Source organism: Beta vulgaris, chromosome 1 (assembly GCF_026745355.1).
Source record: "Beta vulgaris subsp. vulgaris cultivar EL10 chromosome 1, EL10.2, whole genome shotgun sequence".
NCBI lineage: Eukaryota > Viridiplantae > Streptophyta > Magnoliopsida > Caryophyllales > Amaranthaceae > Beta > Beta vulgaris.
Window position 1 is genome coordinate 23,519,675 of NC_079202.1, and position 72,089 is coordinate 23,591,763.

General features: G+C 35.2%; 2 protein-coding genes and 2 long non-coding RNA genes across 9 annotated transcripts; 1 reads left to right on the plus strand and 3 right to left on the minus strand.

The window, feature by feature from the left end:
• Positions 1-9,244: 9,244 nt before the first annotated feature.
• LOC125493373 (uncharacterized) lies at positions 9,245-11,014 on the minus strand. The gene is made up of 3 exons (XM_057391460.1): positions 10,833-11,014; positions 9,766-10,591; positions 9,245-9,679 (listed from the first exon to the last, which is right to left on the minus strand). The coding sequence occupies exons 1-3, from the start codon at positions 11,012-11,014 to the stop codon at positions 9,245-9,247; spliced, it is 1,443 nt and encodes a 480-aa protein (XP_057247443.1).
• A 10,277-nt stretch (positions 11,015-21,291) lies between these two features.
• On the plus strand, positions 21,292-33,796 carry LOC104899131 (protein ABC transporter 1, mitochondrial). 5 transcript variants are annotated; one of them, XM_048645301.2, is made up of 10 exons: positions 21,296-21,489; positions 21,848-21,962; positions 22,077-22,799; positions 23,168-23,393; positions 24,536-24,688; positions 28,140-28,298; positions 29,171-29,330; positions 31,868-31,977; positions 32,797-32,913; positions 33,165-33,796. In XM_048645301.2, the coding sequence occupies exons 3-10, from the start codon at positions 22,219-22,221 to the stop codon at positions 33,558-33,560; spliced, it is 1,902 nt and encodes a 633-aa protein (XP_048501258.1). In that variant the 5' UTR covers positions 21,296-21,489; positions 21,848-21,962; positions 22,077-22,218; the 3' UTR covers positions 33,561-33,796. The 5 variants fall into 5 exon arrangements, with proteins under 5 accessions (XP_057248778.1, XP_048501258.1, XP_048501263.1 ...); XM_048645306.2 differs by having other exon boundaries at positions 21,848-21,945; XM_057392792.1 differs by having other exon boundaries at positions 21,472-21,489; positions 21,867-21,962.
• A 4,331-nt stretch (positions 33,797-38,127) lies between these two features.
• LOC125497664 (uncharacterized) lies at positions 38,128-39,312 on the minus strand. The gene is made up of 2 exons (XR_007274693.2): positions 39,012-39,312; positions 38,128-38,302 (listed from the first exon to the last, which is right to left on the minus strand). It is a non-coding gene; the product is annotated as an uncharacterized LOC125497664 (long non-coding RNA).
• Positions 39,313-69,648: 30,336 nt separating this feature from the next.
• Positions 69,649-71,331, minus strand: LOC130590416 (uncharacterized). 2 transcript variants are annotated; one of them, XR_008968346.1, is made up of 2 exons: positions 71,236-71,331; positions 69,649-69,820 (listed from the first exon to the last, which is right to left on the minus strand). It is a non-coding gene; the product is annotated as an uncharacterized LOC130590416 (long non-coding RNA). The 2 variants fall into 2 exon arrangements; XR_008968347.1 differs by lacking the exon at positions 71,236-71,331 and adding an exon at positions 70,731-70,819.
• Positions 71,332-72,089: the final 758 nt, after the last annotated feature.

Below are 72,089 nucleotides of genomic sequence, written 5' to 3' on the forward strand. Positions count from 1 at the left end.
TAAATCTAAGTTGAGGTCATTAAGCTTTATGCATTTGAAAACTGAAAATATATAATCGATGTAAAATAAGTTAATAGTGGATTGGTTCAAGGTATATATCTACGTGAATCGATAAGTTAAATCAAGACAACAATACTCCATTTAAGTTAATGTTAACAAGTTATATTCAATTTGAAACTCATGTATCTTAGTCAAATTGAATGAATTGATGTTACATTAGATGTATCAACATGTAAGGCGATAAACTATTTCAAGATAATAACAGCAGTTTTCTACTTAAGTTAATCATCTTTAAGTTGCATTCATTTCGGAACGAAAGCATCTAATTCAATTACAACAAATGTGGAACAATGTAACTTGGCAGATCGGTTCAATATGACAATACTCCGTTTAAGTTAGTCGTCTCTAAGTTGAATTTATATTGAAACTCAAAACAGCTACTTTGACAGTACCCTAAGTTTAATTCAAGATAATAACAATACCATACTTAAGTTAATCACTTTAAGTTAAATTCATCATGGAACCAAAAACATCTAATTCAGTTGCAACAAATGTAGAACATTGTAACCCATCAATAGATTAGTTCAACATAACAATGCTCTATTTAAGTTAATCATAACATATAAGGAGGTTTGTTAAATTTCTGTATCATTTTGCACATTAACAATATCTTAATTGATTAAATCTTATTGCTTATTAACAAGATCTTGATATGAAGCCTATAAGTATCGATCAAGAAAACCTATGGCTTAAACCTCATTGATACAATAATACATCAATATAAGTATATTGTTATACTATATTTCACTTAAATGACTCAATTATTTGCTATATAAGTAAATCTGCTAATTTTGTGATTTAGTTTCATTTTCTAAACTTGAGATTACAGTATAATTTTTAAAAGCTTTGTCGTTCCTAAATTCTTCATGTCTACCAATTAAACACTCAAACAAAGTAGTATTTATTTCAAACTAACTAGCCTTATATGATTATGATCAATTAGTTCAATTCAAGTCAATTAAGTTAGCTAGTTCCAGTAAATTCAAATAAGCTAAGGTCAACTTTAATTCATCTGGCAAAGCTAATAATGAAGTCATATTGTTATACGTATATATTTAAGTATAATTCGATTAACAAAGGCTATAATGTGTTTGTTTACTGAGATAAGATAAGGCGTTGTAAGTGAAAAATACCGCATGTTTTCCTAGTTTAAAGAAAGTGATATTTGATTACTTAATTGAATACGATATGCTGAAACATATACTTTCCCCGTGACAAAATAGATGTTACACTATGACTTTTACGTTTTTCGATGCAGTACTTTGACCATTGATAACTTTATTTGTTTATTCTTGTTTATTAGTAAAAATTATAAGAAGTTAATATCATGAAAGTATGCATTAAAACGAATCCAACAATACATTATATAATAACGGTAAATTTTATCTATAATAAAAAAATACATAGTCAAATATAGTAGATGAATAATGCAATTTTCAAAGTGTAACATTTATTTTGTTATGGAGGAAGTAAAATTAGTTTAAACAACTCGAAAGGCTAGATAAAATCGATATGAAATAAGAATCACGAGTTTTTTGCATATTTCTATTTATAATGACAAATTGCCCAAAATTTGCAAGGTAAATATTTGATATACTTTAAAAAAATTTAAGTCGAAAATTAAATTTCGGCAACTAGCACTTGACATTTTCTAATTTCATTTTGCCGCTACAATATTTCAGTTTCCCGCTCTTCAACCAAGGGGCTTCAATTTTGATAGGGCTTTGTTCTATTTAAAGACTTTCTCTATCTCGTTACCGTTCTGGCCACCGCAGCTGGGTCCCAAAGCCACCGCCAAGCTACTACCGGCTACCACTTTCGAGTAGCTGCTACTTGATTTGGACGGTGTTGCTGCGTTTCTCGCTGGGGATGCTACCACGAAAACCATCGCCGCCACCACCACCAAAATGCTCGAAATTCGCCGGCGAGCACAACCCCTCCAACACCCACCCTAAACCGCTCCAAAACCCCCTAAAACCTCAAAACTAACACGAAAAACTCCCAAAAACAACCCCTAAACCACGAAACTTACTCTAAAACACAAAATCCACCCTTGTTCGAGCATAATCTAGTAACCAATTTGAGAAACAATGAGCCTAAATCAAAACCCCCAAATTAATTTCAACAACTCAAACCCTGGGCTATTTTCGAACAATTAAATGCAATAAACTTCACCCCAAATCACTCTACACATTATATTGGTTCGAATTTGGGGTGATTTGATCGAATTTGGGGTGATTTGATCGAATTTGGGGTTGGTTGAGTGAATCGGTTCCAAGGGTGGTTGGGCGGGTTTGTTGGGTTCGTCGGTGTTCGTGGTTGGATGGTGGTTGGGTGTTCGTGGGTGGGTGGTGGCTGGGTGGTGGCTGGGTTACGGCAAGGTGGGTGGGTGGTGGCTGGGTTAAGGCAAGGTGGGTAGGTGGTGGACTGGTGGATGGGTTCAATTGTGGGTTATTTTGGTTTAATTAATTAGCTTATGTTTAACTAGCGATTTACGCACGCGATGCGTGCCTCATTTTTTAAAAACATAAATTTTACCGTTTTTAGGCATTAGCAAGGATAAAATTTGATTCATGATCCCAAAATTATAACCGAAAAGTATAAACTAAATTCACTTTTTTTTTCCTTGTCTAACTTCTAAATTATGTTTTCACACATTGATATTTAAAATTTTCATTATTTTAAATTTTTTCATTTTCTAAATTTTAACACTTTTAGCTTCGATTATATTTGAAATGAAATTTTGAATTATTCATACACAATTTGATATTTGAATTTTTTTTAGAAAAACAAAAATTGTTACTTTTCGCAAATTAATGTAGTTTTTTTTCTGAAAATGAATTTTCGCAAAAGTTGTTCAGAAAAAGTTTGATATTGTTTTGGTTTTCAAATTTTATTTCTGAACATGGATTTTTTGCAAAATTTTTGGGTAAAAGTATTTATTTCATTCGTTTAGTTCTTTCTATTACTTGTTTATGGAATTAATGGTTATGTTAAAGTTGGATTACCTTGTTTTTATAGAATTAATGGTGATGTTATGGCGGGATTGCCAGTTTTATGAGAGCTTTTTTCCTCTAAATGATAGTTAATTGTTTTAACATGGGAATGGTGTCCCCCCTTCCCTTATACAATTCAAGTGACACTAAAAAAATATCTTTAGATGCAACAATAATCTCTGTGATGCTGAAAAAAATGGCTATTGAGACAACTAAATTCATGTGACGTTAAATACATGGTTTTAGAGACAACTAACTACAGTTGATGCTGAAAAAATGGCTTGAGAGACAACTAAATTCATGTGACGCTAAATACATGACTTTAGAGACAACTAACTACAGTTGATGCTGAAAAAAATGGCTTTAGAGACAACGAAAGTCATGTGACGCTAAATACATGGCTTTAGAGACAACTAACTACAGTTGATGCTAAAAAAATGGTTTTAGAGACAATTAATTCATGTGATACTAAAAATTGAATTTAGAGACAACCAATATACATGTGATGCTAAAAAATGTGTTTTAGAGGCAACCAACATTCATTTGATGCTGAAATGTATCTTTAGAGCACCAGATATACTTGACACTAAAAACCATATCATTAGAGGCAACCATGTTTATGTGATGGTAAAAGGGGGTTTTAGAGGCAAGTCGGCCTAATGATGTGCCTCTATAGCCAATTTTTTTTGTAGTGTTGCCTCAGAGGTTGGTCAGTATAGACAAGGATACTATGGGCAAGAAAATATGGTCTCAGCTTTCGGCTGGCCATAAGCAGTGCCAGGCCGAACCTCTCTAACAGTGAATATCTTCCCTCAGCATCTTTTAGCACATGGCTAACAAAGTAGACTGGTATTTGTACCGAGTCCCTTTCAGCTAGTAGAACAGCACTAACTGCGTGCGGAGATACGGCCAGGTATACATATAGTTTCTCTCCTTCGGCCGGGCTGATTAATCTGGGCAATTGTCGAAGGTGCTCTTTTACCTGCTGAAGAGCCTTCTCTGCCTCCTCTGTCCACTCAAATTTCGCATTCTTCTTTATTATTGCGAAGAAATGATGACACTTATCTCCAGACTTAGAAAGAAAACGTCCAAGGGCAGCCAAACACCCTGTCAAACGCTGGACTTCCTTAATCTTAGACGGAGAAGTCATGTTCAAAATTGCCTGTATCTTGACAAAATTAGCCTCAATTCCTCGTTGATCAACCAGGAACCCTAAAAACTTCCCGGCAACCACTCCAAATACACACTTCTGCGGGTTGAGTTTTAACTTGTATTTTCTTAGAGTTAAGAATGTTTCTCGTAAATCCTCCAAATGATCCATCTCCATGCGGCTTTTAACGATCATATCGTCAATGTAAGCCTCCATATTCCTTCCCAATTGTGGCTGAAAGACTGTGTTTATAAACCTCTGAAAGGTAGCTGGCGCATTTCGGAGGCCGAAAGGCATCCTCAGCCACCCATAGAGACCTTTCTCAGTGATGAACGAGGTCTTGTCTTGGTCCTCAGGCCACATAGGAATCTGGTGAAAACCTGAATAGGCGTCCATATAAAGCTAAGTAGCGCATGCCCCGCTGTGGAGTCGACCAACCGATCGATTTTAGGCAGAGGGAAACTGTCCTTTGGACAAGCCTTGTTCAAATCGGTATAATCCCACTACTAGAAAAAGAGTGTTTTCTCAACACTTTTCCTCAAGATTCTGGACGATAAAATGTGTTGAGAAATTGATTCTCAACGCAATATAAAAGCGTTGAGATTTTATGCGTGGAGAATTCTCGACACTTTATTCTGTCGAGACTCTCAACGCTATTTGGCAACCCCCCCTTCCTTTCAGCGCTTTTCTATGTAGAGATTCTCAACGCTTTCCAACGCCTATAAAGATGATCTCAACGCTGTTTAACGTGTAGATTACTTGCCACCGAACACAAATTTTTTGGAGCCAATACAACTCTTGACAAAAAAAATTGCGTCGCAATTCAAACTTTTCTCATAGGAGTAATAGCATGCGATGCTTCGATCAATGATATGATTACTAAATGCATGTGAAAGTATCAAACACACAATACTTCGATACATAATTGTAGATAAATGCATCAAAAATTAAACATTAGGATATCATAAATATATATTTAAGCAGTCTCTAATAACCAAATCCATATACATACAAAAAACCTTGCTTGTGTCCATTAAACAAGTTAGAGAAATTATACTATTTCCTCCTTTAAACCTAACAAAAGCATAACATATGAATAATGTCTTTTAAAAGGCCTTCTGAAATCATCTAGTGTTTGATGATTCGAGCTTGAATGGAACATCCTCAGATACGTTTCCTTCACCATCATCATGGACCTTAAAAAAAGGAAAATGACATAAGTAATCTAATATAATGTGATATACTACCAGCGAGGAGTAATTTAAGCTAGATGAATTTAGAGAGTGGAGGTGAACATGTGAACAAAGAGTGGCTCAATGAAAAAAAAAAAAAAAAGAAGAACAGCTAGCTACCAGCTTGATTGCGATAGATTTCACTTGAAAAATTAACTCTACTTCCACCCTGCTTCCTAGTCTCTCTAAAACCTATTTTTTTAGCATACTTTTAAACGAGTGGCTATATTTTTAGAGGCTAAAGAAGATTACACTGAATAAATCAGTGGCTATAAAGTATAACGTAACCTATTGTTCTTCACAAATATTTCTATTTCTTATAAAATCAAAATGTTTTCAATATCATGATGACTTGTACTTCAATTATGGGTAGCAATGAATACATACGTAAGTTGGTTTGATGTTCTATCCTAGCTTGATTTTATGTTCTATGGGTTGTGATAATTACATTGCCTCACCTTCCCTTTTGTTATGTCTTATTATCATTGTTGACTTTTATTTATAGGATGTCCTATCTCAAAGAAAATTTGAACACAATAATAGGAAGACTGAGAACATTTATTAAGTGAGCCACATGTATTCTAACTTAAAGCTAGTTCAAGATAGTGGTATATATAGCACCCTCCAGCTTCACAATAGCAATATTATATATGTTATACTCAAGAAAGAAAGAAAGGCCAACAACATTTGCAAGCATGTTTTATATGTTATAATCTGTCGAATTCGCCAACTTACAATAAAAAAGTGATAATATTACAAGAATATTTCTGTAGTAATCAAATGTATGACTGATTATACATCATCTATAAGTTAAGCATAAGCTTTTTCATCACACATCGCATCCAACACAATAGCTAATTGTGTAGCAACAATCTTCATCATCTTATTATGCTCATCAAACCTCACAAAAAGTTCAACAAAAACAAAGAACTTAGAAAAAAGCAACACAAGATTTACTATTATACATTTGAAACTTTCCTCACAAGCATGAAGTCTATTGACTATTCTTGTGCAAATGAATCAGACATTAACTCCAAGAACTCATGAACGAAGAAATACAATAGAATGTAGAAGGGGAGTATATGTTAACACCTATAGCGAGAGAGAAAGTCCATTAGAAAAGCCATCTAATAATTTAATTTGTTGCTATTACATACAGCTTTGCTTCGCTACACTAAGAACTCGTATATATACATGCTCTATAACACATCAACAACAAACAGAAGGAAATTTAACTCATAAACTTAATTCTATTATTTTAATAGAAATATTAACATATTTAAGGTATGAAAAGAGCAAGTTATAAGGAATAAATAATTAGAGCAACATATGAGAGAAAAAACTCATAGGAATAATAAAAGAGGAGGTTCATAATAGACTTGTAGTCGTACATAAACTATCAAGCAACATGGGAGAAATAGTGTAGGATTTGCAAGGATGGTAGCATTATTGAAAGTGGAGGCAAATTTTTATGCAAATAGAGACTTCAATAAACCACTAATCGAAGTGGAGGTAGAGTCTTGTAAAGAAAACAATGACTATAGTGAGCATCCAACCATTATTTTCCTAGATTTCTTCCAAAAAAGGTTGTTTAGCCTTGAACCTGCTAACAAAGATTGATCATAAGAAAAAGAAAACTTCAACTAATCAATGATAGGGCTTCCTAAGTCAACAAAGCAACACTTTTCTATAAACTTACATCTAAACCAAGCAACATCTTCGCGAGGAAATGCTAAAGTGTATAGGAATGACAAATTTCAACAAGCTAATGCCAAGGAGATAAAGCCAATGAGGGAGGCAGAGTCATTAGGTGAAGCAGGGAGAAAGTATGAGGTTTGTCAATGGTTTTTTTCTAAAGCAAGTTCAAACAACACTACAAAACAAAGGATAAAGGTTACTAATGGTATTTGCACATTCTATATTGTTAATTATAAAAAGGTAAAAAAGTTTAGCTATTCAATTGGAGGAATCAACAACATACATATATATATATATCAGAGACATAAGATTTTCTATGGCGCTCTCCCCTATACCAAACTAAAGTACCCTAATAAAGCTACATCCAACTCGCCATCTTATGACCTGAAGTAACCTAGACCATGGCATGGTTCTATATTCCACCAACTTAAATGTCATAAGAAAAATGGATAAAGATTCCAAAATCAAAAAACAGAACAATTAAGCAGTAAGTACTCTTTCAGAAAAAATAAAAAGCACTAATTATTCAAATTAAGGATAGAAACGCATGCGAGGAGAATGCTCAGTGGAAGGGGGAGCAAGCAGATGAGAAAAGAATTATGAAAACGAAAGGTTCTTGCCACATATAACTCTTAAAAGTAATAACAAATTGCAACTAGAATATTATTATTCGATAAACAAGAATAGACCAAGCAAACCTTAAATCTCATAAAAATGGAACCAACAAATGAATGAAAAAATTGGTGACAAACTAAACCATAAATTGCTATTTTAAAAAAACAGACTAAACAAACGAATTTCACAAACCATCAAAGAATTCAATTTCTGTTTATTTTCGATTCACACTTTTTATAATCATATAACATTGTGAATTTGTGACTGTAAAAACGAAAACTGTAAATCAAAGAGAGAAGAAGGATACATGCACCTCATTCATACAAGCAACTATGGTCCGAGCGAAGGTAAGCTGCAAATTAGAATAGAGATTGCAAAGAATTTTCAGTCAGTTATTGAAAGGGAGACGAGAGAATTTTGAAGGGTTTCAATTTATTTTTTTAGAAAGGGATACAACAGTAGTGAGGCAGGTTTTACTTTTTAGTAATGGGCCGCGAAATTCGCAAGCCAGTTATTGAGTTGGGATTTCCCACGTGATATTTCTAATTCTCAACACATTAGTTCGTGGAGAAAATAAAGAAGTTAAAAGCCCGAACAACGCTTGTAGGAAGCGTTGAGGTCAATGGGTTAAGAAAACGCTCCTTTTCTAGTAGTGTCCACGCACATCCTCCAAGTTCCATTTGGCTTGGGGACCATGACTACGTTGGCAATCCAATCCGGATAATAAGTCTCTCGGATGAACTTTGATTTTAATAGCTTCTGGACCTCCTGATCAACAGCTTGGTTCCTGGCCGGACCCAAGTGCCTCTTTTTCTGCCGGATTGGCTTTTGCCCTGGATCTATGTTTAGCTTATGAACAGCAACTTCGGGATCAATTCCCGACATCTCTTCTACTGTATATGCAAACACATCTTCAAACTCCTTCAATAGCGCGATCAATTCGTCCTTGGTCTGAGGACCTAGATTTGATCCAATTTTCAGCGTCCTTTCTGGACGTTCTTCATTCAAAAAAATCTCAACCGGTCTCTCCACCGGTTCTGGACGTTATAGTCCCATGCCCATGATAGCCATCACTTCTTCAGATAAAGCTTTCTCTTCCTTGATGGCCAGTCATTTCCTCTTTTTGCTCGACAAGAGTATGGATGGCCTGCTTTCTTGAGGGGGTTTCGTCTGAGCTTTTTCTACTTCATTCTTCAACTCACTTATCTGGCCTTTCCATTTCTTGGTCGGCTCTTCCTCTGGCCGCTCTGACTTTTCTCCTCTCCATGATGAAGGTCTTAGAGTTGTGAGGTAGCATTCTCTTGCTGCTTGATGATATCTCTATAGGGATCCAATTTTCCCTCCATCGCACTCAAACTTCATTAGCATAAGATGAGTAACAATCACTGCTTTGATGTGGTTCAAGGTGGGTCGTCGGAGAATGACATTATAAGATGTCAAATCCCGTACCACCAAGAACTTAACAAAGAGCGTCCTGGAGGCTTCTTTGTCCCCTACCCTGACGGGCAAGGTGACAGTTCCCATCGGATGAATGATTCCTCCTCCGAATCCAATGGATGATTGACTAAAACTAGATTATTCTCGTCAAACTTCAATCTTGACAGACAATCCGTACTGATGATATCGGTAGAACTTCCTGTATCAATCAAGATCCGTCTTACCCTGAGATTTGCTATTTTCATCTCTACCACCAGTGGGTCGTCACGGGGTGTTCTTATCTTCCCGCGATCCAGCTTGCTAACCATAATTTTAGGGAAAGGATCAGATTCTGCCTGATTGGTAAGCATTAGCTGACTGAGTTCCCGTAAATAGTTTTTGTGGCCGCGATTGGTAGGTCCCCTTGCTGCGAATCCTCCAGAAATCACTAGCACTACATCTTCATCAGTGCTTTCATCATCTTTTCTTCTCCCTTGACGATTATCCTTTTTCTGGAATTTTCTACTTGCTTGAGGTAGATAAGAGTTCACCTTACCCTTGCGAGCTAAGTCTTCTAAAGCTCTTTTCAGATGCTTACATCCGTTCGTCTCGTGACTACAATCTTTGTGGAAATGGCAGTACTTGCTATTATCCTGTTTCTGTAGGGCGTCTTCATTTCAACTGGCGCCTTTAGTTCGTATTGATCTTTGATCTCCATGAGAATGGAGTACTGATCCTTGCTGAACTCTATAGGCTCAACTGATGATTCTGGCTCAGATCTTTTGCTTCGTTTGGATGAAGTTGTCATTGAAGTCACCGCCCAAGTTTCAGCTTTCTTGGGGATGCTCTTTTTTGGTTGAATGGTTTCTTCAATTTTCTTTATCTCTGGATGTTTTGCTTCCGCACAAACTTCCGTAGCATGAATAAATGCCTCGACCTCCTGAAGGGCCTCAGTTAGGGTGGATATCTTCTTCTTTACCAAATTGAACTTAAAACTTTCTGGTCTTAGACCCCGAATGAAAGCGTCAAAAGCCACTCCCGCATTCAGATGATGGATCTGCAATGCTTCCAGGCTAAATCTCTTCACATAGCTTCTCAGGGCTTCTTTAGGCCCTTGGATGACCTTGCCCAAATGCATGCTGGTCTTCTGCTCCTGTCGATTTGCTACAAAATGGCTAGTAATAAATAAGATACTAAGCTCAGTGAAATTATTCACCGAGTTAGGAGGAAGATTGTTAAACCATTTTTGAGCTACCCCTTTCAACGTGGCTGGAAAGTTCTTACACCACGTAGCATCATCAACCGCCTGAAAGTACATTTGATGTTTGTATGCTGATAAATGATCATCTGGATCCGTAGTGCCATCGAAAGGCTCGATCGTCGGGAGCTTAACCTTTGGGAATGGGGGGACTCCATGATTCTGACTGAAAAAGGAGTCGGCTAGTTAATCTTGAGTGCCCAGCATGTCCCTAAGTGGGTATGTGCTCCCGGCTATATTCTTTCAGCACTGGATTTCAGGAGGTGTTAGCTACGGCTTGACGCCTATACACCATAGGTTGTAAAACCGTTTTTTCTTACCTTGGCTGAACAGACGAAGGTCTTTGACTTCTTCCTTATGTTCTGGACGGAATTCTCAATGGAGGATCCTTCATGTAGGGAGTAGACCCTGAGGCCGAACGCTGAAGAGCAGCTGCCCTCTTGGCTTCCAAGTACTCCCTAGCATCCGTCTCCATCTTGTGACCACTAGGAGGAATGTTATCTCCTGGACATACTACAACCTTCCAGTCCATCTTCCTTCTTGGTTCAATGACGGCTGGCTGTTTTCCTTTAGACAGTTGCTTTGTCATCTTCGACCGAGGAGGTCGGCTGGTCCCTGTACGACCTTCTTGAGACTACCCCCTAGGTGGCACCAAAGCGGCATGCTCCGGATTTTACCTGAAAAAACAGCATATTGTTTTTAATTTGCTCCTCCATGATAGCGGCCATCCTAGCCTGGAAGTCATTTTAGACAGTTTCCAGATGACCAGCTATCACTAGACGGTCAAGATTCTCTTGGATGACAGGGCCCCTGCTCCCACCAGAGAAACGAACGACAACAGAGGGGCTGTCTCTTCCTCTAGGTGGCCTCTCATCGCCCACCGTATCTTCCACTTGTATCTCAAAGCTTCTATTCCTGGCAACATTGGATGAGTGACAATCAATCATTGTTGAGTCTCCCCACAGACGGCGCCAAATGTTACGTAGCGTTAAACTCGTAAATCAATACTACAATCCCAAACAGTAGGTTCTAAACTAGGAGACTTGTGCAACAACGCCTAGACTCGAATCCCGAACCTGAGCTCTGCCTTGAAACCTACAAAAGGAGACCCACCCTGGAGGTTTGGGTGGTATTTCCCCCTCCGAAGCTTAAGTTAGGTATCAGGGATATGAATGAACTTTTAGAGAGAGAAAGTAGAGAGGGAGAGAATTTATGGCAGAATAACAGTACTATGCTCTGAAAAACGTACCTTTCCCCTGATTTCAAGGACTATTTATAGTGTCTGAAATGACTGTTGTACCTTGATGTCACCCTAATTTGGGAGCATCTGGTTGGCTAAGCAATAATGTTGTGACACGTTGAAATTGCTGATTGGAGAGGACACCTCACCCTTTTACACAGAAATGTGTTTTACCTCTACTAGGCCTAAGTACAATTTTGGGCCATAAGAAGGGTTTTATTACACCTTTTTCTCATAAAAGTGTACTTTAGTCCATACAAGCTTATGACCCATGTACTTTACTAGAATAGGAGAGTGCCACTTGTAGGGCTGTGATGGAGCCACGTGTCACATTTATAGCAGTTGATTTTTAGGCTACAACACTAGCCATTCTAAGTAAGAAATTATGCACTGAAATCACAAACGAAGATAAATATAACAAAAGTCATTAGATTTATAGCACGTGTTCCATTAAAGTACAAAAGAGAAAAAGGGGAAAAGAAAAGATACAAAAGTTAAGAGTTCTTGTCCCTTTAAGAGAAATAGGAACTAGACATTAGGAATATGTAAAGGGAGTTTACAAGTACCCGAGCAAAATAATTCAGAAATTCATGCATTTATGGCTAGATTTTGGTAGGAAAGTATAGAAGCTAATATAAACAGAATATTCATTGAAAAAAATTAGGATGCATTGTGCTCTTTAAAGTGTATTAGTGATATGGTTTTCCAGGATCTTGCGGTTTTCAACGATGCTTTGCTTGGCCGCCAAGCCTAGTGTCATGAACCTAATTGATTTTTTGGGTGTGTGATGAAGGCAAAGTATTTTTCTAACTAATTGTGAATTCCTTGATGCATCTCCCTATTATTCGCTCGTGCAGCTTTTCTTGAAGGAGTATTTGAAGCTCCAAAGCTTTAGTTAAAGAAGGGACATTGTGGCGAGTCGGAGATGAACATTCGGGAGCCTCCATGGGTGGCGGATGATCATGCATGGTCGTTTCATAAGCATTGTACTACAAGAGGATATGGCCTTAGTAAGTGATTTAATTGATACGCAATGTATGGAATGGAAAGTAGATTTGATTGAAAAACTTTCAATGAATGAGATATGCAATGCATTCTTACAATCCCTAAGGATGAATTAACTTGGTCCTTTTCGAAAGATGGGTACTATATAGTCAAAACTACTTATATGCTCGGAAAAGGTGTAATCTCGATAATTTTCACAAAACTTGGGTGGACATGTGGAGCCTTGAAGCCAACCCTAAAGTTCAGCATATCCTGTGACATTTATGCACCAATTCGTTGCATGTACGTGATCTTCTTCAGCATAGACACCTCTTTGAGGATGCCACGTGTCCGTGGGGTGGGTGAGTTAGAAACGATTGGTTACACAATTTTTGGTTGTCTATGGTTTGCTGATTTATGGTCGGATAGTGGTTTTGCTGCATTGTGTGCCTACAAATGTCACCTTGTATGACCATATTGCAAGCTAGTAGCAATTTGATAAGAAGATGAGAGTTAAAGGTGCTTTCCTCACTTGGTGCATATGGGGAGAAGGTAACTAGAAAGTTTTCAATAGATAAAATGACGCTCCACAAAGTGCTGCTGGACCGTGTTGACAGACTAGTAGATGTGTTTGGGATGTATGCTACTCGTGTTCATCCAAGTCTGCTGCCTAAAGAAGATTCAAATCCAACGGTGTAGTGTGCTCCCCCAGCAAGTATGTACAAAATAAATGTTGATGCATCACTTTTGGTGGACGGTTGGATTAGTCTTGAGCATTTGCTCGTGATTCGAATGGCAGTACCCTATTTGCAACATCGCCTCGTGTCTGAGCTTTTAGGCACCTGTAGCGGAGGCCAAGGCAATTGAAATGGGTCTGAAGTTTGGCAAGACATTTGCGCTATATGAGATTGTTTTGGAGTCAAATTGCCAAATGATCATCAACTGGCTTTCGAAGAATGCTATCTATTTCTCGGACCTATATACTATTTTGTTTAACATTGTGTTTCCTGTATTTTGTTTTATACTATTTTTTGGTCTCATGTGAAAATAGATGGCAATTATGTGGCTTATCATTTAGATAAACTCGCTCCAATTGGCTTTCATGAGATTTAGGAGAACCACACACTATTCCTATGAAAATAGCTCCTTATGTTCTTAGAGTTGATTTGTCCTTGCATTAATGGTAGCTTTGCCTTCTTTTAAAAAAAAGAAGTTGTGGCTCGCTCTCGACCTCGCCTTCTTTTCTCTCCCACTGCCGTGCACCATCAGTTGGGACACGCCGGCCGCTACTTTGCGTCTCCCGCCATTGCATTTAAATCTCTCCATCCATTATTGCATGAACATTCCCTTTTCTCTCCCTCTCCTCAATCTTTGCTGATGTAGAGTTCAATTTCCATCAATTGCTTATTTTTGGTTGAATGGTTGAATGCATTGACGAATAGGCGGCAAGTTTTACCTAAACTTCTGATTATTGGTTCTATTGTTTTTGTCAATGACGTTGTCGTCATTGGTAGATCGTAATTTTAATGTCAGAATATTAACTTATTTCTGGATATAAGCAAGATGATGCTCTTAATAGTCAATTATATGGAATCATTGTTGATATCTATGATTAATTTTCAGAGTTTTATTGAATGTATGTTATGTTTGTTATGTTTTGTTACTCGTTTTGTATGTAGAGTTTTAAGGTAGCTTTTGGCATGTTCATGTCATGCTTATTTTAACCCTTAATGAATTTGATATGTGATGTCTGGTAGGGTTCTTATTCGCCATTTTACGTCAGTTTTGTACTTTTCTTATTTATTTTGTGTGGCTATTGCAAATGTGAAGAGGTCCTTTTTGAGTGCTTTTGGTATATAGTCACATGTATACAGACCCGTTTATGAGATTTTGGAGGCTAAGGGCGAACCTACATATGGCCCTAATTAGGTCCAAGTTTCTTGAATGTTTGATATTCGGTCTAGATCGAAAAATAAATAGTTGTTTGGTCCACATTTTTTGAAATGTTGATTTTCAGTCCGGATCGCGAATAATTTTCTTTTTTTTTTTGTCTTTTACGTCACTTCTATAGAAAATTTAATTTTACAATATTTTTATGTTATTTTTATGGATATTATATCAAAAAATTTATTATCATATTATTAATAGTTATATTATATATATATATATATGTATATATATATATATATATGTATACATATATATATATATATGTATGTATATATATATGTATATATTTATATATATATATATATATATATACATATATATATATATATATACATATACATATATATATATATATATATACATATTAGAGACAATGGATAGGTGATAGAGATATATATAGATGTGGTGTATAAGAGAAGATGACATAACATAACATAACATAACATAACATAACATAACATAACATAACATAATATAACATAATATAACATAATATAACATTACATTATTTGGAATTTTTTTTCCCTTTTTACCCTCTCATGTCCCTATCATATGGTCCACCATTACATTATTAATTCAATTTTATTCCCTTTCTCTCTCCTACTTTAACCCCTTTTTATTTGTTTATTATCTTAACGACCCTTTTTATTTGTTTATTTATCTTAACCTCTTTCTCTCTCCTACTTTACCCACCCCACACCCCACACAACTTGATTCTCATTGGTATCTGTAGTAACAGTAACAAGGAAGATCTTTAGGAAACGGAGGGATTAATATAATATAATATAATATAATATAATATAATATAATATAATATAATATAATATAATATAATATAATATAATATAATATAATATAATATAATATAATATAATATAATATAATATAATATAATATAATATAATACTCCCTCTGTTTTTTTTATCATTCCTACTTTTCTGTGCGCGTCTTCCAATGCACGTTTTAAAACTTAAATATCTTTCATTATATATTAGTAAAAATTATAACGATTGAATATTAATGAAGTACTAATTGAGACGAATCAAACAAGACCCCACATGACTATTTTTTTTCTTATAAATTGAGAACATTTGAGAAGATTCTCTCTATGCATGAATAGTGTCAAGATTCCAAGTGAGAAAGATAAAAAAAAACAGAGGGAGTATAACGTAATGTAATGTAATGTAATGTAATGTAATGTAATGTAATGTAATATAATATAATGTAATGTAATGTAATGCAATGTAATGTAATGCAATGCAATGCAATGCAATGTAATATAATATAATATAATATAATATAATATAATATAATATAATATAATATAATATAATATAATATAATATAATATAATATAATATAATATAATATAATAATATAATATAATATATATAATATAATATAATATAATATAATATAATATAATATAATATAATATAATATAATATAATATAATATAATATAATATAATATAATATAATATAATATAATATAATATAATATAATATAATATAATATAATATAATATTATACTTCATCCGTTTCATAATACTCGCTACACTTTCCATTGTGGAAAGTTTCACATTACTCAGGCCCGGCCCTAGGCCAGGGCAAACGGGGCTCCCGCCCAGGGCCCACAAATCAGAATTACTTTAGCAAATATAAAGAGAAAATATATAAACGCATCATGTCTATATAGCAAATACTAACCGTGGCAAAGATGGTTAAGTATGTTTTGTAATTAGTGGAAATCAATGTTGTGGTCAGCGGGTCGAATCTTGCTCTTGCAAATTTTCTTTATTCAAAATTCTTTCCTTTCTTAATTGTCTTTTTTTATTTTATTTGAAGACACTTTCTTAAATGTCTTTCCTTGTTATTACTTTCCTATTTTTTTTCTAGTTTTCTCTTTCATATTACTTAACTTGCTTTTTGATATTTCTTTCAGTAAACTAATCATTTCTTATATATACCATAAAGATAAAATACAAAAATTAGAAAGTAATAATGGATACTTGCTTGTGTCTATTATACTTCTACCTTAAATTTACGTAAATTATCTTAGAGTTACGAAAATTATTTGTGATATACTCTGTATAAGAGACAAAATGATATTTCAACCATTTTTTACCAATAAATAACTTAAAATAGTAATGGTTAAAGTTGGGTGTTGAAGATGTTAAAATCAAAGTGAAACATCTATTTCAACTTTAATTGTTGATTGTCTGGTACTCCCTCCGTTTCCTAAAGATCTTCCCACTTACTGTTCCTACAGATACAAGGAAAATCAAGTTGTGTGGGGCATGGTGTGAGTAAAGTAGGAGAGAGAAAGGAGTTAAGATAAATAAATAAATAAAAAGGGGTTAAAGTAGGAGAGAGAAATGGAGTAAAATTGAATTAATAATGTAATGGTGGACCATATGATAGTGACATGAGAGGGTAAATAGGGAAATTTGTTTTGCCAAATAAGGAATAAAGCAAAAGAGGGAAGATCTTTTGGAAACACCCTTAAACGGAAAGAGGGAAGATCTTTAGGAAACGGAGGGAGTATTTGTAATTATATTTCATTTCTAGTATTCATTAGTCGTTGGATGATAAAGTGTATGAATATGTTGATTAATTTTACATACATTTCCAAATTGATTTTCTTCGACAAGTAATTTGTTTGTTGGGTTATTATGAATTACTATTACATATCAATCATATGAAATGTAAAAGTATTTGTGTTGAAGAAACAAGGGTAAACGTGAGTTAGTCAATTCTTAATTAGATTTTACAATATAAACATGTATATTTCGTTTAATCTTCTGTACATTGGGGGCCCATTTTTTTATTTTGCCCCGGGCCTAATATTATTCAGGAACGGCCCTGACATTACTTACTACACTTTCTTTTTGGACAATTAACTCTCTCTATCTCTCTCCTCTCACATGGGTCACTTTTCTTTTTACTCTCTACCTCTCTCTTCTCCAAAAATTGTCTAGGAGTCTGTGAATGGAAAAGTGTAGCGTGTAATATGAAACGGAGGAAGTAATATAAATTAATTGATGATAATAATAGTTTTCAATAATATAATATGTTTTCGTCTCCTTGCGTAATGATAACGGCATACTTCATTTCTTCAGGAAGCATTGTGCACTTTCAATTGATGATGTGTATAGGCCAAAGATGCCTATGGATGATAATAATATATTTTATGATTGAGATATTTGTGAATGATAATCTAGTTAAAAAAGTGTGACTTTATGGTGGATTGCTTTTAAGTTAGAACTTTTAGTTATTTTATGTTTATGAGGATTTTATATGTGGAACTTATAGTTATTATCGCATTTTATATGTGGAACTTTTAGTTATTATCGTATTTTATATGTTTGTTTACATCAAATTGCATTATATGTATATGTGCCTATGTAGAATGAATGAAGATTTGGTGCAACAAAATTTGACGCATATAACATTACATGAGTTTAGGAGATTGACAACCAAAGTTGAACGAATACCTTTGCATTCGAGGGGGATAATCGAAACATCATTTCATACATAGGATCTTGATTGTTGACAGACCATCATAACTTGTATAAAGAACAACTTCGACTAAGTAGAGAAATATTTGTAAGTCTTGCTAATATGCTTAGAGCACAACAACTCATAGTAGATGGTAGATATATAATAGTTGTAATATCCCGAAATTCTTAAAACTCCTAAATAATTATTTTCTCCAAATTACAAAATCCATGATTTTATTCATATCAAATTATAATTATTATTTCAAAAATTCATATATAACTATACTATATATATATATATATATATATATATATATATATACATCTATACTTGAATTATTATTTTTTATATTTTATTTTTGGAAATCTAAATTTCAAAAATAATAATACTATTTAAGAAAAAAAAACAGAAATTCTGTTTTGAAGCAAACATCTTGCTGAGAGATTATTTCCAAAAACAAAAAAAAAACAAATTCGTCTGTTTTACCAAGCAAATTTGTCAAATTGATTGCTTAATCAATTATCACCCAAAATTTTCTCTCAATCAATACTAACCTTCCTCCTTTGTTTCAATCAAATCTTTCCTTCCTTCTTGAATGGTTCCTCTCTCTCTCTCTTCTAAGACTATAAATACCGGACTTCTACACCTCATTCAAACACAATTTTCGCTTCAAAATTCAGTAGGTGAGAAACCCATTTATGAAACACCATGTTTTGTTAAACGAAATCAGAGAAGAAGAAAAAAAAAAGGGGTTGTCGTACCGCCGCGGGACTGGCCGGCCGACCACCTCCTGTCTTCTCTCTTTCTTCATCTTTACCTTCTTTCTTCTTTCTCTCTCCTCTGGTCTTTGTTTTGGTTTCTTCAAAATGAAACTGGTTCTGTAGAACCAGAGAGGTTTTCTTTATTTTTTTTTTCTTCTCTTTGCAACTTCCTTGTTTACTTTTTAGAATCCCACGTTTCATGAGTTGTAATTGTATTTTATTTTTGTTTTTTCTCTTCTTTTTTTAGTCTCGTAGCATTTCTTAATTGTTTTCCTTTTCTTTTTCAAACCCATTTCTTGTTTTATCACGTGAAACTTGACAACTATGAAGTTGATAAGTTTCTTTTGTCTCTTTTACAGACTTTTCTTTTTCTTTTATTTATTTATTATTATTTATCATTTTCTTTTGTAGTTTTTTTTAAAAACTAAACGTACCCTTATACTACTTTTAGTACTTGATCCTTCTAAACTTTTAGAGTATAGTAGCTACTCCCTTTAATTTAACAAATTTTAATTACGTCGGGTATTATATATAGGTAACTAATTTAGTTCATTTACTTACTATTGTAGACGGAGATTTTGGGAAGGAGCTTTCTAGGGGTGACTTTAATTATTCGTATCTGCGCTACTCGAGGTAATTTCAATGTTCATCGTACCCTATTTCCGTTGCAAAACGGCTACTGTGTGATTATATGATTATGTGGTTATGTATGTAACAAATAATTATAACTAATATTATGAATTTCTGAGTTAGTAATCACTATTATAAAGTATGATTCTCATAATACTATGAATTGGAGTATGTTATTATAATTTGGTAATAGTATAAATTATTATATATGATGATTTCTTTTGAAACTAAAGTATTAGTATATGAAATTCTTGTAGCAAACCTTTATAACTAGAGTATGTTTTATGTTAAAAGAACGTGTGGAATCGTATGGTTATCAACTTGAGAACTTGTGTTTATTATGACCTTTTAATAAAAACTAAGGAGGGTAATAAAGCCCGAAAGGGTGTTGAACAGGTTGCCCTATAAGATGGTATAACTATCTATAGGTTGATTATTATATACGATACGAAACTGTTATCTTTCTTCTATTTGTTGGGATCTAAGTAGAAGGGGTGTGCACACTAGGGACTCTAGATTTTGGCCATGGTTATATTGGGGTGACGACCTCTTGTTGAAGTAAGCGGATAATAGGGATTACTCCCGACCTACTGGCGTTCACATTTCCCTCCCTTAATTTAAAATTATTGTTTTAGTTGTGTGAATAAATGTTATGATTATGTGACTTGTATCTGGAGTTAGTAACACAAATGTTTGAAAATCCAAACCTTAATATTGAATTTGTAGGAGCACTTTATTCTATTTCGAAAATCAAAATTTATTTTAAAATTATTATTTTTACGGGATGCAGTCGAATTACTCAGTTTTTCTGATTTCTGGGAGTTGTCTCTTGTCTTCTTTCTATTACCTTGCAGGTTGGACTTGGTGATGTGATCTCGTGTGAGGAGGCTTAGATAATTCACCTAGACGACCTTATTTAGTTTTCTATCTTGGAGTTACTATTTTAGATTTTACCTAACTTTGGTTGTAATGATATTTCTATTTTAAGATAATTGGGTTAACTTATCTTTTGTTTGCCTTCGTTTACTCTTAGAGAGTGAATGAGCAGTAATATCCTCCAAGTTGAATAAAGAATTTTCTTAAAACTATATATTCTTGACATTACACTTATTTAAATTTAGAGGGTGTTACACTAGTAATGGTAATGGACTAATGGTAATGGTAATAGTAACGGTCATGATGGTAATAATAATATTGAAATTAATGATATAATAATCGTAATTGTAATAATAATAATAATAATAATTATCATTATTTTATTATTAGAGAGATAAATTAAGAACTGAACTGATTGGAATTGCGGCTCCATTTGGTTGGATGTAACATTTTATATGAAAAATCCAATTGTGAAGCTAATTTTTTTTTGCTTGGTTCAATTTGAAAAAGTTGTGGAAAAGAGAAAAATAGAAGGGGAAGGGAGAGGATGGGTAAGAGGAGAGTAAAAGGTTGCTAAAGAGAAAGGAGAAAAATGATTTTTTCCTTCTTTTCTAAAGGAAAATAATTTCCACATATAGTTATTTTGATAAAAAAACTTGTTTTACACCCCTTAGTATACCAAACAACAGAAAATGAGAGGAAAAAGAAAACTATTTTTCATGGAAAACATTTTACACTTTGCCAAACGGAGCCTTAATCCAAATTGAACTGAAAATAAAAAAGTGACAACTAACTCGAAATAATAATCGTAATCTATATTGTAATATTTAGAGTCATATTAAAAAAAAAAAAAAAACAAATTTTCAATACACAATAAGTTTTTTTTTTTTTTTGACAGGTTCAATACACAATAAGTTATTATAAACTCGTCCATTCAAATTTTTAAAAGAATTTTAAAAAAATCTGGTACAGGCGCAAATTCAATTTCTTTAGAAATCTAGAGTCTAGACCCTCTTCACTAAAGATAAAAAAAAAAGAAAAAAAAAAGAAAAAAAACCTCCAGAACCTCTCATACGCAAATTCGTCGCTCATACGCTAATTCCAAAGCTCGAATTGCAGGTTGTTGTTTTGTTCCTTAGATGAATCTACTTGTTTTGTTGCGGATTTTGGTGTGGAATTGCGATTTTAGATCTACTTGATGTGATTATTCATGCGATTGGTTTTATGCGGTTGTTATTGTTTGTTCTATGAATTCAACTTGTTTTTTATTTATCTCATATATGTTATTTCATGTTTTTAGGGATGGATAATTTACATGCTATAAACTTATGATTCGAATGAATTTCTGGTATAACTTGTTAATTCATGTTTGTTTGTTACATGGAACTAAATGATGAGAAATTTATGTTACAATTTGTAGATATGCGTATTTGTGTTCGCTTTTTCTTGTTTAATTTCATCAGATCAATTTTTCAAGTGTTGTGGCTGGAAATCAGGGATGAATGACCTGTCATCCCCGGGCCCACGGCAGCCGCCCCTCCTGCCCTGGCTCAGGGACGGGCCTGAGTTGTATAGGTTCTTACAAACTTCATGTAATGCTGGACTGTTATACATTATTTACATTCAACATTATCTTGCTTTCTGCCGAGTACTTAAAATTTTATGGACAGACATTTTACGTTAGTGATTGGTGTGCGATCATACAGGAGATAATTCAGTCTTGCCAAGGAAACTGGTTTTTAAGCCACGATGATAGCGAGGATGATATACAAGAATAGCATCAGTGAGAATTTGTGTCATATTCATATTGGCATTATGTACTAAAGTTAAAAAGTCGCAGCAGAATTCATGAGTTCAGCAATGAGGGATACGAGTAGGGTTATTAATGGATTATCATTAGTAGCAAAGGAGATTCTGAGACGTTCAGGGGAAAGCGAGGGTCCGAGAGATGCTCTAGAATCTCTCATTAAGAAAACTGCAAGCATTTGTGGGCTTACTAAAGGAAAGGTACAGGCTCACCAACGTGGACCGCAATTTGCAAACCCTATTGTAGCAAGTAAGCCAAAGTCCCCTAATGATGATGAAGACTCTGTTGTTTACTTTAATGGTGGTGCTATTTCTACAAATGATGGTAGTCTAGCCACCTCCAAGGCAGAGGCCTTGTCAACATCAGAGACAGCTGCTACTAGAGGTCCAGTTGCTCTTTCTTCTTCTGAACAATTACTTTCAAGCCCTGCATCAGAGTCTCCAATCGAGCTCGATTTGACTACACATGGAATAGCAAATTCTGTGGCTGACAAAGTGATGGATATGGGGCCAGCTCAAACTGCCAACACTACCACCTATTCCCCTACCACTTCCACCCCTTCGAAAAGGCGGAAGCCTAGGGAAAGGAAAGTGCCTGCTACACCCTTCACCAGGGCTCTTGGGTCGGTAACCCTTTTTTTTTTTTTTATCTTAATCGGAAAATGAGAAATTTGTTTACTGAAAGTATCCATATGCAATCTTGCTTGTCTTGATCTCGAAATTGTCATTTGATAATCCAAGCATGTGTTAGGTCATAATTATAATAAGCATGGTTATTGATGGTATATTGTAAGATGTCCACTATTCATTATATCCTTGTGGAATGTTTGTGCATTTTGGTTGCTGTGTTTGCTACTTTGCGTGCTCTGAAAATAGTTAAGCATTAAGTCTCTGATGATAATAATCTTTTTTGGTCTCTATTGCCATGTTGGTATTCACTTGGGATCACATTAAATCTCATTCAGCACTTCTATGCCTTTTTACTTGGCAGATTTGCTAGTCTAGGAGCTGGTCTTGCATGGGGAACTGTCCAAGAATCTGCGAGTAGGCTTTTCTTGGGAAGTCCTGATTCACATGACAAACAATCTAGCGTTTCCCCCTTTTTATCTGAAAAAAATGCAGAGCGCTTGGCACTTGCTCTTTGTAGAATGCGTGGAGCAGCGTTGAAGATAGGGCAGATGTTGAGTATACAAGACGAATCTCTTGTACCAGCTCCGGTATAGCTTTATTCAAGCCTTTTATGTCAGGCTGTTTTGAAGTTCATTTGTTTTGACCAGTTGTCCTCTGATTGTATTTTTTATTCCATTCTAATAACCATGTACTTTTTTTTTTACTTAAATAGATTATAGCTTTATGTAGTTCCCCATGAGTATATTATTGTTGTCAAAGTTCTGGTGCATTAAACTGTGCCACCAAATGACATGGAGACAAGTAAAACACTTGTAAATTTTTAGACACCTTGAAATGCAGCAACAAGATAAGATATGGAGTAATATCAAACTAGCACTTGAGGCACTCCTCTTTCCATGATGTCAACACCATGGTCTTGGAACCTAACTACTTTTTCTTCTTCATTTTTATCATGAATACAGGTTCTTAGGATGTCCCTTTTCCCTGTAATATTTAGCTCACTGAAATATTTGAGGTTCCACTTGTGGTATCCAACTTTTTTTTTCTTTCTGTTCTCTAGTGTGATTGATATGTTATTTCTTTTTCTATGAGCTTATGATATGAAGCCTTTTTTCTTTTTAATGATTTCTCTTTAGATCTTTTAAACTATTTCTTTCATCTGAAAGTATACTTCCTCTGTTCTCTTTTATTTGCAACATTACCTATTTTGGATATTCGTTCGGTCTCTCCCCTTCCTCATCACATGGGTCCCCTTTTTATCTTTGTCCTCACTTTAATTAACATGCCTCCCCCCATGTTGCAACCAAAACTGAACCAAGGAGGCAAGGAAGCATTAGTGAAGAATGCTTAACATTTGAGTTCTCTTTTCATATACTTGTTCCTTTTCTGATTTATTATATAACTAGTTTTCAAATTACGGGCTAAAAATAAAGAATAAGAGGAACATTTGTGACATTGCTGTTTCATAACATTGTAAGTAATTCTTATTATGTTTATATGACTTCTCTATTATATGTATTTGCTATCATATATATTTCTTTTTAAATCATTCTAACACCTTTCCTCCATTTACGAATTTCATCTAATGACATGCTTCTGTAGCACTTGCTACACTCTCTAAAAGTTTCCCTTTTATATAGATGTCTAGATTTTCCCTGTATCTAAAAGGAAAATAGTGAATGAAGTTATCATGAGGTACTGAAGTATCGGTCATCTCCTTCATTGCTAGATCTTGGCTGCTTTAGAGATTGTTCGTCAAGGTGCTGACATGATGCCAAGGAGCCAAATTAATCAAGTCTTGGATGCTGAATTAGGGCCTGACTGGTCTTCAAAGTTGAAAAGTTTTAACTACGAACCCATGGCATCTGCAAGTATTGGCCAGGTATTTTATGCAATTATAACACATTTCTTTTCAATGTGAACTTCTCTGTATCTAATCTTTCAGGTACATTATGTGATCGCATTGGTCTAACATTATACCCTTTGACTTTCCTAATCTTTTTTTTTTTTTTTTTTTTTTTTGCATTATTAGAGGTGTTGAAAGTAGCATCTAATTGATATAATGGTGGATACATAATTTTAAACCTTAATCTATAATTTATGAGAATGTCTGGGACAAAAGTTGTTCGGGTGACTCTCAATTATAAGCACATATATATCAGAAAGTAAAAGAATCTAACAGTGAGCAGAATACCAATTAATTTTGCTATAAGCTTGACATTGTATAAGTATCTCATATCTAATAGGGTAGTAAAAATCTATGTTTGGAAGTTGGGAACATGGTGTCAAAACAAGGCTGCATCGTATCTTTTCGTTTGTGTTGTAAAGGTTTTCAAATCTACCGAACCGATATTACCCGCATCGTATAGGTGTAAAAAAACTACATTTTACGCGGGTTTAGGGATATTTCATGGTTAATATTTAGCGGTACGACAACCTCATTATCCCCGTTCCCGCATCATTGTGACTGTTACCGCAATCGTGACCGAAACCGTATTTTCGAACTATAGTTGGGAACAATAATGTATACAATACCCGTCTGGAGAAATTGTGTTCCTATGGTAGCCTTTAGTCCAGCTAGCTCAATGGAAAACCTCAATGGAAGGGTGTTTTATCCGGGAAGGAATCATTGTAGTTCAATGTGATATGTTTGTAGAAAATGACGAACTTGGTGGAGTAAAACTTTGATTGACCACTTATGAAATTCTCGTATGTGCGATCAAGTAAACAAAATTCACAGGATTGTTTGTAGGAAAAATTGACAATAGGGGTCCGAACTTTTGGGGGGTGATAATTTTTTAAAGGTTTGAACTATTGATAATCTATTTAGGTCCTTACTTTAGGAGATATTAATTTTTAGCGGGCCTCAGTGACTTGAAACTGGCTTAATAGGTCATAACTTATAAAATGTGGGTCCTACCAGAAAGGTTAATTGAGGGAGAGAAGTAGGAAGTAGGTGAGATATTAAAAAAATTAGGAAACTGAGGCCCGTTAAAAGTTAAGACCCCTAAAGTAGGGACCTACATAGGTTAATCAATAGTTCAGACCTTTTTTAAAATTATCACCCAACGTTCAAACCCCCTGTTGTCAAATTTTCCTAGTATGTAAGTTGTGAGCACATGTACCAGCTGAACTAATGGGTCCTATGTTTTTTTATTACAGAAGCATTAAGGGTTCTTGCTGGTGGTTTGATGTTGAATGGTTCTGAAATGGGTTCTGTATTTCAGTTTGATAACTTCTCAGGATTACTGAAAGTGCTCTTTCGATGTGACTTGGGTTTTGACAAAAGATGTCAAATGATGCTACTTTGTCTGATTTGGTGCAAGAAAAACTCTGAACTTTATTTACTTTTAAGTGGATGGTGAATCCGTGTGTGCCTCATAGTAAACCACCTTCTCTCCCGTCCGTCTCAGTTCTTTTTTGCTTTTCCTTAAGTTCCTTCTGAGCTTCCTACTGAGAGCCTCATTTGATTAGCTTCCATTCCTGTCTTTATCTTGTTCTCTCTCCCCTCCCCTCCTTCGAATTCTCTGTTCCCTACAAAACATTGCTCAAGGTTATTACTTTATTGAGAAATAAGTGACATTTGATAGGAGGTTAATACTGTGGAATTTTTCCTCTCATGGTTCCAATTTGTTGGGAAGAAGATGTAAGGTATGAGTTCATTAGCTTGCAAATGTTCAGATCTTTAGGCAAAGAGAGCGGAGGCATGGGTTAATTTTCGTAGGTGGGTTGATGAAGTAGTAAAGGTTGCTCAATTGCAAGATCAGAATAGGCTGATTACTGACTATGAGGAGCTCAGGTTGAAGTTTATTTTGTCAATGTTGATGTTCAGTTTCAAAAAAGGAGAGAAGAAAAAAGGAGGAACCTGGGATTAGCACTAAAAACCATCTTCATAAGGTGAATTGAAAAGTTCATGTGCATATTTCCATTCGATTTTGGAAAAGAAAGCACTGCACCAAAAAATTGTAATCAAGGGGAGTTCCCCTCAACACAAAAAAGAAAGTTAGAAATATACCTTTTCACAAAATGACCTATTTAGAGTGTACTGTCCACAAACATCTTGCTTTTTACCCTTTTGGCATAGAGGATTGATGGGTAATGGACAGAAGGCACATAGATAGAGGTGGTCATGATCTGGTCAAGCGAAGCCTTGACTTGACTAGCTCCATCTCCATGCTTGGCCATGAGCTAGTTTAGCAGCTCTCTACCGTGGGAATAGGAACTGGAAATTCTATTTTAGGAGGAAAGCTCTTGATGTAAGTTGGTGAGTTCACACGGGGGTTATGGTGGCTGCACTACTTCTTGAACAGACTTTTTTAGTCGAATAGTACAATTAATTGATTCATTTGCTGTTTTAACTTTTTATTATTTCTAAAAACCTGCTTAAGAAATTACAAAGCTACAACCTACAATCTTTCCCCTCTTCTAATTTTGTTTTCATGAAGTGTGCAAAGCGTTTACATGGGCTTTACTTCAAAGAAACCAAGGTTTAAAAGTCAATAAGACGATTGTTATGTTGGTACACATCTGTGCTTACACATTTAAAAGATAGAGGCAAGTTTCTTAAAACAAGAATCCAGGGACATAAAGGGAGCTGATTAGCATTTTCTTGTTCCTGTAATGCAAAGCTTTTAAAGAAAAATTCTTACCAAACCCTATAAGCCCCCTTCTTCATAAAAAAAAGTATCTTACCCGACTCAACCAGTAGTGAAGAGTTGGAACCAAACCCGACTCAGTATTTAAAAAACAATAGAGGAAGCAGAACCAAGTCAAGAGGATACGGATCAACCCCCTTCTTTCGACAAAGATCTTACCCTTTCCGAAAGAAGTTCAATCACTTCTCCATTTCCATTCAAGAGTTTTTGTGTGTAGAAACTATAAGAAACTAGAATGACCAGAATAAGGTGGTTGAGATGGACAAGGAACAAGAATATGATTTGCATGTCGTTGTTCTAAAACAGTAAAACTTGCCTACCGAACACGAGTACAGCTGTACAGTTCACACGTTTCATTATCTGAAAATAGGTTCAGCATATTGCCAACACTAGGAATGGCCAAAGGTGTCCTTTTGGAAGGACACAGAAGTTGTTTCGTTTTCTTCCTTGGTCTTCACTTTCCACCTTTCCTGATAACCCTGTTTGACTTATGTGTGAAGAATGGGAACTCGTTTTTTGAGCTTACATGGGTTTGACTATATGTCATTTGCTTCTGAGTCTTTTGGATGTTTCTTTGTATTAGTTGCTTACAACGTGTTCCTGTATGTTAACTGTTGGATGTGATTTCGTTATCTTGAAAGGCATGTAGAAACTCAAGAGATTTGATTTGTTCATCAGGTTCACCAAGCTGTCACGCAGGATGGTATGCAGGTTGCAATGAAAATTCAGTACCCAGGAGTAGCAGATAGCATCGAAAGTGACATCAAGAATGTTAAGTTGTTGTTGGATTACACAAACTTGATTCCCAAGGGACTTTATCTTGATCAAGCTATGAAGGTGAATGAGAATTCTTTAAATTATTCCACTTCTAAGGCCCATGGAGAATTTTGCTATGTAACTCTATTAATATGAGGAATTTGGATTTTCTGTACAGTTTTCAGTCTTTTAAAGGTATAACAAGTTCAGCTGACATTCTTCATGCAAGTATCTGCTTCATCGTATACCAACTAGCGGCTGCATTTATCATTTTCTGGGAGCATATCATAGTCTATACCAGCTTTTCTTATAACAACAGGCAACACTGCTTTTATGGGGGGACGGTGGAAGAGAGGGGAGGGGAGGGATGGTGGAGGCAAGAGAGTAATTATATCTCAAACAAGTACTAACTGCTACTCCCTTTATGGTCTATCAAAAAGCTTTAGTTCAGCTCTTCCCTCTTCGATTGTCCCATTATTATGCTTTCCTTCTGCAAATATTGGTTGACGCCAAATTTTGGAAATTATATTAGATTCCAATGGCATTTCCTTGAATGTTTTTGTTTCCCGTAAGGGGCTGAAAATGTGAAACTGGTGAATGGAAAATTTCAGGTTTTAGCTTAAGGGACTAAAAAATGATGGTGGCATGTATCTTCAAATAAAATGCTCCTGTCAATATGTATAGACTGATAGTGGACACTGGACAGAATGATGCTTGAATATAATGGTGGGTGACAGCTTGAATGCGTACCTGCAGTTGCAATGAATTTGTTTTATTACTGATGTTTTACTTGGCTTTTGTTTTGAAATAACACCTCGTCTGCAATTGTTAGAAAAGCACATGAAATGGTGATAGTAAATGTAATTTCTGTGTATGCAAGCCACATGAAGAGGCTGCTCGAGGTAGAGAATAGTATTTGTCCTCCTATGCACTAATGACGTAATATGTTGCAGGTCGCAAGGGAAGAGTTATCACGTGAATGCGACTATGTGTTGGAAGCAAGTAACCAGAAAGTATTTCGGAACCTTATATCAGACAAACAAGGATTATATGTGCCCTTGGTTGTGGACGAGTTATCAAGTAAAAGAGTCCTAACAACAGAGCTTGTTTCTGGTATTTGCTTCATCTTTGATCTATAGTACTTCTTGTAGTTGGAAAATTTCTTCTGCTTGATGCATTTTGTTAGACATCCTATTTTGGCCTTTATAAGATAACAATTACCTGATTCAATATCCAGAGTTCCACTACTCACCAAAGGGACAACCCTATGCAGTGCCAGCTTTACTGTGTACGGCTGGTATGAGTTGTTACTTCTTAGTGATTGAATGCTAAGTGAATAAACTAAAGCACCTCCAATCAGATCTCACTGTGATAAGTTGTCTATTATAGAAACCTATTTGATTACTATAAATTACTGTGCTTTCTTATTGTAGAATGTGTCATTGTAATCTTTTTTTTTTTGTGCATAGACAGATTCTATATCAATATCGCACTGTATAATATGTGTGTACAATGTCCCTATTTGGCCTTTTGAAGGAAAGGCAAGGAGGAGAGAAAACTGGTGATCCAGTCTTGATCTGCTCAATCTATTAAGAAAGAAATTGAAGCCAAATATGAATGTCTAATATCGTGTTTACGTTTGTTGTTGGGACAAATACATACATGCATTTCCATTTTCCAGTCCCTATATCATAAATTAAGAAAAAAAGTTATCGGATTCATTATTTCTATTAATAATAAGAAAGGAAAGAAGGGGCCAGGAGTCTACATCAAGAACTTACTAGTCTTATATGCACGCGATGCGTGCGAAAACAAACAAAAGGTCAATTGCGTTGTATTTTTTCTTTTTTTTGAATTGTTCATAAAGTTCATTGTATATTTTTTTCAGTTTTTTGAAAACCAATAAATTAATGATGATATAAATATTTTGTTAATTGAGGATATAATGATAAAAGATGGTGAATTTGTATTTTATTACTTAAAGTTATAAAAGGATTTACCATTTTTGGTATCCCCCTTCTCTTCCCTTATTTAATATAGATACGTTTTTATTGGTGGTGATATTCCTTTTTCCTTTTGTTATTTTTTGTTTTGGTAGTTACTTGAGATAAGTGGTCAAGTTACTGATTTGAAAAAATCTTTGTTTCTCTTTTGATTTTGTTTGTTTTCCCCCCTTTTTTTCCTTTTTGTTATTCTATTGGAGGTAATTTGCTTCATTAGTTGGGGGTAAAATAGGAGTTTTTAGATTTTTGGTGTCCTACTCCTCTTGACATATAGAATAGAGATGAAAGCATTTTGAGTGTCAATCGTGCTGTGTACTTCCTCCATATCTTTATAGTTGCACTGTTTCATTTTGGACACTGTTCATGTACTAACTTAGAAGTAAACCCTCTTACCACTATATAAGAAAAAACAGAGTCAAGTGGGATCTTTTTAGATTCATCTCATCATGACTTGCGAGGATTACAAATATGAACTACTTATAATTTTTCCTGATACGGAATTAGAGATATTAATGTTTGAAGATGTGTGTTGGAGGACATGAAAAAGTGAATGGTGCATTAAAAAATACAGAGGTATTATATATTGTAACCTAAGCTCAAATATCAACTTTACAAGGAACTGAGAAACACAACTCCTACTCATGTCTTCTAAAATTGCAGAGCAGCTAATCCTCTGGGTTTGAACAAAGCCACCTGCACTAGATAATTGCAAGTACTTTTCTCCATAGAAGGGGAGTTAGACCACTGTACCAAACATATGATTACCGAAATGTGTCACAGCATAAGAATTTAGTAAATCCCTTGCTCTGCAGACTATCATTAGTGCTCAGCTTTAACCAAGTATGTAATCCACTTCAGCCTTTGTCTTTTGGGCCTTCCTGAAAATTAATGGAAAATGTAGGAAGACATAGATTGAGATGTCAGTTTGTAGGTACTAAGAGCTACAGGAAAAAGTAGTTGAAAAATCTTCCAATCAAACCAACTTTTTTGATATGAAACACTCGGACGAAGGAACACTCTTGAACACAGCTAACAAAAAGGTGAGTTTACCCAAGTCTTAATCTTGAGAATTCTGTCTCAAATCGAAATTTCTTGATGAAATTGCATGCTCCTAACAAAGAAGTCAAATCGTAACTGTTTTTTGGATGTAACGTAACATTTTGATCTTAGAAGTTAGAACAGCTCTGATGTGTAAGCTTACCTTAGTGATGAAGTGAAAATTTAATGTGTAACTCCTGTATTTTGATTTGTTGCAACATTTGGGTTGGTGGGGATGTAAATCCATGTGATGAGGAGAGAGATGGAGACAAAGAATATCCAGAAGAGGTAATTTTGCAACTAAATCAAAACACCCAAAATAGGGAGTGATGCAACTATAAGAGAACAAAGGAAGTAAGAAACAAGCTATCAATGATCTTGACGTCTTGATCAAAGATTCTTTATGTTAGGCAAGACTAATTAGAAGTAAGACTGCATACAACTTGATCTCCCTAGACTCCCACTTATGGCATGACTCATACCGGGTCATTATGTTTGCCATTTGTAAGGTTACCTTGTTATGTTTTCAGCAACATTTACCAGATTTATTTTGTTCGCATCGAGGCTCATTATAAAAAAATTGTCACATTTCTGCATTACTGTGTACAGGAATTCCTGTTGATAAAGTGGCATTACTGGATCAGGAGACTCGTAATTATGTTGGGAAGAAGTTATTGGAGCTGACCCTGATGGAGTTGTTTGTCTTCCGTTTCATGCAGGCAATGTCTAATGATCTTGTTTTTTCTGTCTTGTCGGTTAAGGAGTATTTATATTATTTATGTTCTACCCCATGATACTGGCCGAATGATTGATCTCCACCTCAAAACATGGAGGTGATAAAATTTACTCCCTGGATTCCAAATGCATGTGTTCTTATAATTACTTGTCTTGTCTAAACCTCTGTCTCCCCTTTTGAAGGAAAGGGGGGAACCAAACGATCATAAACTAAGTCTATGATGATGTTAAATTAGAACAATGGGGTTGCCTGTACTGTGAACTTGTCCGGTTCTGAACCTGCATTGAGTTGGTAAAACAACAAGATAAGACGCAGACTACTGGCTTGCTATTACTATGTGGTTGGCGAATACCGAATTCATGATCACTTCTGTTGTTGCACAGTTAACTTCCTTTCCTCAACCCCAGATACATAGGTTAAAACAACAAAATGGCAGCCAACAAGCTTTTGGTGGGTGTAGTTTTACTCAGTCAGGCTTTGATATTATGGGGTTTATGGGCTGGGCAAGTCTGTAGTTACGGGAACCTAACTGTTGCCTGGTTCCAAAATTTTGATAAAAGGAAAAAGGAAAAGGGAATGACAAGGATGAGCCAGCAAATTGTGAACTTCCATCTTATAGATTAATTTTTGCGGTTACCGTATTCCCTTTAGTCAAATTTTCATCTTTGATGCTTTCTGATAACTTGTTAATCTCCAAAAACAAAGTGACAAGACAGTCCTTTCGTTTCATTTATTTTTCATTTGCCTATATTGACCTTTTCACTTTCAGATGATATACTCATGTACCCTTTCTTCACTGCAGACTGACCCAAATTGGAGCAACTTTTTGTATGATGAATCAACAAGAATGATTAATTTGATCGACTTTGGAGCTGCACGGGATTTTCCAAAAGCCTTTGTTGATAATTATCTAAGAATGGTAAACTTTTGACTCTCTAATACATAGTTCTATGAGAGAAATGTCATTGCTTTCCTAGGGAAATTGATCTTTGGATTTCCTCATAACTAGAATTACAGGGTCGATTTCTCTTTTGGGTTGTGGATGACATGGGACTGAGCCCTTTTTCTGAGAGAAGTGATACCCGTTGGACATGATAGTCCAATATTCTTGGATATAGCATACAAAATTCTTGAATTCCATCAGTTATCTGAATAAGTAAATATTTTTAGGTGGTTGCTTGTGCAAATTGCGATAGAGATTCTGTGATAGAGATGTCCCGGAGACTTGGCTTCTTGACGGGGTCAGAGTCAGAGATAATGCTGGATGCTCATGTTCAGGCGGGTTTTGTTGTTGGCCTGCCTTTCTCAAGACCGGGCGGATATGATTTTCGCTCCACCAATGTTACTCACAGCCTCTCAAATCTAGGGGTAACAATGCTGAAACATAGATTGACTCCTCCACCAGAAGAGGCCTATAGTCTTCACCGTAAACTCTCTGGTGCTTTTTTGGCGTGCATCAAGCTAGGTGCTGTTGTGCCTTGCAGAGAAGTGCTCTTGGAAGTATACGAGCATTACAATTTTGGAGAAGAAAGTGATCAAATATTGTTGAACGAGTTGGGTCAGTGAAGGAAATGGATATCTATCACTGATTGTCATATGTAATAATTTAAAGATGTAATTGTACATCCTACAACTGTACAGATTATTTTCCTTTTTTCCCTCAGTCGAGGGCATTTTTGCATAATATAGGAGGTTAATTTCGGTTCATATATGTAACATGTATTTTTATACCCGCTTAATAATTATCAGCATTAATTTTTTTACTGATTTCAGATTTCTTTTATTTAAAATACTATTTTTTATTAGCTTTGACTTTACTCTATAAGTGGTCAAAAATAAACTCCTAAATTTGGTAGGTCAAAAATAATACCTAGTTGTTAGTATTATAAGGAGAGGAAATTAGAAATAAAAAAGAAAAGAAAGTAGGAGTTGTATTGCTCCTAGTTCCCAAACACCAAAACTCACGTTTTCAATCCCTTTACCTTTCTTTTCTTTCTTCTTCAACCTTTTGCTCCAACCAAATACCTCCATTGAAGCTACAAATTTTCTTATTTATTACCATCAAACATCAACTCTATCCATCCATCTTAATCATATCTTGATTTTGGGTACTTTGAAGAGGGAGAATCGAGTTTTGGCTTTGCGGTTTTGGGTCGTGAATCAAATCAAGGAGCATTTTTGGGGTTCTTTTTAGAGAATAATTTCACCCTATTACTTTCCCCTAACCAAGTAATCATAGTCCTAAGTTTTGATTTCCATTTTTTTTGTATTTAATTTTCGAAATTGGGTATTTGTTATATTAGAGTTCGTGTATAAATTGATTTGGGAAAAAAATTTGTTACCCAATATGAATAATTGATCAGTGTGCAATCTTTGATTCAATATGGTTTGCTGTTATAAAAGTTCATTTTTGTTGTGTGTTCTGTTTGCACACAGCTACTATTTTGGCGATTTCTCAATAATTTTGTCAGTTTATAGACCTCGGATTCTTAATGAAAGTTGTAGAGCTTGAAGAGTTAATGAATTTAGGCTCAAGAATTGTGTGATTTGGAGTAGTATACTAGGAGTTATGCTTTGTGCAAGTTCTTGGTGTTAGCTGTTTTGGTGGTATTGGTCGTATGCGGGTAGTATGGCAGTTACATAAGTTTAATCATTGCTGGCAGTAGTTTAGTTGAGTTATATTGGGGTTGATTATTTTTCCCTTTAATGTAATTAGTTTGTCTAAGTTACTTTCTTGTTGTGTTGTGCTGTTGTTGTGGTGTGGTTAACGTAGTGTGTTTCATAACTGTTTTTGGGAATGGTTAAAGCTCTTTAGCTAGGTAATGTCAATTATAGTTGAATTATGTGAAGTATAGTCAAACGACTTATACAATACTATTATCATATTATAGATCGCGGGTTCGTAGAGGAACCTTTTTGACTTGATATTGAGATTTGCTAACTTTGATTGCCGATAAGGTAAGATTTCATACTAAGCTTGTACAAATTATTACAGGAAGTATTTCATATTGATTTGTGATTTATATTGAGTTTGGAATCGTTTTTATGATGCTATTTATGGAGCTTTTAATTGTTTTGACGATGTTTATATCAAAATAATTTATGAGATTATTTAAGATATTATTAAAAGGAGGAAGTTCCTCGTGAGACAAGTTCGAGTTTGTTAAAAGGAGAAAGTTCCTTGTGAGACAAGTTTGAGATTATTAAAAGGAGGAAGTTCCTCATTGTTATTAAGTTTCTATAAATTATGAGGTTGTTGGTAAGCGGTATTCCTCGACTATGGAAGTATGTTGAGTTAACAGTGTCTCAACAGTTTATTTTAGTAGTTGGGAGTATATTGATCAATACTCTTGCCATTCGTCTTCCTTCTTGATATGTTATCAAGTTAGGGGTATGCATACTTGGGTCTTTGATATTTACCTTGTCTAGTGAGCCTAGCTATCTCATTGGATTTTTATTACTTCCTACTCACATATTACGAAAGGTTATATTTGAAAGTTTTACAGAATAGTTCAGAAAGAAAGAAAGATTGGATTCGAGGTTGTTAGAAAGTTAATATATTTTATATATAATCTGTACACCTTTTTTTTTTGGCAATTATCTGTACAGCTTTTAAATGAATTTGTAAGATATTCCTATATATCTTACCTGCACATTGAATGGTTTTGTTTTATTACAGTATTAAATCTTGCACAACCTTTGGCTGATATTACAGTGTTTAATGTGTAGGGACTTGAAGATAGTTAGCTCCAGTTGGGTTAAAGAGTGTGTTGGATCTCTTTCGATTTAATAAGACTTTAAAAAGACTTCCGCTGTTATTTATTTAACTATAAGATTTATGTTATGGTTTGTAATAATTAATTTACATTCTATTTAGTTGGTCTGTAATAATTAGTTGAAACTTATTGTTATTATTTTAATTAGAACTAACCATTAGTCTTGCGGTTATTATTAATAATTATCGCGGTGTAGCACCTTTGGATTTCTGAGTTTATTTATATTAAGTTGTTTTTAGAAGTATCGGAAATTCAGGGTTGTTACAGTTGATATCAGAGTTTTAGGTCACTAAGATTTTTTTGAGATAATTTTAAACAAGAGTAGGCAAATAAACTTACTAAAATTGAAAAGCCGTTCTGAGGAAGTGTTATGGGAAGGCAAGGAATTATACTATTATGAGTTGATGATATATACTTCTTTATTCATGTTCTTGCTTGATTTATTTATATTTATTATATTTTCCTTCTTTTGTTAAGAATTATTTGGTAAGGGTGAATCATTTTTGGTTTATCTTTGGTTCTATTGTGCTTTTAAGATGATGCGTAGACACGCGCGTGCCAGAAACTCAAGCTCGAATCGTATGATGTGTGGGATATCTCAATCCACTCGAGCCTTAAGTACTGATGCTACGGAGAAACTTGCCGAGGCTCAAGCTGCTGTATTTAATAATCCTGTTACTTCTGTTGCTGGCAATGTTAATTCAAAAATTGTTGTGATTTCTAAAGCAATTGACCAGAAGAAACCTTCTTCTTTTGATGGGGAGGGTGACCCTACTAAGATGGAGAACTGGATTAGAGAATTTGACAAAATCTTTACCACTCTCCAAGTCCCTAATGAGATGAGGGTTGATGTTGCTGCCTATTATTTGGTTGAGGATGCTGATATTTGGTGGACTCACAACAAGTTTGATCTGACTACTGAGGTGACTATGGATGAGGAAGGAGAAGAGCTCATTGAGGATAGAGAGTTTGGTTTGACTGAGTTCAATAAGGCGATTCGTGATGAGTTCTTTTTAGCCCATATGAGGAAGAGGACGAAGTTTAATGATCTCATGCAGGGAGATATGTCAGTTCATGAGTTCTATGTGAAATTTTAGGAGTTGGCTCATTTCGCTAAGGGGTTAGTTCCTGAAGAGCAGGAGAGAGCGGTGAGATTCGAGGAGAAGTTAGACCCTGATCTTAGCTTCATTCTAGGATGGGAGCGGGTGAGTATACTACAGTGAAGAAGGTGTACACTCGTGCTTGTAATGCTGAGAGGATTGAGGAAAAGACACTAGCTGCAAAGAAGTTGAAATCCACTCCAACAGGGTCTACTCAGGCGACAGAAAAGGGTGATACATGTGGTTTCACTGGTTACAACAAAGGTAGAGGGAGTTTCAATAAAAATCGAAACTTTGGGAATCTTGATTCTGGTGGTAACTATAACAAGGGAGGTTCTAGTCAGCAGTATTCAAAGGACAATCAAAACTCCACTCCTTCCCGTAGCCAGCCCCAAGGTCAGATTCAGAGGACTGATCGGATATTCTATTGCAAACGTTGTAGTGAGAACCACCCTGGAAAGGATTGTGATGGTAATTTGGTGGAGTGTAATCACTGTGGGAGGAAGGGGAGGTCGTGCTTATGAATGTTTTAGTAATCCTAGATCGAGGAACTTCAGGCCTGAGATCAGTTCGAGGAATGGGGTACAAGTAGATAAGAAACCCCAGAATGGTAACAACAGTCGTCCTGCTCTTTTTACACCAGGAAATGCTGCACCTAATCACAATGGAGGGACTGCAAATGCTACTCAGACACATAGAGGTAATGTGAGGAGGAACACTGGACAGGTTCATGTGATGAACCAGACTAAGGCAAACATCAAGGGCAACGTGGTCACTAGTACTTTTTCTATTGATTCGATGTGTATTTATGTGCTATTTGATTCTGGTGCTCCTCATTCTTTTGTGTCTAAACCTCTTGTGAAAAAGTTAGGGTTAGAGAACTCTAAAACTTGTGATGTAGACATCTCTATTCCTTCTGGTGTGATCATAACTTGTAATAATTTGTATCCAGATGTCCTTATTATGTGTGGTAGTACCTAGGCCTGTCAATCAGGTCGGGTTGGGTCGGGTTCGTGTTCGGGTCAAGTTAAATCGGGTTGAAAACCCCCAACCTGAACCTGATCTGTTTATATTTTCGGGTCAATATCACTAACCCTAACCTGATCTGAAAGTTATCGGGTCAACCTGACCTGATCTGTTTGACCTGTTTTTTTTAAACGGGCTGTAAATGGGTCAACCTGAACCTGTTTGACCTGATTTTTTCAGGTTGACCCAACCCATATAACCTGATTTTTTTTTACATTCAAAACAATTGCATAATTCAATGAAATTTCAATAAACTTAGCCAACCAAGTTCATACTTGGCAATAACATATATAATACTAACTACTAAGTACCAAGTTCATACTTAAAAATATTACAAACCAAATATTACAAACTACTAAGTACCAAGCTCAATCTGCTCCTTGAAGTCTTCATCAGCCATATTAAGCTGGAAACCAAAGTAAACAAATAAATAAAGAGTAGAAAAACAGAAAACAGAACATTTAACATAGCAGAAGAATAGGAAAACAGAACAATAAAAAAACAGAACATTTAACAAATAAATAGGAAAACAGAATAATAAAAAACAGAACATTTAACAAATAAAAAAACAGAAGAATAAAAAAAACAGAACATTTAACATAGCACAAAAAACGAAATAGAATGGCAGAAAAAATGAAATAAAATAGCATAAAAAAACGAAATGAAATAGCAGGAAAAAATAAGAAAAAATAGCATAAAAAACGAAATGAAAAAGCAGAAAGAAAAATGAAATAAAATAGCATTAAAAAAATGAAATAAAATAGCATAAAAACGAAATGAAATAGAAGAAAAAAAAAGGAAAAAAAAGCATAAAAAACGAAATGAAATAACAGAACAAAAATGAAATAAAAATAGCATACAAAAAAACAAAATGAAATAGTAGAAAAAACGAAATGAAATAGAAGAAATAAAAACGAAATAAAATAGCATAAAAAACGAAATGAAATAGCAGAAAAAATAAAACGTAATAAAATAAAATGGCAGAAAAAAAATGAAATAAAAATAACATAAAAAAATGAAAGGAAATAGCAGAAAAAAATAGCAGAAAAGAAAAGAAAGAAAAAAAGAAGACGAAGATAGCAGAAAAAATGAAATAGCAGAAAAGAAAAAAATACCTGAATGTTGAAGAAGACGAAGAAGAGTAGAAGACCAACGAAGACGAAGACGAAATTTCTCGATTGAATTTCTGTGATTTGTTCGGCTTCCACCAGTTGAAGAAATTCGGACTGTTGTTGCTAATAGTACTCGTGGCGAGTTGTTGCGGCGGAACTCAGAAGACCGGCGAGTTGTAGCGGCGACGAAGAAAGAGAGTGAGAGAGTGAGAGACAGAGAGAGTGAGAGAGAAATTAGGGTTAGAAATTTAGTGAGTGATGTCGGCTGAGGAGTGAGGACAGGAGGTAGATTTTTAGGGTTACACTTTAGAGACTTAACGTTCCTTTTTTTTTTGGCTGATATTAATTTATGGGCCCAACATCTTTGGGCTGGAAAATGTCTTTTTAATTAAATTATTCGGGTTAAGTTATACGGGTTGACCCGACCTGATTTTGACCCATTTACAAATCAGGTCAAGCGGGTCAATTTCAGGTCAGAAAATTCGACCTGAACCTGACCCATTTAACTTTCAGGTCGGGTTCAGGTCGACCCATTTAACTAATCGGGTTGAAAATCTCAACCCAAACCCGCTAATTTCGGGTCGAGTTGTCGGGTTGGGTCGACTTTTGCCAGGCCTAGTAGTACCACCCTAGTAGCTGATTTGATAGCTTTTCCTTTGCATGATTTTGATGTAATTATAGGGATGGATTGGCTTAGTAGGCATAAAGCCAAGATAGATTGTGAGAAACAAAAGGTGTCTGTAGTTGGTCCTAGTGGAGTCCATGAGTTTTATAGAGGGTCTTCTTTGAAAACATTTTTGCTTTAACTCTAAAATCCTATTTGAGGAAGGGTTATAACACCCCCAAATTACTCGCTTTTAAATAAAGAATTTAGTAAATAATATTTGAGAAATTTAGGAGTATTACCGCCACGTGACTAACACGCTTTCGGCAACCAACTACTAACTAACAAAATAACTTGCAGCGGAAGACTTTAACCAAAAATAATAATCTTCTTTATTAATAAAAGTAAATATTGTCGCAATACTCAAAAATAAATGAAACACTCTAATCTAGGCGAAGATCACTTCCTAGTATGCTCCCATACACATCCAAAATTCACCTGCAAAACTGCTTACCAAAAAGGTAAACAGGGCAAAGCCAAATAGGAAAAAGGAAATACGCGTCAGTATAAAACTGAGTACGAAATGTAATAGATAAGTAACACATTTGTTAGTTTATAACAATTTTTCGTTTCGAAAACTCCATCACCAATAATTCAATGATAACTCTTTAAGAATAAACTATTTTCAAACACTTAATAATAATTCAATAATAACATTTTAAGAACAAACTTTTTCCAAACACTTGAATAGTAATTCAAGAACAAACTTTTAAGAACAAACTCTTTCCAAACACTTGAATAGTAATTCAAGAATAACCTTTTAAGAATAAACTCTTTCCAAACAACTTGGATTAAAAATAATCCTGAAAACAATTTCTCTTCTTATCTCCCCTTCTATTTTGCTAAGTGTGCACACCCCCCAAGCTAGTCATCCCATCATGGAGCTATATCAAGGGGTAACTATAATTGCCAACAAGTGGACTTTGAATCTCTTGATGTTAATCAAGCGGAAATATAACAATATGACTTGTAAGTCATGAATAAACCTCCTTTCCTCATAAACAACTTTTTGAACATTCAAAGTTCATAAAAACCAATCAACCTTTCCTTGTAAAAATAATTTAATTTTCCAAAAAGGATAACAAAACTTCTATATAAAAAAATGATTGATAAAATCATTCCTTCTTTTCACTTCCAAAAGTGAATAATAAAATATTGTAACCATTTCAAACCAAATTTCTAAACCAATCCAACCATTAAATCAATAAACAACTTTATCGCATAAAACCATATTTCAAAAGATCTAGCTACATAGCGTACCTTGATCTTGCACTTATTCTAATGCTTGAGCTTTCTCATAACCAACCAATAAGCAATTTACCACATGAACTTAATCATGAATTTAAATATGAATGACCTATCATGAGCATAATATTTTTGAGTAAGAAATATGAAAATATTTTTCTTAAACCAAAGAAAATTGAAACTTGAATAAGAAATATAAAACTAGAATAGATAGGAAGAGAAAGAAGAACTTTGAAGTAAGAGATTATGAATTCTTCAAAGTTTTTGTGTGGAAAAGACGGCTTGAGGTATAGGGTATTTATAGGAGTAGAATAGGCAGTACTTAATTTCAAAAATTAAATAGTTTGTAACCTTCACCATAAATTAGGAGATTAAACCAAGATTTGTAACCTCCATCATAAATTTGGAAGTTATAAGAAAACAAAACTCCCTCCAATCAACCATGAATCCCGTAGGAATATATGGCCCCCCAAAAGAATTTTTTTTTTTTTTTTTTTTTGGTTTTCTGAATTTTTTTGACTATGATTTAATACCAAAAGCTTAACAAATTCAATTTTGGCGCCATATTCCCGCCAAAATATTTAAAAATCAATGAAAATACTAAAATACCCTTTTCTTAAATATTTATTTTAAAAAAATAAATATAAAATAAATATTTAATTATTTAAATAAATACTAAAAATATGGGGTATTACAAGGGTTGTCCTATGTACTTATGTCATGTTCACGACACTAGTAAGGAAGAGCCACGTGTTGAAAAATGTTCATATCGCCAATGAGTTTGTAGATGTTTTTCCTGATGATATTCCTGGTATGCCTCCGAGACGTGATGTTGAGTTAAGTGTTGACTGGATGCCTGGAACTGGACCTATTTCTAAGCCTCCTTACAGAATGGCTCCTGCTGAAATGAAAGAGCTTAAGGCTCAATTAGAAGAGTTGCTTGATAAGGGGTACACTCGCCCTAGTGTATCCCCATGGGGTGCACCTGTTTTGTTTGTGAAGAAGAAAGATGGGAGTCTTCGTCTATGCATTGAATACAGAGAGCTCAATAAAACAAGTACCCCTTGCCAATAATAGATGATTTGTTTGCTCAGTTGGTGGGAGCTGGAGTTTTCTCGAAGATTGATCTGAGATCTGGATACCATCAACTTCATATTGCAGAGAGAATGATAATACTAAGACAGCTTTTAGAACTCGCCATGGGCACTATGAGTTTGCTGTTATGCCAATGCTCCAGCAGTCTTCATGGACTGGATGAATCGAATCTTCAGGCCGTACCTGGATAAGTTTGTGGTGGTTTTCATAGATGATATACTGATTTATTCAAAGGATGCTAGTGAGCATGAAGAGCATCTTCGCACTGTTCTTTAGGTATTGAGGGAGAATAAGTTTGTAATAGCCTGACTTATTAAGCTAAGACTAGAATTTATAATCCATAATCAATTAAGCTAATGACGATTAATTTAAATTATGATCGATATGCTCCGAAATCTAAAAGCATAAATGTATGATAAGTGAAATTTTTTTTTTGTTAATGTGGATATTATGTGTTATTAGCTAACTAATAACATGAGCTTTGTGATAATTGAGTAATTCATGAATTATGCTAAGAACATTGAGTATCGTCTCAGAGTTATGAGAATTGTATTAGTATTTGATATCAATGTGTTATTCGAGGAAGTGAGATTAAGGATCGATTAGGTTAAGATACCTTGACTAAGGTATATGGTATACTTTGGAGAGATTTAGTTAAGAATAATTAAGTATTAGGAAGAAATTGAGAAGAAAATCCAAGTTGATGAAGCCTTAAAAAATTCTGGTTAGTACATAAGCATGGGAAATGACGATTCTACCCCTAATACTAAACTGAAAATTACGATTTTTTCCTTACCCATTCTCCATATATGTGAGAGGAAGGTCCTCATTCAGTATCATCAGAATCATTTCACAAAAAAACACAAGAAACACACATTCATCATCATCTTCTTTCTCATGCCATAACCGGCAAGTTGCAGGGGGGATTTTGGCAGCTTGCTTCTCTTTGTTCCTTGGTTTGATTCTTGAATGCAAACACTTCCCTAGGTTCATCAAGGTGTCCTCCTTACTGGGCAAGCATTAGTTTTGAGGTTCTATTCCTGCAAACCTAAGAAAAACTAAGGAAGGTGAGTTGTGGCTGAATTTCAGCATGCATGAGGTATATTAGTTTTAAACTAGATTTCTTTGGGTTCATTATTAACTTTGAGGTCATGAATGATTCTATTAAGGTCTTAGTAGGTTGATAGAGAAGTGGTAAAAGTTACTAAGCAAGATTTGATTTCCTAGACACTAAGTTAAGGTACACAAGAACCACCTTTGAAGCTTTACTTTCTTAATTGTTATTATAACACTTGTTTATGGAGTTTATGAAAGCTACGAATGTGTTTTTGTGTGGGAAACCTACTGTTTTGTTAAGAATTTATAAGTATGTGATTTCAAAGTGTTAATTATGATTCGTGGTTGATGATTTTCGAATTAAAAATTGTTGCATGTCAAGTTCCTCTAAAACCGATCAAACCATGCTTCTACTTCGATTGTGCTTTGGTTTGAATGCCTTCATTGTTGCTTCCTTTTATGATAAACTACTGTAAAGTACTTATATTATTGTTGATCAACCTTGTATCACATCTTCTTCCTAGATTAAATATAACCTCTAGCTGAGAAGTAAGCAACACCTAAGACTCAACTTTTCGCTTAATTACTTGTTGAACTTGTAAACCTTTGTTCCTGTGGTCCTTCCAATGTTTTCTAATGTTGAATACCTACTTCCTCTTATATATATCAAGTGTGTATCCTAAACTTTGGCTAAACCCAAGAAGTACTAGTGATCATTGCTTAAAACCATTGTTCATTAACACCAAACCGAGAACCATCTAAATTAACCTATGCTCTCTTTGGGTGAAGTGATCTTCTATATGTTAAGTCCACTTTATGAACCCTTAACCTACTGCCATATCTTGTTAACCCATCCTTTAATCACCTTTATTAATCATCACACCCTTTCGAAACATGGTTGTTAAGTCATCTTTCCAAACATAGTGGAACTTGACATATCAAGTGTGTTTTCGAAACTTGTTTTGATAATTAAGTTAAGTTGATTATTAAGTTGGTTGATCAAGTATTGGGAAATAAAGTTTTTGGATATATTTAAGTATAAGTTAAAGACTATTTTTAGAAGTGAAGTAGCTGCATTAGCAGTGATGAACAACATTTGTAGAGCGGGTTTGCTCTTTGAGTCATTAGAGCGGGTATTGCTCCGGATCAGGTATTGCTATGTTATATAGGGTCATGACTTAGGAAGTCTTGCAAGCAGAATTTAAGAAAGGTAGGGAGACGTCCCTCAAAAAGTTTGGAGATTTGGGCTTTACCCTCCATTTGTGTTCCTTCCCAAAGTAAAAATACTTTGAGTTTTGTACTAATGTATCTAAGTGAGCATTGAAAAAGTATAAGTGTTGTTCATGAAAAGTTATTTGTTATGTTGTGTGGATGTTGTTATACTACTTTAATTACAAAGGAGTATTATGATATTTAAGCAAAAAAAGAAATGTTTGAGATTCATTGATTATGATACTATTTAAAAATGAAAATCTATTTTCCGCCACCTTAACATTTGTGAACTGGTGGGACTTGTGTACCAGCGTAAGCTGACTGTTTTGTTCTTTTGAACCTGTCCTGATAGGCGCAGATTCAGCTGTTTTGCAGGAGTGAACTGAAGGTCAAAGATTAGCTTAGTTTGGAATGTTCGTGATATATTTTCTGCTGCTGCGTTATGTTATTGTATAAATCAATTATGTGATGTAACTTATATTTTTAAACTCAAACCTCTAAATACTTAGACTATTATGTAATAATTAAGTATCTTAAGTGGATTTCATAAATTAAGCTCAGATATATATACAGATTCTTAACCTCCCAAGGGCAGGGTGGTTAGGAATTTGTATTAACAGCATCTCTGATTAGTAGCTAAATCCTTTAATTAAATAGAGTTAGCCTTAAATAAGCTGCTAACTAGTAAGGGCTGTTACACTTGGTATCAGAGCAAACGATTCGAAAACTTTAAAAACTAAGTATTTTGGATTTCAAAATTAATAATGATATATATATTTATAAGTATATTTTCGATTTTTTTTTTCTTTTTCATATGCGATGATGTGAATATGTGTTTATGTGCATCAAATTTATGTGCATAGAGTATGTATGTGATGATTGTATAAACAATAGGATTCTCTATAGATGGCTTCAAGTAGATCAAGTGAGAGTGTAAATCAGGATGTACCCTATCGAAAGGAACCCAACACCTATGCCACGGTCGGTAAATGGTGGGATGATGCTATTGACCATGCTAATGAGGTATTAGGGCACATTCAGGAATGGAATGAGGTGATGGGGCCTGCTAGCAATAGACCAAACCTTGTGAGCTTCTGAGCCTATTAGACTGACACATCTGCATCAGTCTCATTATTTTCTTTCTTGTGTGATAGTTCCTCAATGAAGTGTGGCTCTTGAACTTGACTTGGTACTCTTTGAGACTTTTGTGACAAATGCTATGAAGAAATGATTTAGGCGTTCTTTTCATTTTTTTAGCCTCAGAGATTTTATTTCATATAATATTTCCTTTGTTTAGCCCTTCTGAGCCTTAAAATCCCGTGTTTATTTGCTAACTATACATTACAAACTTGCGGCCTCCTACAGATTATAACCATGCTTGGCTAAGGAGAGCTATTATCTATTGAGTTTGTAGTGTAAGATTGTGTTATGGTAGAGATATATTGTTGAAAAAAAAAGAGAAAACAAGGGTTATGAAAAAAATATTATTATTGAAAAATATCAAAGAAAATAAATGTTTGAAAGTCATAGAACGATGAAAATGCTATGAAATATCCATATAAGTATTATAATGGCATTACATGTGAAGGATATGGTGAATAATATGAAAAGAAAAAAAAATGGAGTTTGTTGTGAGTGGAACATCACAAGTTATGTATTTTTGCTCCCTTTAGCTCGGCTTATAATTAACTCCACATTCCTAAATATTATTCTTACCCTTTAGCCTTGGCCACGTTACAACCTTATGAAAGACCTTTTGATCTTTATGCATTATGTCACTTCAAAATGGAGAATTGAGACGATAGTCAAGTTTAAAGAAATATACTTCATTTTGAGTCGACTCGGTTATAGGTTTGAGTGAATATTATTTAACCCCAGACACATGAGCGTTGAGTGTTTTATTTCTACCTGTGAGGGTCTATTTATTGAACTTGATACGCATACATTTGTGGATTCATGCTGGAAATTTTTGAGTTGCAAAAGATAACAATTAGTTCATGAAGTATTATGAGATTTGATAGTTCGATTGTTTAAACACTAAGAGTATGACATCTCCATTAACATTTTCTCAACGTTTTTCTGACTAACTTTAAAATGTTTTAGTTTCTTGTAGTGTGCTTATCTAATTTCGTTATTTCCGATAAAGAAAATTGAGGTGGTATATTAGGTCTTGCATTTAGTTTCTGTCATTAGAATATCCATGTTTGCTAGTTGGTTTGGGAAACTATGTTAATAAGGCTTTGTGGGTATGCCATCTGAAAATCCTCATGATACCTTACTCGTCCACTAGGGTAGCTTAGGGGTTTAAAGGGCTTGTTGCACATGCTAAGTGCAATCGTGATTCCTACGACAGTGAGTTAGGTTTATTGCTTTCCTAGTATAGTTTTACTTTTATTTTAGTAGTATTTTGATCGAGGGCGATCAAAAGCTAAGTATGGGGGAATTTGATAAGCGCATATATGTCTATATTTTTGTCCCCTAAAATTAGTCTTATGGTTGTTTTCTATGTGTTATTTTATAATCTTTACTGACTTTTATTAATAAGTGACTTATTTATGTCCATATTATATTTTATTGAATAATTAGCTTAAATAGTGTGTTATTTTATTATAGGTATTTTACAAGTCACTTTGCTAAAGGAAGACAACAAGACTAAAAGAAAGAAGAAAAGAAAAGAAAAAAAATGATAAAAGTGAGCCCAAGCTCACGTGGGCTTTTTCACGTGAAGGAAGCAACAAATTAAAGGGGCAATACATCTTTTAATTCATGCTTCATAATACTCAGCAAACCAAAGAAACAAATATTCCTCATTCCACGCAAGAAACAAGGAGGAGATATGATTTTTTCTCTCAAAATTTTCACGATACAGATTGTTAGGAGATTTTCAGTTATGAAATTTTATCTTTTTGATTCTATCTTCTACACAACTAGATATAAATTCACCATTTTCGGAGATGGAAAACACGCACACATACAAGGGAGTTCGTGAGAGTGAAGAAAATAATCGGGTTCGCCCAAGGTCGACAAGTTGATAGGAATTGAAGAATTATTGCGCTCGGAGGCGAATTGAGGGTAGCGGCTACATCAATTCGGGTCTACAGTCATGAGTTTTCTCTCTCTTCTATTTTCAATTAGTTGTTCTTGTGATTGAATTGGATTTTATCTGAATTTATTCATATTTTCAGTTTCTTATATTTCTATTATTTGAGTCTAATTGGTTAACGCTGAGTTGATTGAATTTAATTATTTAATTTAGTATTTATACAATTCATACTATTGTTGGTTGGTTATGAAATTTGATATCGTTACTTGTAATTGGATGCAATTAGTTGTTTAGATACTCAAATTATGCTATATGACTATTAGGCGCGGCATTTAATAGTTGGATAGGGAGGACGACTTGAGATTAATAAGAGTGAGCGGCTCATCTTAATAATCTTAAGTGTATGAATTGTGCTAATAAAACAAGTTTATTAGGTTGGATTTGTCTTAGCTAGATTCTAGATTTTTAGTGAGTAAGACAAGAATTGATCGCGGCGATAATTCACCAATCTAAGTGCTAAATTAACTATTAAAGTGGTCTCATTTATAAAGGTTAAGAAGCTAAATTATGACTAAACATTCTATGATCGAATCGGGAATTAATAGAGTTTGTGTGTCGTCACTTGTAATTATTAGTTTGGTAGTAGTTTTAATTTTACTTCGTCTAAGTATTTGGTTACAACCGAACCCCCCCCAAATCGTATATATGTGAATAGTGTAAATAGTGTAAATTCGTATATAATACATGTTTTTGTCACTTAGTTGAATATTTGAGTTTAGGAATCATAATAATCTTCTTGTGGGATCGATCCTTTCTTACCCTTTTACTAGTTATAAATATTTTTGAAGGTTTAAGTTAGGTTTTTTACTTTATACGGTAAACGACACGTATCAAATTTTGGCGCCGTTGCCGGGGAGATTTATAGTCTTTCCATACTCAAAGTTTAACTGGGATACTAATTTTTTTTTTGTTCAATTTTAGTTGATTAAAAGAAATTTAGTACTTGTGGTCTTGGGTTGTCTAAAGAACCTTTGGCCAGGTTGAAAGTTCTTCGCTTATAGTATGTTTTCTAAATTTTTTGCATACTATATGTTTAGTTATTGTAATAGAGTGCTCTGATTCTATTGTTTGATGCACTAATTAGTTATACTCATATCCTAATTTAATGACAGTTATTTGACTCTTAGTATATATTTTTTTTGAGCCTTCTCATCCACTTGGAAACAATGTTGCGTCAAGTATAGATAATATCAATTGGGGTGTAGTAGTTTAACAGCTTGTTTCTTGGCCAAATTTTTGCAAGCTATAATCTTCTTTGACACTCAATCTGCTAGCTATCCTGCATATAATGTGCGTGTATACTTTCTTCATACTGTGGATGGTTTCAAATAATGATAGATCCATGCTTACTATCTAATTAACTATCAGGTGGTTATATTATTGTATAGATCAGTTATTAGTATATATCATCTTGATACTCTCATTTGTGACTTATGATGATTAATTTAATAAGCATGCTGAATTTTTCCACTCCTTACAATATGAAAAGTGAACTTAGTGTTATCTACTCGTCTTCTATTATCATAAATCTGATGCAGTTTTTATATGTTATAATACCAAAGCACTAGAGTTCTTAACTATTCATATTTTTAATACTTGGCAAAATAATTTACATTGCTAATAGCATGATTACTTTGTCTATAATTTTTCATTTGCTCAGATCTATGGGTAAGTGCTTGCAGACATTATGTATAACTAGTAAAAGTATCTGTCTGTTATGATTCTTTATTGAGACATTAATATATCTATCCACAAGTTACCATCAACCTCCTGCATAACTGAATTGGTTTTAAAAGTAGTGAGACATTAGCAGGTTCACACACATATCCTTAATATTAAGTTTCTGATTGCTTAGGAGTTTAGATAGTCTGATTTTCTCTGTAGTGCTTATTTGATTTCAGATTTTCTTTACTAGAAGTGCTAATGGGTTCATCTTGCTGTGCATGGCTTAGCTAATCAGTTTTGCATCTATACTTTCCTGTGACTATTAGTTTGAGGAGTGAATCTTTGTGAAAAAAATAGAGGCCATTTAGTTGGACTAGCAACAATGTTATCAGTCTGGTATTCTGCTCACCTAGTAGTCTAAAATTTTTGTTTATCTTTGCCTGTAACTCAAATTATTAGTAGAATTTGTGGTCTGCTAGTTTAAGTTGGCATCTTATAGTGTAGTACAAAAACAGGACCATATCATGTTCGCATACAACTTTTTGCATGATATTAGCTTGTTCCACTTAGCTTCCTACATTACCTCAAATTTTACTGCTATCATAATTTTAATCTGAACTGCTAGTACTAAAAGTTGTAGTCTGTAGATGCTTACTTTCTACATAAAGTAAGGTCACTCAGTGGGAAAATAGTTCGTACCATGCAGATTTCATGACACCAAGACTGTCATCCCAGTTTGACTTAAAAAAAAAATATATAAAATAAAAGTGAAACATAGGATTAAAAAAAGGTCACAAAAAGTAAGCAGCTCCAATATGACCCAGACCATTATATTTGGCTTGCTATGCTATATTCATGTCTTAATGATGATTTGATTCTTTAAATACCATTTTCTCTAGATCATAATGAGCAAAACCAGTAGTTGTGTCAATATTAGTTCCCTAGGAGTTGATATAAGAAATATGCGTGATAAAAAAAAATAGAGTCATGGTTCATACTAGTATACTACTAATTCGAATAATGATATGCAAACCATATGTTAAATATATTCTAATTCCTTTGTTTTATGCACTCATGATTCGTTTTTAAGTGGGGGAAAGACATCCATTTATGCTTAAATGGTTTTAGCTATGATTTGTTTTTCCGCATATTCAATGGTCATACCTAAATTACATAATTTCAGGAACTTCACTCCTAAACTTTCTCTATTCTATTTTCAGGTGCATGAGTTTGGATACGGCAACCAAACTTAAACGTATAAACCTGTTTATTGAAACTCTAAACGAAGCTAGCCCATATAAATTACTTTACATCTTTCAAGACAGACCACGTGAAGACTCAGAGATGGGTGATGGAAGAACCTTAAAGGAATTAGGAGCTCCTAAGCTAGATGATGAACCTCTCTGCATTGTTTTTCCAACCTTGGAAAGACCTTTGAAGCTGAACTCAGGTTTTCTTAATCTCCTTCCCAAATTTTATGGGAACACAAGTGATGATCCTCATAGACATTTAAAAGAATTTATAGTTGTTTGTTCAACCATGAAACCTGAAGGAATTGAACAAAATCAAGTAAGATTGCATGCTTTCCCATTTTCCCTACATGATTTAGCTAAAGATTGGTTGTATACTATGTCTTCTGGTTCCATTACGACTTGGGACGCCTTACAAAAAGCTTTTCTGGAAAAATTCTTTCCCGCAAGTCGTATTGGATCCATAGGAAAGGAAATATGTGGGATTAGACAACATAATTCAGAATCACTTTATGAATATTGGGAACGTTTTAAAAAATTATGTGCTTCCTGTCCACAACATCAAATAACTAATCAACTGTTAATTCAATATTTTTATGAAGGATTGTTGCCTAACGATAGGGGTATGATTGATGCTGCTAGTGGTAGTGCATTAGTAGACAAGACACCAACTCAGGCTAAGAATTTAATTGCTAACATGGCCCAAAACACTCAACAACATAGCACTAGAAATGATGTTAAAAGGGTAAATGAAATTGACTTAAGTGGTGTTAAATCTCAACTGCAAGAAAATGCTCAACAAATTGCTACTTTGACCACTTTAGTGTCTAAGATTGTTGTTGGTAATGAGTCTAAAGCTAGAGTATGTGGTTTATGTTCTGAGTTTTCTCACGCAACTGATGCTTGTCCTACTTTAAAAACTGAAGATGTTAATGCTTTAGGAGGCTTTTCCAACCAAAGAAATATGATCCTTATTCACGACTTATAATGAAGGTTGGAAAGATCACCCAAATCTTAGGTATGGAACTAGACCACAGTTTCACAAACTAATCAACCTAGGCAAATTGGTGTACAAAACCCTCCACCCAATCTTCTGGCTCATCTTTAGAAGACATGATGAAGCAACTTGCAACTCAAATAGGCCAAGTACATAACCAAAATATCGAGTACCAAAAGAAAACTGATTCGCATCTTCACCACCTTGATACACAAATTGGCCAATTTGTACTTCTTTAATTAATATAGAAAGTCAGGTCTCAGGAAAACTACCATCTCAACCTTTGCCGAATCCAAATAAACAAGTAAATGCAGTGACAATCAATAGAAAAGCAACCAAGGGGCAACCTTTAATACCTATTAATGAACATGAATTTGTTACGAATCTAAATAGAGAAATGCAAGAAAATAGAATTCCATTATTAGATGCGATAAAGGCGGTTCCTAAATATAGCAAGTTATTCAATGAACACTTCACTAATTCAAAAATAAACGAGAGTCATCAAGTCTGTTTGACACCCATTATCCTACCACCCCCAAAGTGTGAGGATCCCGGATCATTCTCGATTCTATGTAGTATAGGTGGGCATATGTTTCTCCAATGTATGCTAGATTTAGGTTCAGCAGTTAATATTATGCCAGTTTCCTTTTATGATGATTGTAATATGGGACCATTAAAAACATCTAATGGGATACTTACTATGGCTGATGGTAGTAATGTTCACACAATTGGATTGCTTGACAATGTTCTTATTCAGATTAGACACATGTTCTTCCTAGTTGATTGTGTTGTTCTTGATACGAAGCATGAGTCTAAAATATTGCTAGGCAGACCATTCCTAAAAACTGCAAGGGCATTGATTGATGTCGCTAACGATTATGTTATTCTTGAGAGCAATGGGGAGCGAATGCAATTGCACATATTTGAGGAACATACTTTTAAAATAGAGGCAAATGCTACTGATTAAGCTACTTATTGTCTTGCACAGGTTGGAGAAGCAAATTTGGAGATTTTATTAGATGAGATGGCCAGCACTTTAGGCCTCGCACAACTGTTCCTAACTGCTCTAAATGAGAGTAGTCTGCATGAATGAAGAGCATCTTACGTCGAGCCAACGACATAAACTAAAGGCGCTACTTGGGAGGCAACCCAAGATTCATTCTCTTTCCTTTCGAAGTCTTTCTTTTTATTTTATTTTTTTCTTATTTTATTTTGGCAGATGGCTTGACATGAGAATGGTAGCACTATACAACAGCTTGGCTGAGAATTTGCTGCCTTCTTTGAATAGATATTCCACAACCAGCTAAGTTTTCTTCCCTATTTTCGGTATCGCGTTTCATTGAGGACAATGAAAATTTTAAGTGTGGGGGAGGCTAAGTCTTTGTAGTATTTGATATTAATATGCTGGGAAACAGGTTTTGACATAGTTATAAAAAGTGGGATATGTCCTGTTTTAGGGGAACTGCTGCTAAATTTTCTGTAGAATTTTATTTTATTTATTACTAAAAAAAAAGAGAAGAAATTCTGCTTTTTGCTTGCATTAGTTATATACTTTAGTTGCATTTAATTTAGGATTTCCACCTCTTAACTTCCTAAGGAATGGCGATTAGTAAGTTGATAAGAAACTCTAATCTAACTTGTGTTTGAAATAAATAAAAAAAAACTTTCGAAATAAAAGATTTTGGGAATGTTATATAATTGGAAACGGATAATCGAACTTGAGAGATTTATAATACAGTTGAAAAAAAAAATCTTGCTTCTCTTAAATAAGCTGGCTAGATAAATAAACCAAACCTTGTGAGCTTCTGAGCCTATTAGACTGACACATCTGCATCAGTCTCATTATTTTCTTTCTTGTGTGATAGTTCCTCAATGAAGTGTGGCTCTTGAACTTGACTTGGTACTCTTTGAGACTTTTGTGACAAATGCTATGAAGAAATGATTTAGGCGTTCTTTTCATTTTTTTAGCCTCAGAGATTTTATTTCATATAATATTTCCTTTGTTTAACCCTTTTGAGCCTTAAAATCCCGTATTTATTTGCTAACTATACATTACAAACTTGCGGCCTCCTACAGATTATAACCATGCTTGGCTAAGGGGAGCTATTATCTATTGGGTTTGTAGTGTAAGATTGTGTTATGGTAGAGATATATTGTTGAAAAAAAAAGAGAAAACAAGGGTTATGAAAAAATTATTATTATTGAAAAATATCAAAGAAAATAAATGTTTGAAAGTCATAGAACGATGAAAATGCTATGAAATATCCATATAAGTATTATAATGGCATTACATGTGAAGGATATGGTGAATAATATGAAAAGAAAAAAAAAATGGAGTTTGTTGTGAGTGGAACATCATAAGTTATGTATTTTTGCTCCCTTTAGCTCGGCTTATAATTAACTCCACATTTCTAAATATTATTCTTACCCTTTAGCCTTGGCCACGTTACAACCTTATGAAAGACCTTTTGATCTTTATGCATTATGTCACTTCAAAATGGAGAATTGAGACGATAGTCAAGTTTAAAGAAATATACTTCATTTTGAGTCGACTCGGTTATAGGATTGAGTGAATATTATTTAACCCCAGACACATGAGCGTTGAGTGTTTTATTTCTACCTGTGAGGGTCTATTTATTGAACTTGATACACATACATTTGTGGATTCATGCTGGAAATTTTTGAGTTGCAAAAGATAACAATTAGTTCATGAAGTATTATGAGATTTGATAGTTCGATTGTTTAAACACTAAGAGTATGACATCTCCATTAACATTTTCTCAACGTTTTTCTGACTAACTTTAAAATGTTTTAGTTTCTTGTAGTGTGCTTATCTAATTTCGTTATTTCCGATAAAGAAAATTGAGGTGGTATATTAGGTCTTGCATTTAGTTTCTGTCATTAGAATATCCATGTTTGCTAGTTGGTTTGGGAAACTATGTTAATAAGGCTTTGTGGGTATGCCATCTGAAAATCCTCACGATACCTTACTCGTCCACTAGGGTAGCCTAGGGGTTTAAAGGGCTTGTTGCACATGCTAAGTGCAATCGTGATTCCTACGACAGTGAGTTAGGTTTATTGCTTTCCTAGTAATAGTATTTTAATCGAGGGCGATCAAAAGCTAAGTATGGGGGAATTTGATAAGCGCATATATGTCTATATTTTTGTCCCCTAAAATTAGTCTTATGGTTGTTTTCTATGTGTTATTTTATAATCTTTATTGACTTTTATTAATAAGTGACTTATTTATGTCCATATTATATTTTATTGAATAATTAGCTTAAATAGTGTGTTATTTTATTATAGGTATTTTACAAGTCACTTTGCTAAAGGAAGACAACAAGACTAAAAGAAAGAAGAAAAGAAAAGAAAAAAAATGATAAAAGTGATCCCAAGCTCACGTGGGCTTTTTCACGTGAAGGAAGCAACAAATTAAAGGGGCAATACATCTTTTAATTCATGCTTCATAATACTCAGCAAACCAAAGAAACAAATATTCCTCATTCCACGCAAGAAACAAGGAGGAGATATGATTTTATCTCTCAAAATTTTCACGATACAGATTGTTAGGAGATTTTCAGTTATGAAATTTTATCTTTTTGATTCTATCTTCTACACAACTAGATATAAATTCACCATTTTTCGGAGATGGAAAACACGCACACATACAAGGGAGTTCGTGAGAGTGAAGAAAATAATCGGGTTCGCCCAAGGTCGACAAGTTGATAGGAATTGAAGAATTATTGCGCTCGGAGGCGAATTGAGGGTAGCGGCTACATCAATTCGGGTCTACAGTCATGAGTTTTCTCTCTCTTCTATTTTCAATTAGTTGTTCTTGTGATTGAATTGGATTTTATCTGAATTTTCATATTTTCAGTTTCTTATATTTCTATTATTTGAGTCTAATTGGTTAACGCTGAGTTGATTGAATTTAATTATTTAATTTAGTATTTATACAATTCATACTATTGTTGGTTGGTTATGAAATTTGATATCGTTACTTGTAATTGGATGCAATTAGTTGTGTAGATACTCAAATTATGCTATATGACTATTAGGCGCGGCATTTAATAGTTGGATAGGGAGGACGACTTGAGATTAATAAGAGTGAGCGGCTCATCTTAATAATCTTAAGTGTATGAATTGTGCTAATAAAACAAGTTTATTAGGTTGGATTTGTCTTAGCAAGATTCTAGATTTTAGTGAGTAAGACAAGAATTGATCGCGGCGATAATTCACCAATCTAAGTGCTAAATTAACTATTAAAGTGGTCTCATTTATAAAGGTTAAGAAGCTAAATTATGACTAAACATTCTATGATCGAATCGGAAATTAATAGAGTTTGTGTGTCGTCACTTGTAATTATTAGTTTGGTAGTAGTTTTAATTTTACTTCGTCTAAGTATTTGGTTACAACCGAACCCCCCCCAAATCGTATATATGTGAATAGTGTAAATAGTGTAAATTCGTATATAATACATGTTTTTGTCACTTAGTTGAATATTTGAGTTTAGGAATCATAATAATCTTCTCGTGGGATCGATCCTTTCTTACCCTTTTACTAGTTATAAATATTTTTGAAGGTTTAAGTTAGGTTTTTAACTTTATGGTAAACGACACGTATCAAATTGGGAAAAAGAAATCGATATTTTGCGAAGAATTGGTGAAGTCGCCTATGAAGTAGCCTTGCCAATAGAACTTTCTAGGGTTCACAATGTCTTTCACGTCTCCTAACTACGGAAATATATACATGATCCTTCACATGTGTTATCCTACGAACCATTGCAGATAGATGAGTCATTATGTTATGAAGAGAGACCTATAAGGATTCTTGATAAACGAGAAAAGTGCTGCGGAACCAAACAATACCTTTAGTTAAAGTATTGTGGACCAATCATGGAACGGAAGAAGCAACTTGGGAAAAAGAAATCGATGTGCAAGAGCGATACCCCCAATTATTCCAAGGTATGTTGTACCTTTCGAGACGAAACTTCTTTAAGGGTGATAGAGTGTAATAGCCTGACTTATTAAGCTAAGATTAGAATTTATAATCCACAATCAATTAAGCTAATGACGATTAATTTAAAAACGTAAATGTATGTTAAGTGAAAGTTTGTTGCTAAAGTGGATATTATGTGTTAATAGCTAACTAATAACATGAGCTATGTGATAATTGAGTAATTCATGAATTATGCTAAGAACATTGAGTATCGTCTCAGAGCTATGAGAATTGTATTAGTATTTGATATCGATGTGTTATTCGAGGAAGTGAGATTAAGGATCGATTAGGTTAAGATACCTTGACTAAGGTATATGGTATACTTTGGAGAGATTTAGTTAAGAATAATTAAGTATTAGGAAGAAATTGAGAAGAAAATCCAAGTTGATGAAGCCTTAAAAAATTCTGGTTAGTACATAAGCATGGGAAATGACGATTCTACCCCTAATACTAAACTGAAAATTACGATTTTTTCCTTACCCATTCTCCATATATGTGAGAGGAAGGTCCTCATTCAGTATCATCAGAATCATTTCACAAAAAAACACAAGAAACACACATTCATCATCATCTTCTTTCTCACGCCATAACCGGCAAGTTGCAGGGGGGATTTTGGCAGCTTGCTTCTCTTTGTTCCTTGGTTTGATTCTTGAATGCAAACACTTCCCTAGGTTCATCAAGGTGTCCTCCTTACTGGGCAAGCATTAGTTTTGAGGTTCTATTCCTGTAAACCTAAGAAAAACTAAGGAAGGTGAGTTGTGGCTGAATTTCAGCATGCATGAGGTATATTAGTTTTAAACTAGATTTCTTTGGGTTCATTATTAACTTTGAGGTGATGAATGATTCTATTAAGGTCTTAGTAGGTTGATAGAGAAGTGGTAAAAGTTACTAAGCAAGATTTGATTTCCTAGACACTAAGTTAAGGTACACAAGAACCACCTTTGAAGCTTTACTTTCTTAATTGTTATTATAACACTTGTTTATGGAGTTTATGAAAGCTACGAATGTGTTTTTGTGTGGGAAACCTACTGTTTTGTTAAGAATTTATAAGTATGTGATTTCAAAGTGTTAATTATGATTCGTGGTTGATGATTTTCGAATTAAAAATCGTTGTATGTCAAGTTCCTCTAAAACCGATCAAACAATGCTTCTACTTCGATTGTGCTTTGGTTTGAATGCCTTCATTGTTGCTTCCTTTTATGATAAACTACTATAAAGTACTTATACGGTTGTTGATCAACCTTGTATCACATTTTTTCCTAGATTAAATATAACCTCTAGCTGAGAAGTAAGCAACACCTAAGACTCAACTTTTCGCTTAATTACTTGTTGAACTTGTAAACCTTTGTTCCTATGGTCCTTCCAATGTTTTCTAATGTTGAATACCTACTTCCTCTTATATATATTATGCGTGTAACCTAAACTTTGGCTAAACCCAAGAAGTACTAGTGATCATTGCTTAAAACCATTGTTCATTAACACCAAACCGAGAACCATCTAAATTAACCTATGCTCTCTTTGGGTGAAGTGATCTTCTATATGTTAAGTCCACTTTATGAACCCTTCACCTACTGCCATATCTTGTTAACCCATCCTTTAATCATCTTTATTAATCATCACACCCTTTCGAAACATGGTTGTTAAGTCACCTTTCTAAACATAGTGGAACTTGACATAGCAAGTGTGTTTTCGAAACTTGTTTTGATAATTAAGTTAAGTTGATTATTAAGTTGGTTGATCAAGTATTGGAAAATAAAGTTTTTGGATATATTTAAGTATAAGTTAAAGACTATTTTTAGAAGGGAAGTAGCTGCATTAGCAGTGATGAACAACATTTGTAGAGCGGGTTTGCTCTTTGAGTCATTAGAGCGGGTATTGCTCCGGAGCAGGTATTGCTCTGTATTATAGGGTCATGACTTAGGAAGTCTTGCAAGTAGAAGTTAAGAAAGGTAGGGAGACGTTCCTCAAAAAGTTTGGAGATTTGGGCTTTGCCCTCCATTTGTGTTCCTTCCCAAAGTAAAAATATTTTGAGTTTTGTACTAATGTATTCAAGTGAGCATTGAAAAAGTATAAGTGTTGTTCATGAAAAGTTATTTGTTATGTTGTGTGGATGTTGTTACACTACTTTAATTACAAAGGAGTATTATGATATTTAAGCAAAAAGAAATGTTTGAGATTCATTGATTATGATACTATTTAAAAATGAAAATCTATTTTCCGCCACCTTAACTTTTGTGAACTGGTGGGACTTGTGTACCAGCGTAAGCTGATTATTTTGTTCTTTTGAACCTGTCCTGATAGGGGCAGATTCAGCTGTTTTGCAGGAGTGAACTGAAGGTCAAAGATTAGCTTAGTCTGGAATGTTCGTGATATATGTTCTTGTTGAGTCATGTAGTATTTTGATGAGTATAAACAAATGATGATTATCTAACTAACATGTGTGTTTGAGATGTGCATATTACATTAACATGAAACAAGTCATCAAAGGTTGAATATATCACATCATGAAGGTCTTCCCACAAGTGAAGTTCCTAAAAGAGTATAGGAACACAAATAGAGCGATTCCTAGGTACATCCTATGAGGAACATTGAATATGAAGTTCTGGAGCAGTTCCTGAGTGGGAGCAGCAATATAACGTTTCAGAGTTGAAACAAGAAGTTCCTGAGCAGGAACTACGAGTGCGAAGTTTCTTAAAGGAACTAGCACACTGAAGTTCCAAAGGTGGAGCTATCAACATGCGGTTCTTGAGTTGGAGCAGCATGGAGCATGAAGGCAGAAAATTTGAGTTTATTTTCTAGGATTCATGTAAGTATATGGAAACATGAAAGGTAATGGAACAAGGTCTAAAGGAACTCGTAAGGTCAAAGGAACTCGTGGAACTTAGAGTCAAAAGTATTTAAGAGTCAATAAATCTGATGCATATTATTATCTTAATCTATAAGAATTTATTTAGAGTTTATTTCTAAATAAATCTCTACGTGGTTAAATATTTATAAATAATATGCGTTAGTTGTTTTAGGATAAGTTTTAGTTTTAAAATAAAAGATAAGTTTTAGTTTTAAAATAAAAGATAAGTTTTAAATAAAATAGGTTTAATAAAATCGGTTTCTTTAGGAATCTGATTTAATTAATTTAATTTTATCTTTTTAGTTTTTGGAAAATAAAAGGCTAGATTTATGATACGTATAATGAGTGTTGTTAAAGATATTGTCTGTCTGTTCCTCTCTAAAGGAACTGACGTGGTAGTTTACTAATCTAAGTTAAAGGAACTAACTATTGAAAGGAACTAGACTTAGGATGGAGCATTACAACGGTACAGTTATGTCAGTTGAGTAAAATATGCCTAGATTATAGGTAACCGTTTTATTTAAGGAAAAATATGATTTTATGGAAAATCTTTTTAAGGAAAAGATTTTATTTTTCAAAAGATAATAAATATATTATTCGTTTTATACGGAAGAAATTTAAAGATAATATTTTTATTAAAATGATTTAATTTCTGATTTAATAATTAAAATGTTTTTAATTAAATTAGATTTTCAAGTAATGCTTAAAGTGGTTGCTAAAATTAAGGAGCAGTAACTAAAAACACTCCCACGTTTAACAGTGATCATGGAGATCATGGACTGTTTAAGGAACGTGTTCCTTCGAGTAAGGAACATCATGGGATAATGGTTTAACCACTAACACATGATTAATCCCACGTTCATTCTAAAAGACTGCTATAAATATACAAGTTCAATTGAGTTTCAAATTGTCTGACTGGTGTCATTCCATAGTGTCTGACTGGTGTCACTCCATAGTGTCTGACTGGTGTCTTTCCATAGTGTTAGACTTATGTCATTCCATAAGTTTGGCTTAAGAAATAGCGTTAGAAAAGAAATATATTTTCTATTCCTTGTTTGAGTTAGTTCCTTTGAGTTTCAAGTTCCTACGAGTGCCATGTTCCTTTACAGTTATTCAGTTTCTATATACTAGAGTTAAACCAAATTATTAAGCGTCTGTATTTGAGTTTGGGGTTAAAGGGTTTGAGTGAACTCTTGTAATGGGAACTTGGTAAAGGGTTTGAGTGAATTCTTGTATCAAGTTCGAGTTAGGAACTTGAGTAAGTTCGAGTTAGGAACTTGAGTAAGTTCGAGTTAGGAACTTGAGTAAGTTCTGATTGTGTATGCGTAGACTTAGGGTGAAGTCTATATAGGGGTGAAGGGATTGAGTAAACCTTTTGTAAAAGAGTTGTGGGAACTCTTGAAAGACTTAGAGTTAAGTCTAGAGTATAGAGTGGAGATTGTAAGAGAGTTAGAGTTCCGAGTGGAACTTGAGTATGTAATAGGTTGAATCATAGGAGATTTCCTATTATAGTGAAGAGTTTAAATCCTGAGTAGGTCGTGGTTTTTCTTCTTGTATTGAGACAAGAAGTTTCCACGTAAAAATCTCTCTTGCACTTTCAGTTCCTTATTGCTTATGTTTTAAATTCCGCATTATTTGGGCAATATGTTCCACACTACAATTCACCCCCCCTCTTGTAGTGTTCCTAGTGAAATAACAATTGGTATCAGAGCTGGAACTCATTGATAAGCAGGAAACCCTGCTGAGTTAAGTTCCTGCAAGAAGAAAGAACACGTACGAGAAAGGAACTCCACCCGATGTCATTCAAAGGAACAAGTGAAGGCTGACTTTTTATACACAAATTAAAAGTCACTAAAGGATTATGAACAACCCCTTTGATGTAAGTATCTCTTCCTTGAGATATTCTTTATACGCATATATTACATTGAAACTTGTTCCTTATAGTATTTCTAGTAAGATTGTTTTATTTGGATTTGATGTTTTTATAGAAATTTAGGATAACTTTAACATTGTTCTCTAAAAGACAAAATTCAGATTTCCAATTTCTTTAAAATATCAAAGAATCATATACTAGAAATAGTTGAAGGAACAAGTTATACGGAACAATGCATATTCGTGTATTTGGAACTTGGTTTCTCATCTTAAGGAAAATCCATTACTTTTGGCATGTTATATCGCGCTCATAATATTATTCAGTTGCCAAATGATAATGTTATTATGCATCATGAATATTTAAAATATTTCTTATGTCAGTGTATGATGTTCCTTGTTAGTAGTGGTAGTTATGTGCGTGCATCATGAATATGGATATTTTATGTTGCTCCTACTAACAAGAAAGGACCCAACATATATTTGGGTACCAAAACCAAGAACTTGCTTATTTTGGAGGTAATGTGAAAGGAACTGACATTTCTTGATGTAGAGGTTAGTTGTTTCTAGAATGTAGTTCTAGACATGAGTTCCTATGACTACAAAAGCTAGAAAAAGTATGTAAAAGGTGAAATATATTTCTTAGGAAATTGGGTAATAATCTTTACATACTATATATCTTGGTCATTATTATTATCAAATTTGATTTTTGATATCTCTTATAAATACATGATTGAAGAAGGTTATGAAAGAGAAGTTTTTTATGGTTGTTACATATATATGAATTATTTCAATCTAACTTCTCTTCAAGTTTTTGTGCAAGTAAAATTATATCTTGTAGGTTTGTCTACGGATATAATTAATATTGATAAAGGAACTTATAGATGTAACACCCCCAAAATCCACGCGCGCCCACCACTGCTGCGTCGCGTCGACTTCGGGCGTGTTACCGCCGCGATGGAACGCCAGGCATAATAAGGGTTAACGATAACTTAAAACATTAACTTGAAAACTAAAATGCAGCGGAATTAAAATATAAATACAACTCGGGAATCATCAATGACCCCTTTCATTCAAACCACAAACCATATATAAGTCTTAGAAAAACCAATAATACTTTATTTCAAAATGCTTTAAATGTAAATACCCAAGCCTAGTCCCCGTATGCTCGAGATTATGCAGCAGCACCAGCACACCTAGTCTGCTCCCCATTGTAGCATCAATGGTTCATCGCAGTTCATCAAACACATAATAACACACAATCAGCCATGCTGAGTACGTAATGAACCATTGAATACATGTAAATATAAATGATGCACACATGAACAATCTTAAGCATGATGCTACACTATGTTACATCCTTTAACCTTTAATCTTTAATCTTTAATTGGCATCGAACGGGCACCGTCATCTTACTAGAATCATACGGGCTACTGAATCCTTAACAGACACTAGGTCGTTAGATGAAATGCAAATACGGTTTCGAGCCGTCTCACACCCATCACCTTAGTATGCATACCCCAAGATCGAACGGAACCTTCCGCCTACTTGAGTGTCAAAAATATAAGGACACAACTGTCGTCACAGTAGGCCTGCGTAGGAGCGTAGGACAAGTCCCACACTCCCCCCATTGTTCATCACTTGTAGGGAGTCCAGCTACAAGATATTGCCATAATTCATTTTAATATTAACCATTCATTTCATAACCACATATAGTCATTTACCTTTTCTCTTAGTTACAATGCTCAAATCGTATCTCTTGTAACACTCTTGTTACACTATGGATACATAGAATCAATTATCTGTTCTCTTCATTAAAATGCTCAAATCGTATCTCTTGTAACAACCTTGTTACACTATGGATACATAGAATCATTTACCTGTTCTCTTATGCTCGAATCATATCTCTTGTAACAACCTTGTTACACTATGGATAGATTAAAAATGCTCTTGTTTATATTATGATAGAATTACGCATTCCAATGCAACATATCAATACAAATGTCTAACCAGACAATCTCAATCAATCAAACATTCCCTATCATGCTTCTAGGTTCCAATAACATAGATTGCAACCTAATCATGATACTAATACTTGGGATTAAACTGGTACGCGTACGTACCTTGTAACGGAGAATTTTCGCTGTCTTGATCGAACGTTCCGCTTATGAAATTGGGACCTAAACCGTTAAATAAAAGCTTTAGTGCTACGTCGTTGTTAATATTAACAACTACTACGTAACTAAGACTATACGGTTTAATAATTCGAAGTAAACGATTAATAAACCCCTTGTTTAGGAATTTTCGTTACTTTTCTTATTATAAAGAGTTTAACGTCTTTTATGAGTCAAAGCTAGTGAACATACTAATATTAGTTAGTGTCATTAGTCCACTATCTTGACCAACCCAGTTAAATTAAGTCCAACCACGTTTTATGTCCAAAATCTTATGTCCAAAACTCTTAGGTCCAATCCAGTATTATGTCCAAAAGTTATATTCGCAATTATAGTCAGAATAATAACATGAACTCATTAACTTGAATTATTAAATAACTAATTATAATTTAACATAATTATGAAAACATAAATTATAATTAAACTTAATATAATATATTCAATATAAAATGTTTTATACCATGAAGCTCGCCGAAAATCAAATTCCGGCGACCGATTTCCGGCAACGGCGCAACAACTTCGTCGCACAGCCCTGCCTGGCTCGCACCGCACCTCGCACACACCTGCGCACAGCAGCAGCAGCAGGACTCGTCGCTCACGCGAGCCTCGCACCAGCCTTCGTCGTTTCTCGCACGTACCCTCAAGTCGTCGCACAACCCCACTTCACACAAACCTGCGTCCTGCTTGCTCGTCTCGCTCAGCACTCGAACCTCGCAGCGTCCTCCCTTCACACTCCCTTCGCACAACCTCACAAAACCGCTCGCTCGACCTCGCGCACTTGCTGGCACCCGAGCTTCGCGCAATGACCCTCTCGAGCCTCGCCGAAGGTTTGCCCAGCACCCTCACGACTCTCGACGAGCCTCTTGGTAAAGGAGAGATGGAGAGCGAAAGAGGTCAGCAAGAGAGGAGGATACTCGCGAGAGAGAAGACCAGCGAGAGGGAGAAGGGTTTGAGGGAGAAGAAGGAATGACGGCTGAGAGGTGAAAGGAAAACTTAGGGTTTCTGAAAATTTTCGCCTCTTCTTTTCCTTTTTATAGCCTTCTAAAAGTGGTAACTCTAGATCGGGTGAACTCGGTTTAACCTTTATAAATCCGAAATTAACACAACCGACTCGTATTATATTATTATATTCTTATTATTCTGTAAATAATACTAAATCCTTTTTATTAACTTCTTTATATTTTCTTAATTAATACGAATTAATTCTCAAAAATACGGAGTATTACAGGCTTTCCCCCTTAAAAGAAGTTTCGTCCCGAAACTTGGAGGTACCAGTCTTAACGACGATCTTTTGCACTTCTAAGTCCCAAAATTTCATAAGCGTTTTCTAACGTTCGCACAACAGATCAGCAATAATTACAAATAACTATCATAATTAACATACTTTAGGGTGAAAGCGCGAAATTCTATCGCATTCTTCCCCCCTTAAAAGAAAAGTTACGTCCCCGTAACTCACGTACCTCTTGAAAAAGCTCAGGTACTTCAGACGCATTGCATCTTCGGCTTCCCAGGTGGCTTCTTCAGTATTTTGATTTCTCCACAACACTTTGACAATTCTGATGTCCTTATTCCTCGTACTACGCACTTTGCGGTCTAGATTGGACAGGTTTCTCCTCATAGGATAAGGTTCTCTCATTTCGACATTTTCCGGTTCAAGTACATGTGACTCATCCGGTACGTATCTCTGGAGTTGGGATACGTGAAACACATTATGGACCCTTTCTAAGTTATTGGGAAATCTAGGCGATAAGCGACTTTGCCTACTCTCGCCAGAATCTCATATGGTCCTATGAATTTAGGGCTTAGTTCCCCTTTTTCCCGAATCGCATCACTCCTTTCATTGGAGACACCTTAAGCAATACTTTTTCCCCGACTTCGTAATTCTATCCCTTCGCTTCTGATCCGCATAGGATTTCTGCCTGTCCTGTGCAGCCTTAATCTTTTCTTGAATGAATCGCACCTGATCCATGTTCCTGAATCATCTCAGGTCCTAACACCACAGTCTCACTAATGTCGTTCCAACACAAAGGGCTACGACACTTTCTCCCATATAGTGCTTCAAATGGTGCCATCTTAATACTAGCATGGTAGCTGTTGTTGTATGAGAATTCTATGAGGTCCAAATGGTCTTCCCATGATCCCTTGGTATTCTAAGGCACATGCTCGCAACATGTCCTCTAATGTCTGAATAGTTCTTTCGGTTTGACCATCTGTAGCTGGGTGGAAAGCTGTACTCATCAATAGCTCACTACTAAAAGCTTCCTGGACCTTTTTCCAGAAATTCGAAAGGAATCGCGAATCTCTATCTGATACTATACTCGTGGGTACTCCATGCAATCGAATGACATTTTTCATAAGCCTTGGCTAAGGCTTCCATACTCCACGTGTCATTCATTGGTATGAACCTTGCGTTAGTCTGTCTACTATCACCCATATGGTATTATTGCCTCCCCGACTCCTAGGTAAGGTACAACGAAATCCATGGATATGAGTCCCATTTCCATGTCGGAATGTCTAAAGGTTGAATCTTTCCTTGAGGTCTCTTGTGTTCACTTTTGACTTTCTGGCACGTTAGACATTTTGAAACAAATTCAGCTACTGCTCTTTTCATCCCAGGCCACCAAAACATCTTCTTGAGGTCCTTAATAACTTATCTCCCCCTGGGTGGACGGAATAAGTCGTGTTATGACCCTCCCCATTATCTTTTGTTTCAATGCTTCACATTTTTGTGGCACACCACCTACCCTTATATCTTATGCTTCCATCCTCATGGATCGCAAACCCTTCTGCTTTTCCCTCCTTAAGCTTTGCTTTGACTCGCTCAAGCTTCACATCCCCAGGTTGACTCTCTCTTATTTCGTCTAGGAAGTTAGGCTCGATGGTTAAGGCACTCAGCAATCTTTCTACCTCCCCTTCATGAACAACTTCTATCTGGAGTCTAGAAACTCCTCACAAAGTTTGTCGGCAACGACTAATGTATTCAGGCTATGGCTAGACTTGCGACTTAACGCATCAGCAACGACGTTGGCTTTACCCTCATGGTACTGGATGTCTAAGTCATAGTCCTTGATGAGCTCTAACCATCTGCGCTGTCTCATATTAAGGTCTTTCTGGGTGAAGATGTATTTGAGACTTTTGTGATCAGTGAAGATTCGACAAGTCACCCCGTAAAGGTAGTGTCTCCAGATTTTTAGGGCAAACACTATTGCGGCCAATTCTAAGTCATGTGTTGGGTAATTGACTTCATAGGCTTCAACTGTCGAGACGCATAAGCTATGACCTTCCCATTTTGCATAGAAAACACAACCCAACCCTTCTTGGACGCATCACTATACACATCATATCCCTCATTCCCATTAGGCAAGGTTAGGACAGGGGCTATGTTAACCTTTCTTTGAGCGTTTGGAAAGGCTTTCTCACTGTCCTCATTCCAGTTAAACCTACAATCCTTCTTCATCAAAGTGGTCATGGGCTTTGCTATTTTGGAGAAGTCTTTCACAAATCTCCTATAGTAACCGGCTAAACCCAAGAAACTTCTTATGTCTGTGACATTCTTTGGAGTAGGCCATTCACTCACGGCTTTGATCTTTGCAGGATCGACTGACACACCCTCCTTGGAGACAAAGTGACCCAAAAATGACACTCTTTCCAACCAAAATTCACACTTCGAAAACTTCGCATATAGTTGGTTGTCCCTAAGTGTCTGCAAAATGACTCTCAAATGACCCTCATGTTCCTCCTTGCTCGTAGAATAGATCATATATCGTCTATGATAACAACGACAAATTTATCGAGGTAGGGTCGAAAATCCTATTCATAAGGTCCATGAAAACTGCAGGTGCATTAGATAACCCAAAAGGCATACCGTAAACTCATAGTGGCCATATCTAGTCCTGAAAGGCAGTCTTAGGTATATCATGATCAACAATCCTCAATTGATGGTAACCTGACCTTAAGTCTATTTTGGAGAACATCCCCGCACCCTGAAGTTGGTCGAACAAGTCATCAATCCTAGGAATGGGTACTTGTTTTTCACAGTGACATTGTTCAACTCTCGATAGTCTATACACAACCTCAAACTACCATCCTTCTTTTTCACAAATAAGACAGGTGCTCCCCATGGTGACATGCTAGGTCTAATATACCCTTTGTCGAGTAGTTCCTCCAACTGGTTTTTCAACTCGTTCATTTCTGCTGGAGCCATTCGATATGGGCTTTCGAAATTGGTCCAGTCCCAGGTACTAGGTCAACGGTGAACTCTACATCTCTCCTTGGTGGCATACCAGGTATATCTTCAGGAAAAACATCCTGAACTCTCGGACTACTGGCACATCCTCAGGCCTCAAGGATCATCCTCAATTCTTCTCACCGAACACATAAAGAGCAGCATCCCTTGTCTACGTAGTTCTTAAGTTGTAAGGCATTGATCACCTTAATTCCGGTTCTCGAGGTATTCTCCTATATGACACTCTTTTCCCAAAGGATCTCTAGTTCCACTTTCTGCGCATCGCAATCTATCTTAGCCATGTACTTTCCAAGCCAATCCATCCCCAAAATAACGTCTAGGTTTGATAAGTTAAACTCTATCAGTCAGAAGGAAAGAAACTCTCCCTATTTTCAGTGGCACTTTTGAAATCTTTTAGAGCAATTAACAGTCTCCCCAGACGGAATGACTATAGGCATAGAAATCGACTCAGACTCGATCAATGTTAAAGTCCTAACAGTTGAATGGGCAATAAATGACAATGATGCTCCAGAATCAAACAATACTTTAACAGGAGTGGAGTTGATAGAAAATGTACCCGAGACAACATCCCTTCGAGCCTCTTGTTCTCTAGTCGACATCATATACAGCTTCCCCTTGCCCTTATCTTGGGAATTGGTTGCATTGTTCCCATTAGATGTCTGATTATTGTGGTGTTGGTTACAGGCTTGGAGTAGTTAGAATTCCCATTGTAAGCACTTCCCCCATTTCCATTCCCGTTTCCATTTCCATTTCGGGCTTGTCCCCATAATTCCCTTCTTTGGCCATTGGGTTGATCAGTTTGTTCTTCGAGTAGCACTCATATGCCCTATGTCCCAATTTCCCGCATTCTCGACATTCCACCTTGTTCCTTACAGTCTCTACCAGGATGGTTGTTAGGGCACTTCCTACACCTATACACACGCTCAGATCTGCGGTTATTGGTGTTGTTATTGCGGTTATTGTTGTTGGGATTATAGTTGTTGTTATTGGGTCCCTTACCGAAATTCCTTTGAGGGTCTTGATGGTTTTGGTTCCCATTATGCTTCTTCTCAAACTTCTGGACCTCAGTGTTTGGATTATCTTTCGTTTCTCACCCTGCTTACCCCCTTCCTCTCTCTTCCTGATGGCATAAAGATGAGCAGCTTTGCCAAACACATGATCTAAAGAGGTGAATGTATCTCCCCCTAGTCTTCCTTGCAGGTCAAGGGTAAGTCCTAGTTCGAAACGTGAGGCTTTAGATTCCTCAGTAGCTCGATGAATTTCAGGGGCAAATCTCATCAGCTCGATGAATTTCCGGTAGTACTCCTCAACAGACAGAGTCCCTTGTTCCAACATCATAAATTCTTGGGCTTTCTGCTTCTTAAGGTATGGAGGGTAATATTGTCCCTTAAGGCCTTTTTGAAGTTTCCCACCCAAAACAGGCTGACTCAGAGGTTGTCCTTAGCTTGGTCCACCAGAAATGGGCATCTCCCTGAAGGTAGTAGCTAGCTAAGGGCACAGTTTTCTCATCAGGGCAGGATGGGTGAAGAAAAGTTTATCGAATTCCCCAACCCAGTTCTCTAATTCCTCAGGTCCCCCTTTCCCATTCAGTATTGGTGGGTTCCTACGGGCAACCTTTTCGGATAAATCCCCTTCACGATTGTGACCTTGGGCTAGGTTGGCAGTGATTTGCACCAAGTCACGTATCGATTGCTCGATATTCAGAGAGGTTTCAGGCGTGCCTCCCTCCCGAACCATTCTACGCTGAAAATAACATAATAGCTATCTCAGTGACACACATCATCTTGCCATTTCTTAACCAATACACATTGCACATATAGCAAGCAGTTGTTACGAACAAATATTAAGTCTTTATTGACTTGCAACACAAACATCTCACATGAGACGTCACAACCATAACAAGGAATATCATAAAGTATCCTTAAAGGTTTTCGAAAATATATCATATATATATATTTAAGAGATAAAACGATTGTTCCAATCAAGTAAATAGTTTTGTCGCAAAATAAGGTTTTAGCTCAACACCATTTTTGAAACATCCTTGTACATCCTCTTTACCTATTCATATTTGAATATTGCAACACCCCAAAATCCACGCGCGCCCACCACTGCTGCGTCGCGTCGACTTCGGGCGTGTTACCGCCGCGATGGAACGCCAGGCATAATAAGGGTTAACGATAACTTAAAACATTAACTTGAAAACTAAAATGCAGCGGAATTAAAATATAAATACAACTCGGGAATCATCAATGACCCCTTTCATTCAAACCACAAACCATATATAAGTCTTAGAAAAACCAATAATACTTATTTCAAAATGCTTTAAATGTAAATACCCAAGCCTAGTCCCCGTATGCTCGAGATTATGCAGCAGCACCAGCACACCTAGTCTGCTCCCCATTGTAGCATCAATGGTTCATCGCAGTTCATCAAACACATAATAACACACAATCAGCATGCTGAGTACGTAATGAACCATTGAATACATGTATAAATGAAATGCACACATGAACAATCTTAAGCATGATGCTACACTATGTTACATCCTTTAACCTTTAATCTTTAATCTTTAATTGGCATCGAACGGGCACCGTCATCTTACTAGAATCATACGGGCTACTGAATCCTTAACAGACACTAGGTCTGTTAGATGAAATGCAAATAGGTTTCGAGCCGTCTCACACCCATCACCTTAGTATGCATACCCCAAGATCGAACGGAACCTTCCGCCTACTTGAGTGTCAAAAATATAAGGAACTACTGTCGTCACAGTAGGCCGTGTAGGAGCGTAGGACAAGTCCCACACTCCCCCCATTGTTCATCACTTGTAGGGAGTCCAGCTACAAGATATTGCCATAATTCATTTTAATATTAACCATTCATTTCATAACCACATATACATTTACCTTTTCTCTTAGTTACAATGCTCAAATCGTATCTCTTGTAACACTCTTGTTACACTATGGATACATAGAATCAATTACTGTTCTCTTCATTAAAATGCTCAAATCGTATCTCTTGTAACAACCTTGTTACACTATGGATACATAGAATCATTTACCTGTCCTCTTATGCTCGAATCATATCTCTTGTAACAACCTTGTTACACTATGGATAGATTAAAAATGCTCTTGTTTATTATGATAGAATTACGCATTCCAATGCAACATATCAATTAAATGTCTAACCAGACAATCTCAATCAATCAAACATTCCCTATCATCTTCTAGGTTCCAATAACATAGATTGCAACCTAATCATGATACTAATACTTGGGATTAAACTGGTACGCGTACGTACCTTGTAACGGAGAATTTTCGCTGTCTTAATCGAACGTTCCGCTTATGAAATTGGGACCTAAACCGTTAAATAAAAGCTTTAGTGCTACGTCGTTGTTATATTAACAACTACTACGTAACTAAGACTATACAGTTTAATAATTCGAAGTAAACGATTAATAAACCCCTTGTTTAGGAATTTTCGTTACTTTTCTTATTATAAAGAGTTTAACGTCTTTTATGAGTCAAAGCTAGTGAACATACTAATATTAGTTAGTGTCATTAGTCCTATCTTACCAACCAGTTAAATTAAGTCCAACCCGTTTTATGTCCAAAATCTTATGTCCAAAACTCTTAGGTCCAATCCAGTATTATGTCCAAAAGTTATATTCGCAATTATAGTCAGAATAATAACATGAACTCATTAACTTGAATTATTAAATAACTAATTATAATTTAACATAATTATGAAAACATAAATTATAATTAAACTTAATATAATATATTCAATATAAAATGTTTTATACCGTTAAGCTCGCCGAAAATCAAATTCCGGCGACCGATTTCCGGCAACGGCGCAACAACTTCGTCGCACAGCCCTGCCTGGCTCGCACCGCACCTCGCACACACCTGCGCACAGCAGCAGCAGCAGGACTCGTCGCTCACGCGAGCCTCGCACCAGCCTTCGTCGTTTCTCGCGCGTACCCTCAAGTCGTCGCACAACCCCACTTCACACAAACCGCGTCTGCTTGCTCGTCTCGCTCAGCACTCGAACCTCGCAGCGTCCTCCCTTCACACTCCCTTCGCACAACCTCACAAAACCGCTCGCTCGACCTCGCGCACTTGCTGGCACCCGAGCTTCGCGCAATGACCCTCTCGAGCCTCGCCGAAGGTTTGCCCAGCACCCTCACGACTCTCGACGAGCCTCTTGGTAAAGGAGAGATGGAGAGCGAAAGAGGTCAGCAAGAGAGAGAGGAGACTCGCGAGAGAGAAGACCAGCGAGAGGGGAGAAGGGTTTGAGGGAGAAGAAGGAATGACGGCTGAGAGGTGAAAGGAAAACTTAGGGTTTCTGAAAATTTTCTCCTCTTCTTTTCCTTTTTATAGCCTTCTAAAAGGGGTAACTCTAGATCGGGTGAACTCGGTTTAACCTTTGTAAATCCGAAATTAACACAACCGACTCGTATTAGTATTATTATATTCTTATTATTCTTGTAAATAATACTAAATCCTTTTTATTAACTTCTTTATATTTTCTTAATTAATACGAATTAATTCTCAAAATACGGAGTATTACAATAGATGTAATAAGAGAATGACTATCAGTTCCTCTACAGACTTATTGGCACAACTAAATTGATTCAAACGAACTCTAATATAATCA

Excerpts from the sequence above, each read along its gene's own strand:
- LOC104899131 (XM_048645301.2), top strand. The coding sequence starts at position 22,219 with ATGAGTTCAGCAATGAGGGATACGAGTAGGGTTATTAATGGATTATCA. Across the intron at positions 24,689-28,139 it reads CATCTGCAAGTATTGGCCAG|GTTCACCAAGCTGTCACGCA; the intron begins GTATTTTATGCA and ends TTTGTTCATCAG. Across the intron at positions 29,331-31,867 it reads AACAACAGAGCTTGTTTCTG|GAATTCCTGTTGATAAAGTG; the intron begins GTATTTGCTTCA and ends TACTGTGTACAG.
- LOC125493373 (XM_057391460.1), bottom strand. The coding sequence starts at position 11,014 with ATGACAAAGCAACTGTCTAAAGGAAAACAGCCAGCCGTCATTGAACCA. Across the intron at positions 10,592-10,832 it reads CTTCAGCGTTCGGCCTCAGG|TCAGAATCATGGAGTCCCCC; the intron begins GTCTACTCCCTA and ends CTCCTTTTTCAG. Across the intron at positions 9,680-9,765 it reads TAGTCACGAGACGAACGGAT|AAAAAGGATAATCGTCAAGG; the intron begins GTAAGCATCTGA and ends AGAAAATTCCAG.